Source organism: Vigna unguiculata, chromosome 11 (assembly GCF_037176805.1).
Source record: "Vigna unguiculata cultivar grain cowpea cultivar isolate G323 ecotype 2 chromosome 11, ASM3717680v1, whole genome shotgun sequence".
NCBI lineage: Eukaryota > Viridiplantae > Streptophyta > Magnoliopsida > Fabales > Fabaceae > Vigna > Vigna unguiculata.
The window spans coordinates 14,748,968-14,805,930 of record NC_140802.1 but is presented as its reverse complement, the minus strand read 5'-3'; the positions used below and the strand labels follow the sequence as shown (position 1 = coordinate 14,805,930).

Genomic DNA, 56,963 nt, shown 5'->3' with positions numbered 1-56,963 from the left:
AAGATAATACTATTAAAATAATAATTTTAATTTTAAAAAATATTTAAACGATAAGATTGAAAATGTGAAAAAGAAAATTCTTTTATATATAGATATAGATATATGAAAAAATTTTAGAAAATAAAATCTATAAAATATATTAAAAATATTAAATTTTTAAAAAAATATATTTAAAATTATATATTAAAATTTAATTATGCCTTTAGTCCCCATTTTGGAGTCAAAATCTCAAAATGGTACCCAAAATTTTAAAAGTCTCAAAATGGTCCCCTTTTTTGTTGAAACGTCTCACGTTTGCTCTTCCCGTTAAGTCAAGGTTGACGCCGTTAGAGGGAGTGCCACGTGTCAGTTCCTCGATTTTTTTGAATTCTTTTATTAATTTTTTTTTTGAATTTAAAAAAAAACAAAAAATTGCCACGTGTCAAGTTGTCATCGTGCCACGTGGCAGTGACAGTGACACGTGTCAGTATTACGCCACGTGTCATTTTGTTAGTCTCAATTTGGTCCCTTTATTTTAATTTGTCTCAATTTAGTCCCAATTTTTGTAAAAATTAGCAATTTTGTCCCCCTTCAAATTGAAACAAAATTTAATTTTATATAAATGTTATACAAATATTTTTATTAAATTTGATATTTGTATTCAAATTGATATTTTTATTATATATTTTTAACATAGCTAAGTTTAGTAAAAATTATGTTTCACATTCAACTTTACTTAAAATTGTTTTAAAATTTTAAATTTATATGTGTTTTATTGTAACATGAACTAGGTAATTTATGAATTTTTTTCTATTAACATTATTTTCTATTAACAACTTTTAAACCATTTTAAATAAAGTTCAATGTAAAATATTAATTAAATGAACTTAATTTGGTTAAAAATATTTACTTGAAATATCAATTTTGATGGAAATATTTGTGTATATTTATACAGAAATTAAATTTGATTTCAATTTGGAGAGGGACAAAATTGCTAATTTTTACAAAAATTGGGACTAAATTGAGACAAATTAAAATAAAGGGACCAAATTGAGACTAAGAAAATGACACGTGGCGTAATACTGACACGTGTCACTGTCACTGCCAAGTGGCACGATGACAGCTTGACACGTGGCAATTTTTTTAATTTTTTTAAAAAAATTCAAAATAAAAAATAAAAAACAAAAAAATTTCAAAAAAAAATTAATAAAAAAATTCAAAAAATCGAGGAACTGACACGTGGCACTCCCTCTAACGACGTCAACGTTGACTTAACGGCAAGGGCAAACGTGAGACGTTTCAACAAAAAAGGGAACCATTTTGAGACTTTTAAAAATTTGGGTACCATTTTGAGATTTTGACTCCAAAATGAGAACCAAAGGCATAATTAAACCTATTAAAATATATAGATTTAAAAAACATTTGGGGCCATGACCGTCCTTTGTCAATTGCAAGGTCCGCCACTAGGTAAAAATAACAATTATATAAATTTAAATATAAAAGCTTAAAATAATTTTCACAAGTTCATATAACAATTGAAAACAAATAAATTTAAAATTTGAAAACAATTGTAAATAAAGTTGAATGTGAAACACAAATTTAAATAAACTTAGTTTCGTTAAAAATATATAATAAAAATATCAATTTGAATAAAAATATCAAATTTAATAAAAATATTTGTATTTCATTAATATAAAAGTTAATTTTTGTTTCAATTTGGGGAGGGACGAAATTGCAAAACTTCTACAAAAGTTGGGACTAAATTTGAGACAAAATAAAAATAGAGGGACCAAATTGAGAATGAGGAAATGACATATGGCATAATAGTAAAACGTGTAACACCCCATTTAATTAATAAACATAATTAAAGAAAGTGTCACACTAAAATAATATAGCAGTGCAGTCCTAGAGTTTAAACTTAACTCATTATAATTATCCAAGGCACACCACGATGCCAAAAAGGAAACAGATATAAAGTTTAATAGAAACAGATAGGAATTTTTAAAGACAGACTAGTACATGGGTCGTAGCCCTAAAGAAAAGCCCAATAAAACATGTAGTCCAGCCTAAGTAGACTATGCAGCGGAATCATCTCTTTCCGGTTGACCACGAGTACCTCTCACATCTGCTCCCATCAATAAATTGATGATCATCGCAAAGGTATAGGAAAAACATACAAAGCAATCAAACAAGCAAAGGGTAAGCTAGAGCCAAAAATGGTTTTATCATGCAATCAAATATACTTTCATAGTCCAATATACAAACATCATCCAAGCATGTTATGACCTTCCAATCAATACATTAAGACTCGACTCGACTCATCTGGATACATATAATCTAGTCGGATTCAGCGGATGCTTGCACTTGTGGTGGATATCTCTGCTTACCCCCGAGCTGCTCACCCTCGAATTATGTGTCACAAGTTGTTACAATTTTTCCAATCCCCCCACACAAGGTTAGCCCCTTAATGAGTTTCAAACCTCCTGCTACTCTCACCACAAGAGTTAGTCCGCTCTAAGTGAGACTAACTGACTCCTTAGAGTGTCAGGATGCAACCTTACCTTGAATCCTTACCAGACTATATAGATGGGGCACCACCATGGACACCCACTAACAAGGGCCATGGATTTACGTCCCGACCACTGAAACACGACCCTGAAATCTCACCTAGAGATTTCAAGGAATTACGCACTGACCACATACCAAACATATTCAAACAACCAAGTAATATTTATCATGCATGTATATATATATATATATATATATATATATATATATATATATATATATATATATATATATATATATTATGTCAACCTTTATAATCAACCTCTTTCATGTTCCAGGTCAAATCCATACCAACTCATCATACTCCATCCATGAATATAGAATTTCAATTCATCTCATTACCATGCCACTTTCATAAGCAACCATTCCATGTTCAACCATTCCATGTTCATTACATGTCGAGGATTATTTAAGTTCGTCATTCACAACTCATACACCCTCCCACTCATGCATATTCATTCCTCTCATGCCATTATATAATAATCCAATCAAATACAAGCCAAACATCCACGAACAGGGAAACACCAAACCAGAACGCACTCTCGCCCAACTCTTCGCTCAGGCTGAAGGGTCTCGCTCAGGCGAGCTCCCTTCGCCTAGGCGAGAGCTCGACACACAAAAACAATGGCCTCTGCGCATTCTCGCTTAGGCGAGAATCCCCTCGCCTGAGTGAGACGCTCGCTCGCTTAAAACTGAGTTGGTCGCCTGAGCGACCCCTCACGTGAAAAGGTCTGGGCGAGTCTCTACTCATCTCATTTAGGCGAGGCAGGCTCGCTTGGGCGAGATTATCAGACCTCGCCACTGTTTTCCTATAACAGCCACACATACCAATCCAAACCAACATGCTAGAACGTTCCAAGCATTCACAACATCACACCAGCCATAGACTCTTAAAACAACAACAGAACAACAGGAAAAACGAAATACATGAGTAAGTCATAACTTCCCTTACTTGGAAATGGGCTAATATCAGACTCCGACCCTAAGCCAAGGAACTCCGTAGATCCAGGAGCAGATTCACTAACTGGAACAGCGAAACAGAAGGATAACAAGGTTACTATCGCGAACCCTAATAGAAATCACGAAAACCAACTTAGAAGGGAAGGAGTAAGGTTCAAGGACCAACTTACGTGAGACGGAGTGAACTTGAGCTAGCACGAACGAGCAAAAACCAAACCCTAGCAGAGCTCTGTTTTATGGGGACAGGGAAGAACAAACGACTATTTTCTGAAAATGAGAAGAGAAGAGTGTGTTAGGGCAGACTTAGGGTCTGTTTGCCCTTTGGGCCAGCCCTAAGCCCAACCGATTTTGGGGTGGCCCCTTTAAAATAAGGGCAGCAACGTAAGTGGGCCTTACAAAACATGACACCGTCATTGCCACATCACACTTCTTTGCCATGTGGCACAACGTCAGCTTGACACTTGACAAATATTTAATTTAAAAAAAAAATTTAAAAATAAATAAAAAATTCAAAAAATTCAGGAATTGACATGTGACATTCCTTTAACGTTGTTACTGCATCTCTAACGAAAATCACTTGATTGTATCAAATCTCCCAATATAGGGACTAAATTGAGATAAAAAAAAATAGAAAGACCAAATCGATATTTTGTTACGAAAATGAAGACCAAAGACATAATTTAACTTATTTTAATTCATAACGAATTGATTGCAATATTGTGATAATATATGAAAGTTTTGTTTTTCTCAACAATTATAGACAAAGATGGAAATGTCTGAGATAAAGGGAGAGGATGTAATGCAAAATAGAAGAATAAGAGTGATCAATGAAAGTGTCAAGAGTATAAGCAATCTGAGCATGTAGGCACTATGTTGTCGTAATGGCCTGGATAAATAATAGCCATTAAATTGTCAGGGATTATCCTAACGTTGCAGCTTCTATTGTTATTATTTGAATTTTACACTTTCATGAATATTGTGTTATCATCAATGATCATCATATTTTCTAATTTTCCACCCTTTTCTTAATTTTTTTTATTTTAATTTAGTCTTGCGAGTAAGAGGAATTTTTGTTTTTGAATAAGTATTACAATAATACATTGCAAAGTCTAAAAATCGATACTTGATCAAAACGAATAAGGTATGGGTTAACTCTTGGATAATATAAAAGTTATAAAATGATTCAAAACTATTATTGACTATACCAGTCAGGGTCTGATTTCAACCTTTGGAAGTTGAAACATGGCCATGGAATTTGACAAAAAGATTGGCATAGATGAGATCATTAAAGAAGACCAACTTTTTCGAGGTCTCAAGAGATTATTCAAAAAAACACCTCTAAAAAAAATTCAATTTATAAAATTAGTTTGTTACAATGTAAAATAATAGATAAATAAGTTTCAGTTTCGTAACGATTTAAAAATATTTAATTCAATTTGCTATTTACATAATATAAATAATATTGATATGTATTTTTCAATAAACGGTGTATGTTTTTGAATATATTATAAAATGGAAATATAAATTCTATGAAATTAAAAAGTAAAATTTAAATTTAATTTATGAATTAATATATTTTACTTATAATATAGAAATATCAAATTTATATTCTTACTCTAAAATAATAACATTTAAATTTATTTCATCATGAATGTTTTTATGGCTTAACTTTTATGTCTAAAAGTCAAAAATACTTTTCTTTTAGAAGAATTTTGGATATAAAAAGAATGATAATGAAAATATTTATATTATCGATATAAAATAACAAAATACTTTGTTTTACGTATTGGTTTCTTTATTAGGGTATCCAATCCATCCAAATTATTTTATTGTTCTAGCTTTTGACCAGAATATTTATTTAAAATTGTTTAAAATGAAATTCAAGAACAAATTACAACACACATTATAAAATTTATTTGTTTTTATGTATTCAAATAAATTTTTAATTTTTTTAAAAAATTAAAAAATATTAAAAATCAATATTTTAAGAAAATAAAAAATTAAAGAAGTGACACCTCTTTGACGTTATTATTATACCACTAATAAAAATAACTTGACTGCATCAAAATTTTTTTAAATATGAACCAAATTAAGATAAATAAAAATAAAAAGTCTAAATCAAAATTTATTTAAAAAATGAGACTAAAAACATAATTTAACTTATTGTTTTCTAATTCTTAAAAACATAAGCACTAACAATCTTTCTACAAACAAAGTAAAAGCTAATTTAAAGGATATATGAAACACACTCTTTCAATATTTAAAATTAGAATTAAATATATTTTTATCTCTTAGTAAAAATTAGAATTAATCTTTTTTTTTTAATTTGGATTAAAAATTTAATCGTTCAATTTAGAAATATGTTAATTTAATTTTTTAATGAAATTAGTGTTTTAAAATAGGTTGGGTGACCCAATTCAAAATGCCTCAATTTTATTAAATTCCAAAAAGGGACTAATTTTAATTTTGGTTGAAAGTTGATGAACCAAAAATATATTTAACTCTTAAAATTTATTCCTAGCAATATTACTAATTTATATAAAAAGGATATTTATTTTGTAGTTTTTTATTTTGTCATAAAAATTAGTCTTTGTTCTAACCACTATAATAAGAATGTCAGTATCATTACAATTTTGATGTAGCCACGGTACCTATAGAGATGACAAATAAACTCGTCCACGTGGGTATTGCTCGAACCCGTCTCCGTTTTGACTGGGTATGGGTATGGGTATGGGTATGGAAAATCTCCGACTTTTTCAACTAGGTATGGGGATGTACATATCCCCGCCATAATACCCGTCCCCGTTTAAATTATTAAAATATTCACAATTAATTAACTAACCACATATATATATATATATATATGTATATATATTATTTATTTATTTCTTCTAATTATTTGGTTTGTCATGAAACTCATTCGCATCTCAATTATATTTTTCATCTTATCATAACTTTTATGTAATTATGTTAAAAGATGTATGTCAATTAATTTTTTTTATGTCTCATATTTGAATATTTCTATTTTTTTTAATATTTTTATTTATTGTATATTTTTCTTTCACATGAGAATGTTTAATACTCTCAATGTAAATATTTAATATTTCTATTATATTTAATATTTATGTCTCATATTTGAATATTTCTATTATTTTTTAATATTTCTATTTATTGTATATTTTCTTTTCACATAAAAATGTTTAATACTCTCAATGTAATTATTTAATAGTACAAACATTTCGTTTATTACGTAATATAAAAAAAATCATTTACTTATTATTATTATTAGTTTTTGTTTCATTTGAAGAACTCTTTTGTTTTATTAAAACAATTTTTGTTATTTCTCAACCATTGAATATATATATATGTTGATATTTAAAAAGTTTTCTTAGATCTCTAACATATTTTTCAACTTATCATACCCTTAATTTTACATTTGTTTTCCTTTGTGCAATTTCTTTCAATAGTCTCTCAAATTGTTTGTAAACATTGGTTAAATTTTTAATATTTTTATTTATTGTTTATTTTCATTATGTAGAATACTATTTCGATATATTTTATCTAATTATTTTTTATTTTCTAACTCATTATCAATTATACTGTAATTTTTTCACTATAATTGTATAAATAACTTTTATTTACTATAATATAAAAATCTAATGTAATTGTCATGAATATTTTTTTATCACCATCCAACATAATTGAAGTTCAAAAGATACAAGATCTATGTTAAAATTTTATTATTATGATTATTATTTGTTCTTTGTATCATTTTGATCAAGTAATGTATTATAACTTTTATTAGTGTATAAAAAAGATATTCATTAGAATTTAAAAGATTGAAGTAAACAAAAATTTAAAAATCTATTTTAATTTGAATACTTGTTTTCCTTTAATATTTTTTAAAAATATTTTTAAATTTTATCAACTAGGTTTCATTAATGTTTGCAAATTTAATAAATGTGTTATGAAATTTTATTTGGTATTATAATTTAAAATATAAACAATTATAATTTATTTTAAACTTTTATTATGATTATTATTTGTTCTTTGTATCATTTTGATCAAATGATGTATTATAACTTTTATTAGTGTATAAAAAAGAGATTCATTAGAATTTAAAAGATTGAAGTAAACAAAAATTTAAAATATATTTTAATTTGAATATTTGTTTTCCTTTTATATTTTTTAAATAATATTTTTAAATTTTATCAACTAGGTTTCATTAATGTTTGTAAATTTAATAAATGTGTTCGTTCTCATGAAATTTTATTTGCCACTATAATCTAAAATATAACAATTATAATTTATTTTAAACTTTTATTATAATTATTATTTGTTCTTTGTATCATTTTGATCAAATGATGTATTATAACTTTTATTAGTGTATAAAAAAGAGATTTATTAGAATTTAAAAGATTGAAGTAAACAAACATTTAAAATATATTTTAATTTGAATATTTTTTTATTTTTTTTCAAAAAAAATATTTTTTATATTTTATCAACTATGTTTCATTAATATTTGAAAATTTAATAATTATTTTGGTTTTCATGAAATTTTATGTGGTATTATAATCTAAAATGTAAACAATTATAATTTATTTTAAAGTATTTGATATCGAAGAAATAACCATCTTTCTAATTGATAATATTATGTTTCCTTTACCATAATTTTTTATTATTTTATAAAATTAATTAAAATTAATATTGAAGTAGTAAGAAAATGGGTACGGATACGAGGTTATACTCATTATCCGGTGGAGATAAGATAAAAGTTTGATACCCGTTGGATTTGAATATAGAGATGAATTTTTTTTACGGGAATAGATATGAGATAGCGAAACCCGCCCCGTTGCCATCCCTAGGTACCTACAACAATTAGTGGAAATAAAATAATATATAGAATAAATTTGGCATTATTTTCTACAAGTTTTAATCACTTTCTTCTTACTCTTCCTTATTACAGGTTCTTTTAACTTAAACCTCACCAAAACAAAAAAGGCATTAGAGGCAGGTCCTTCTAATTTTTAAATCAATCATTGAAATAGTTTATGCCATGATAGTAAGTATACTCTGATTCACGATATGAATCGTGCAATTCAACTACCATGGTTTATGCTGTTTCAAATAAGAGCTCAAAAACAAATGAAAATTCAGTCAAAATGATAATTTTATTTGCAATTAACATTATAAAGGAGTTTATTACTTTCAAAAGTAAAGAAAATATTTTATAAAAGAAAATGAGCTTGTCATTATTTAATCACCAGTAGCCATGTAAAAAAACTAAAACAAATTTGACGTGTTTGTCTTCATTAAACAAAAAATAATAATAATAATAATAATACCAACATCACCCCACAATTTTGTTCTAACAATTCAACAAACTCAAACAACATTGACAATATACTTTGCACTTAGGTTCAGCATTTTCTTTTTCAGGTCATTTCAAGAGCCATTACAGAATTTATCAACAACGGACTTAGACGAACCATATGACCAGATTATGAAAGAAAGATCATAATCCATAGCATGAATTACATAATTTATCAACAAAGGACTTAGATGATCCATGACCAGATTATGAAAGAAAGATCATAATCCATAGCATGAATTACATAATTTATCAACAACGGACTTAGATGATCCATGCCCAGATTTTGAAAGAAAGATCATCATTCATGGCATGAATGAACCACTAAAAACAGGGGATGGAGGCTGTTTTTACATGCAACATGATGTATATTATTATTATATCAAACACAATAGCTAAAGAAGAGTAAGATTGTTGCTTAAAGACAGCCACAAGCCTTGTTCTTTACCCTTTGACCTTCAAGGTGCAGATCCACAATTATGAGGGGCTGAATGAGAAATGAAAGACACCAGGATCAGTTGGTTTTAAAAACATAAAAAGCACCCAAATTACATTAATGTAATTTAAAAACAAAAAACACACACAAAAAAAAACTGCAAATATATAAATATATAAAGCCAAAGAGCTATGTTATGTTGACAACCATATATTGTAATATCAGTATTCTACAACTATTCTTATTTAATAATTTAATTTATATTTTAATTAAATATCATAATTTAATATTTTATTACTACAAATAGTGGTAAAATGGTTGTGTAAGTAATAGATAATTGTCAAAATATCTTCTTTGCTAAGCGAAAAGAACATGCATTTAAATTTCATATGCACTGTTAGTAAATAAAAACTATGCACAAGCACAAAGAACTTTGCAAAATAGTTATAAGTCTACTATAGATTACCCCGGAACTTACCGTCATCAATGATAACTCTTACAGAGAAAGGCCCGCAAAAAGCAACTCCAACTCCTGCTCCTGTGATACGGTTCTCTAAAATAACAGCATAAAAGAGTAATAGGATTAGTCACTTGTTATGACCAAAATTCAAATACATGCTTATGAAACTAAAAGTAAGACAAAAACCTAAGGCTGATGACAAACAAAGAATGGTTTACCTGAACTGACATGAGTTGCAGAATTTTATTAAGAACCTTAAGACGATGCATGCCATATGTACTATTAGCAGGAAGTTGGTTCATTCTCTTGATTTCTTCATGGACAGCAGCCTGTTTTTTCTCACACCACATTTGTTGTTGTGGTTTAGGCTGATCAATAGGTCCACTCTCCATCATTTGATCAAGGGTATTGCTACCCTTCAAATGATCAAAGGAATCCACTTTTTAACTCAGCTGAGCAAACATCAACAAGAGAAATGCTCAGACAGCACAACTACACCAAAAAATCAAAGAGTAGAAAGATTCCAAAATGGACATAGATAACCTCATCAATAACAACGTATCATAAAAACATGATAAACTCCACACTGGTTAAAAATCTAATACTCCAACCAGTCACTGAGGTTACACACATTAACCATATATGTTTTCCTAAATGCTTCAGTTTCATTGCAACCTCGTGATGCCAATTATCCTCAAAAACTAAAAGCTTGAGATAAGCCTCTAGTCTTTAGCAAATTACTATCAACAAGGTAAGAAACAACTTGAGTATTTATAGTATTCATATATAACCAACGAACATTTCTAGACTATTGACCTACAAAGCTTGAAAACAACTTCACGCATTAAAAGACACATGGAGGTACCACATTTTAAAATATCAAAATATATACCACAACCATTATATAATACATGAGTAAGAATAAATCCAGAGATGATCAATGTTTTAAACATGAGTATGAGAAATTGTGAACATATGCAATCACTGTAGCAATCCCATTTAAAATGGTTTTGACGTTTAAAAGCAGAATTAAATGAAAAATGTAAAGTAGAGCTGACACTATTCAGTTATGGTGAAGTGTTTAACTTAAACATGCATCCACAGTTGTTGTTTTGAAGTGTCTCCCTTTGCATTGATCATCACAGGTATTAAGAAAATTTATTTGATATAAAACAGCGTCCTTCTTTTAGTCATTTTAAACGAAATCACCACCATAAGGAATCATAAAACCCACAAAATATCAAAAGATAGAGAGTGGAAGTTTTCAACATCGTCAAATGGACAACAGAGAGGTAAGCAAATTTTCAAGTAGATTTTAACAGTTGCGTAAAAGATTATTACAGTACAAACTTCTCCAATGGAGTATAGAGTATGCACGAATAAATAAAATCAAATTCTAGACAATATATTATATTATAGTTCAATCAGTGCAGAAGGTTTCAATTTTTTTTTCTAAATGGACAATACACAATAAATCGCCTAAATACGCACTAAGTTAATCAAAAGTAATCCTCAATTTATTTATTTCCTTTCTCAGAGTTGGGAGAATGGCCTCTGAATTTTCTTTTTCTCTTCTACTTTCTACTTTCAAAGTATTAAGAATTAGAACGGAAAGAACGAAGAAAAAAATTACAGTGAAGAGGAATTGGAACCCTAGCATGAAAGTGACGAAGAACTTACGCGGAGAAAGACAGAAGAACTACGGTCCCTTCAAACTGCACCGTTTTGGAGCAAGATGCGTTGTTTTTCAAAGAGGCTGCCACAGCAAAATAAACTATAAAATTGGTTTGCCTGAGAGGTATGATTAAAAACTTAAAGGTTAAAAATACATAAAAATCAGATATAATTAAATAAATTTTAAAATTAATTATAGTTTTAGTTGTTTAAGTTTGAATCAATAATTATAAGAGAAAAATATGTAGCAATTGTGCATTTCATATTATCGTCTAACCATAAATTATTCTATTCCATACCTTTATAATTTAAACATGGTTTATAATTTGTAGATTGCTCGTAATATAAAGAAAAATACACTATATTCATCGAGAATTAAACTCTAATTATAATTATTTTTTTATTTTTTAAATATATTTTTCTTAGTTTAAACTAGTTAAAGTTCATAAAACAATAATAGCGTGAGGATAACGAACTCGGTGATATTTCGCAGTTGGCAGATCTCGGTAACCTTGATTTTCAAAAAAAGTATATTTGCAATAGAGTTTATAAATTTAATTTATATTAATTCAATTTTGTAAATTTAATTTGCAGTGAAAGAAAAGTTTTCAAAAAGTAAAGAGTAAAATATTTCATTTTCAAAATTATTGTACTAAAATAGGTTTTAGTGCAAGAAATCTATTTTAGTACAAAGTTCATAATATATATATATATATATATATATATATATATATATATAATATGTTTATCGTTTATGAAGCTTTTGTCTTGGATTAATTTATCTCAGTAGGAGCATAAATAAAATATAATTAATAAATAATTTCACCAGAAAACAAATTTAAATAATGTCAAAAGAATTAGACTTTGAATTGGGATATTAACTACTTCTATCTTACTTTTATTCTAGATGATTACTTAACTAAATTTTAGAAAAAGAAAAAAAAAAAAGCTTTCAACATCTTTTGTTTGGTATGATTAAATAATTTAGTTAGAGTGGTGGATGATTAAGCAATTGATTTCCCTATCACAAAGGGTAAACAATCAAGAAAGTCAAATGATTAAGATGAATTAACCAACAAAAGTGAATATAATAATATTGTTATCTTTTATAAGGACATTATCCATATGAAAACAAAGGGTTCAAAATGGGTAAAGTAGGTCCAACTATCTGTGGAAGTCACATGGCTCCTATGACTTTGGTACACCCACTGTCATTTCAAAATTTGTTGACTAATATTTATTCCCATCATTTATTTGGTATTTTGCATTTCATCATTGAGCACAATGCATTTTACTCATAAAATAAGGTTTTGCCACCATTTTTTGCTTTGCCTTCACACCAAAGCCTTTTCAAGATATATCCACCACCATAGTTACTTTGTATAGTATATTCAACCAACCTTCCAAAATATCATATCATATAAGACTTACAATTATGAAAGCTACATGTATAAGGCATCTAATAAAAGGTTTCCATGTAGGGAAATTCAGATAATATATCATATAAGGTAAATCTTAAAAATAGATGTTGATATCTTAACTCTAATATAAATGACTAAATTGTATTATTAGTTTAGTGAGTATATATTACATTTTTAAAAATTGATTTTATAATATTAAATTAGCTAAATTTACTTTTTAAGGAGTTATTAAAGTTTATTTTATCAAATTTTGTGAAATTTATTTTGTCATCCATATTATTCATAACTATTTATTTTCAAACTTGAGATTTCGAATATTTATCGTGAGATGTGTTCTTTCGTAATGTAAATATCTTCAATTATTTTTTAAGATTAAACATAAATTACACTTTATAAGAAAATTTGTTAAAAAAATATTAGCTGTAACACTCTACTTTAGCAAAATAACCATCACTAATATAAGCATCAACATTTTGAAAATATCACTTTCTTAAAGAACACAAATACATACATTTTCTTAAAATCTCACATCATCTAAACACAGGTAATTTTTCTTAAAGTATTTTAAAATATTACAATTCCAAAATAAGGGATTATTTAAAATATATATATATATATATATATATATATATATATATATATATATATATAATATGATCAAACGAACAAAATCAATAGGCAGGAAAAAAATAACAAATATAATAGAAATGGGTATTCCTTTATTAAAAATTGGTGTATGATATATGATATTATATCATGATATAATAGAAATGGATATCGCACCTGTATGATTTTTTAAATATATATGATATTATATTAGTAGGTAATGATATTGTAATATTATTAAATTAATATATAAAGTAAATTTATATTTATTAAGAATAAAGTGGAATAAATGAAGAAAAGAAGAGAAAATAATTGTTAGTGAATGAAAAAAAATCACATATTAGTGGATTAATGAATTGCGTACCCTTAATTGTTGGGGTCCACATGTATTTATAGAATTATGGGTTGAACATTTCTTTATTGTGTTGGTCCACTGTTTGGGATGTATGGGCTTGGCTCTAAGCCCAAAGACCAAGTTTGTGAGTTGATGTTTAGAAGTTTGACTCATTATCTAAGTTTGAAGTGGGAGGCCAATACTCCTGTGGTGTTTGAAGTGCGCGGCTATAACCGCTATGTATGCATTGTATTGTATGTTTAACCAATATCCCTATTTTGTGTTATTATATGTTAGTGGTATGGGCCGGATGGATAGTGAAGTCGGCTCTATTCGCCTAGTATAGTACAAAAGCAAAAAAATGTTTTTAAAAATAATAATTAAAGATAAATTATTTATAAAATAATTAACTTTTAAAATAATAAGTAAAATTGAAAAACACATAAAAAATATTTTTAAAATAATTGTTAAAGACAAAAGAAGTTTTTAGAATAACAGTTAAATGTAAACTATTTATAAAAGAATTAATTTTTAAAATAAGAATTAAGGATAAAACTAAAAAAATGAAATGTGGACACAAAAGAAAAAATTACTTTTACATATTGTTATAAATTAGAGTACAAGTAATTTAAAAATAAAATTAAAGAAAAAGTGATTCGGTGATTCTCTATATAAAAATTAAAATAACTGTAAATATTATTCGGCATGAGAGATGTAAGTGCAATTCTTCAAATAATTTCAAAACTAGCCTCCACCATACTTTCAAGTTTTTTCATTTAGATGTTTGGACCCTTGTCTTGAGAATTATTTGTTATGTGTCGGATAATGGTTAACTTATATTTTTTCTACTTTTTTTTTTTTCTGTACGTTTTAATATAGCCAAATATGTTAATGTTATTTCCTCTCGCACTTATTCGGAAAATTAATAGACCGAATGACTACTTTAGCCCACTTTCTTATAGGAGAGATGTAATGTAAGGTAAGTTTTGTATTTTTTAAATTAGTTCACAACATGCTTTTTGACTAATTAAAATTTTAAAGTGAGGAGAATTACTCATGTTGATTATTTTCAAAATGAAATAATGGCAATGGTTTGGTCAAATGTGGCAGTGATTCTATTGTACAAGGAAAATTCTATCAAATTCCAATCAATTAGCTCCACCCTCACTTGAGAGTTAGATCCACTATATTGCTGATTAAATGAGTAAAACAAAGAAAATTGAAATGAATAATTTTTTATTTTTTATAAATGCAGGAAAGTGGAGTAAAACTAAAGCTACGACTTTATTCTTTAGATCAATATTGAGGAGGAAAAGAAAAATGTTAAAAGAATTTCTTTTAGTAGTATTTTTTTTATTGAATAACAAACTTTTTTTATATTCAGTAGCGTGTTGTAGAAAATAATTATAAAGATAACACGATTTATTATAGTAGTTCAAAATATGGTATCTGAATTTTGAACATGGACGATGAATTTACTAGAAAACAAGCTCGATTCCAGTTTTCATGCCATTTATAATAAGCATGCATCTCATCCCACATTTTCTCATTGAAGTATAAATCGGTGTAATTGAATTATTGAAAGGGCACAACACACGTATGTAATTGAATCATTCAAAGGCAACAACATGACCAATTCACATAATTAAAGATACCTCTCATATAAGAACTTAATATGTACAAATTGTTATTTGCCACCTTCGATTATAAACCCCGGTTGAGGTTGAAAAGAAGAATCAAACCTCTAGAGAAGATGTTTCGATGATGATATTTGAAGATGAAGATGCTAAAGATGTTTTTGAGAATTTTAGCTTTCATTGAATGTTGTTAGTCTTTCACCTAAGATTTATAATTAAGAATACAACCTTTACTAAAATTAATAGGGATGGACATAAAATCTAATTTTCTTGATCTAATTCACTTTTGTTCTGATCCAATCAATTTTAAATTTATTTTATTAAAAATTCAATCCATTTAAATGGATATGGATTTCAATCTAATCTACATTTTATATATTTTATGGATTGAATATCTATTTTCTAAATTAAGATTTTCAAATATGGATAATCCAAAAAATTCAATCTAAATTTTCAATTAAAATTTTTAGTTGGGTTAGACTAAAAGTTGAGACGGACTAGGCTAAATTCAGACTTGGACATGCCTTGCTCGACAACTTGTACGGACCAGGCAAGCTCGACGACCCTGAAGTGTCGGGCGGGCCTGACGAACAGAATGGGAAAGGCGGACCCGACGATTTGGACGAGTAATTGGGCTCGACAACCTAAGTGGGTTGGGTGGACCCAAAGACACGAACAGGCTAGACGGGCTCGACGAACCGAACAAGTTGTCAGGCTCGACAACCCAAAAAAGTCGAATGGGCTCGATGGCCTGAACGGGCCAGACGAGCCCAATGGCCTAAACGGGCCAGGCGAGCCCGAAGATCCAAATGGAGTGGGTCGGCCCGACGACTCGGACATGTCGTGCCTAACAACCTGTATGGACTGGGCAGGCCTGACAAGCCTAATGAGTCGAGCGGGCTCGACAACCCGGACAGGCTAAGTCGGCTTGGCGACCCAGACAAGCTGAGTCAATCCGATGACTCGGATAGGTCGTGTCAGACAACCCGTATGGACCAAGTAGGCTCGATGACCCTAACGGGCCAAATGGGCCTGACGACCCTACCGTGTAAGGTTAGGTCATCACGATGACTTGACCGTGTTGGGCCGACACGACAAGTCAGACAGACTAGACCTGGATGGGGCTTTTTGGCCCTAAACCTATGGGTTTGGCGAAATTAACAACTTTAGCCAAATTGTATCGCGTCGGCCTTACGGACACAAGTTTTAGAAATTCAATTTAAATTTCTTTTATAAAATTGGATTCTTAATTTTGAACTTGATCCAAATATTTAGACTAGAATTAAATCTTGATCCAAATATTTGGATCTGAATTTTAAGAAAATCCAAACTAGTTTTACTAAAAAAATGGATTTGGATCGAATATCTGATCCAATTATTTGGATCTAAAATGGATGTGGATTGGATCATTAAAAATCCAATCCACGACCACACCTAAAAATCAATGGAAAAAAATTGTTTTTATAAGGTTTAAAGTATGGAAAAAAATTTATGGCTTTGTTAATTGATTAAGTTTTAGAATAGAATAATCGATTAACAATTTAGTTAATCGATTAAACTTGAGAATAAATTTAAGTGTTTTTAATATTTTTAAAGAATAACATTGAAATCTTATAGACTTGTTTTTTTGTTTTTATTTTATCAATAATACAAATATGAATTAACATGGACAATAAAACCCTTGTACAAAAAGTTACACAGAACAAATTGAAAAAGAGAATTAAAAACCTACTTCATGGCTACCTCTTTCCATGAACTTTACTAAAACCATAAACAACCCTATATTCTCAACCCAGAAATTCTATCAATCCAATTTTTAGGTTTATACTCAAAATTCATCTACACATAAGTGATCATAACTTGATATATCCAATATCTGGGAATGATTCAATAACTAGCTATATTAAAATCCTAAATGTACAACATAATAATGACTTAATGGAGTAGATTATCTTCTCCCAAGTTCCACTGATAATGCAAGCTAAGCATGATGACACTTCTACCCACCTACTTGCATAAAAGCATTCACAAGAATAGGAAATAGGCGTCGTGTATTTTCTATCAACCCTTAGAAGTTAGTTAGCCAAGTGGAGCAATCATATCAACATTTTCATTGACTCAAATTTAGTTTTACATTAAGATTAAATAATTAAGTGGACATAAGCATCGGTCTGAGTAAGAGAAAGTGACTTTTGAATATTTATCTATGATCCATGCCCATGCTCTCATTTGTGCTAACGTGAAAACTTTCTATGGTTCCAAATGCTCCATACTATAACCATCCATGCATATTGCCACACTTTATTACATTTACTACTATACTCAAGTAGTTCAAAATGTATTTTTGCATTACTTTGATTCCCTATCCAATTTTCACAATCCAGTCATATGTGTGTTAACACCTTATAGGTAAAAAATAGATGGTTAACAGTCTCATCAACATTGTCACACAGAATGTAGATACTACTTCCCAATTGTATTTTGTGATTCAAATTGTTTCTTGCGGCCATTTTATTAGTAAGCACTCTCCATGCCAAAAATTGAGCTAATGACAATGTTTTGGTCTTCCACAACTCTTTATATTTGAACCCTTCCTGAACATTATTTTGAGAAGTTAGTTTCCTATAGACTGATTTTACTGTGTATTTTTGAGTTTCATCATCCCTCTAATACCATTCGTCGTCTCTTGTTCTATGTAGGTTTATTCTTTATAATTGTTCAGACAACTCAACCACCATAGGTTTCTCCCACTCAAACCAGTTTCTTCTCCAAGGTATAAACCATTGCCATTGGTCATCAATCCAAAAACCAAAATCAATCCATCCATGTTACTCATCTTTTTTATCCAATGCACTTATCTTTGTTGTAATACCTTATTTGTATCTATACATCTCTCCAAAAATCTTGGTTGTAATACCTTAAAATAATGATTAAAAGCGTATACACTTTATTTAAATCAATATTTTATAAACTCTATAAATAGATCCTTTATCTAAATCATGTATAACAAATGCAATAACAAAACTGAACAATTTTGAGATATTATAAGAAACTTTCATACTTTTAAAGTGTGCTTTAGAAATTTAATATCCAAGGTTGTGTTGTACTATGAAAGAACTTTGTGGTTTGCTTCTTTTGTGATAGTTTGATTAATTATTTCTTTGAAGTTTGTCTTGTTGGTGTGTGTTAGCGCATGTCCTTTTGTGTGGTCAAGAGTTTATTTGTTTTGATGCCCTCTTTGTTAATCAAGCGTTGATTAGGCTTATATCCTTTTGAGTGTGTTCAAGAGTTGATTATTTGTTGCTTATTGTCTTACGTTTGTAATTGTTGAGTGAATGCTTTAAACAAACTTCTTAAAGATAATGGAATCAATTATTCTATGGTTAAATAGTTAAGATTAGATATAAAATCATTTGATATGAACTAATATAAATCTTCTTATGAAATCTTTTTATCTTCTCTTTATGTTGTTTTCCAATCATTTATCAATCTCGATTCTTAATCTAACTAAATCCAATTTTTCAAATAAAAAAATATTTTTAAAAGAACTTAAAGGGAAAAATTGTTAGAGAAAAAGTCCATCAACTTGATGTTTTGATTAAGTGTTTAAATACAACAAAGTGTAGATGCTGATAAGATCACATGTGTGTATGTTTCATCTAATAAAGAATAAAACACCATTTCAAGTTTCACTTCGTATGATAAATAAATGAAGACCAATGAGACGATAAGTACAAACCAAGACTTCAAATTGACATGAACTCGAAGAATATTTTAAAGCTTAAGTCAGTGTCATAAATAATGTCTTCACAATTTGTCGTTAATAGATTCGTGCCCAAATTCAAGCCTCATTCAAATATCTCTTGGAACTCAAGCTAAAATTGAAATTGTTAGAAAAATAAGGATGACATTGTTAAACCAATAGGAGGTTGAATTGGTTTTAAAACTTTTATTAAAAGATTCTCTTTCTTTAAGTTTTTTTTTAAAACACTTTCAATTTGTAAAACATAATGCAATTAAATTTGATAATCAAGATTGATAATTATTATAAAAGATTGATAGTTATCGAGTCAAAGAAGATAAAGCAAGAGTAGGAAAACACAAAAGGATTTGTACTGGTCCAAATCCATACATCTTACATGTAGTTTCAATATTTCAACCTTAGAAAATTGGTTCCACTATCCGAAAATGTATGTACAATGCAAGACAACAATGGCAAACACCAAATACAAACAACTCTTGACTCACTTAAAAGGATACCACAACCAAGATGATATTATCCTTTAATCAACTATAGCTATTAAAGATGATATATGTCTTATCCACTCTTGAACCACTTTAAGAGGATATTAGCCTTGCCCACTTTTTTATCACATAAGAAGATTTATGCAATGCCAATAGACAACAACCAACCATTGGAAACACACCAATAAACAAAAAAAAAAAACAAGAATGAAACTAGAAACACTCCAATAATACAAATTGAAAAGAGTTTACCAAATTCAAACATAGTAAAAGTACAACACAAGTATCTTGTTCAACACAACCTTTTGAGTGATTTTTTGTAAATCTTGAAAGCTCTTTTTGAAAGTATGAAACAACTTTGTAAATGTGAAGTTAATTTGCTCAAATGATTACCAAAGTTGTTTCAAAGATTGAGAATGAGTCTTTATTTATAGAATTTACAAAATGTTGATTTGAAACAAGTATTAAAGCATTTAATCAATTATTTTAAGCTTTTAGTTAATTATTCTAACTGGATTTTGAAAATCCTTCCAACATCTCTCTAAAATAATCAATTATTACTCATTTTAATTGATTAAATATACTCCTTATTAAATATTTAAAGCTAATTTAATCGACTATGGAAATAATTAATCAATTTTGTTTACCTTTTTAGAAACACTTAGTTCTCACATATTTCCATGTTCTGATCAATTATTTAAGTTAAATGATCTATTGTTCTATTATGAAAACTTCTCAAGAATACTTTTAATATGTTATACCAACATCTTATTAGAGGATGGGCTTTAATACTAATTGTGAAAGTAGAGAAAACCATAAGAATGTACTTTTGTATTGTGTTTTTATTTTCCTTTTAAAACTTTTCACAAATAGCACCCAAATCATTTTCTTGAAGCAAGAATTCTATATTAGTTCTTCATCAGACCTTTTGGGCCATTTTTTTGAGTTTCTCATTCAACGTGGCAATATTTCTTTACTTATAAATTTTTATTAATTATGTTGTCAATCAAGGTAGATTAGAGTTCTTCATCTTTGATCCCTTCTACATTTTTTGGTTTGTTAGTTGTTCAACGGAAATTGTCGAAAACTATCTTGCACGAGTTTAGTTTTCCATTACAATGTTTAACTTTGATTCTATTATAGGACATGTATCTTTTCACTAGTTGATAATGTAAGTTTTGAAATGGTTGAAATGCCAAGAAGGGGGAGCAGGGTGAATTGGCTAGTTTAAAAAATAGGATGACTTTTAAAGGCTTAAAACTGTCTTTAATTGAATCAACCCAACCAACAAGTAAAGATGCAAACACTTATGGACTATACACTTTTAATCGATCAAAAACAGAGTTAGGCAATTGATTTTATTAAACAGATGCAATACTGATATAATCAATCAATTGATTCACAAAAATGGTCAACTAAAATACTGAGAAAAATGTAGATAGGTTCTAATGAGTTATACAAACATGATCAACGCTGCAGATAATACCAGATCTCACAAGAATGTCAAAAAGATGGTTTATATCACAATTCTTTATTCTTTAAATTGGAATGCAAGAGAGAAGAGTTAGAGAAGAGAGCAATGCACACGATTTTTATACCGGTTCACTCAAACCTGAGCTATATCCAGTTTGTCAAAGAAACCTGAGCCTGACTTTGCACTATTTCAAAATATTTACAAAGTTTACACCCTTACACTTTTAAAATATGCAAAACAAACACAAAAGACTCTTGAATTACACAAGAATCAAACCAGCACAGCAAGACACCTCTTGCAGACCTGAAAAACCATCGGGCACACACATAAAACTTGAGAAAGATCAAACCTCAGTGGTAGCACAACCCTACCTACCACAACCACCTTCTCCAAGCTTCAAACACCAAGAAAAATGCTCCAAGAATTGATCCAAGATCAATCTTCACCAGCTGAAATTTGTATGATCACAAAAGAGAGAATTCCACAATTTCCAAAATGATTTTGCGCTAAAGAATAGTCTTACCACCTCTCTTTTGAAAAATACAACTCTTATAGTCAAACTGTTACGAAATTCAACAGGTTACAAAATAAATCAACTGATTGAATAAGTCCCAATTAAGATTACTGCAACTAACTTTTAACTTGTTAAAAATCCATTCAACAGATTAAAAGACACCATTTAACCTGTTGAAAAATATTTCAATAGATTAAAAGACATAACAAAGACCCTATACATCTAATTTATGCTAAATGGTCTACAAGCTTGTTTTCCCCATAATTGATCCAAATAGAGGGCATGCATATAAGGCTTGATCAACACAAATAACATCAAATCTCCATATCTTCATCAATGTAAGCATGGTTCAAAGGAAATGGCTTCAAGTACCTTCATCAAAGCTTCATCAAATCTTCAAGTAACACACCATCCAGGCTACGTATGTCAACAAATACTTTGTCTATAACTTTTCATTTTCATAAAGTAAAACTTTGAACTTTTTTTTTTAGTTTGAAATATTGGTTAGAGATTGAGTTACAACACGTTAGAAGATCTTCGTAAAAAAATCATTTTCATCTTCTCATCAAATGTTGAACTATATGAGTTTGAAGTTAATGGAAAATAATAATTAGGATTAGAATATACCTCTTTTTCTACATATTACATCAAACACAAATTAGTGTGCTTTGCATCTAAGCAGAGTTTGATTCAAAGTTTGAATACTCTCAAGTAGCATCAAAGTATCAGAGGGTTTGGATTCAACATTAAACAATAGTACGATGACTCAATACTTTGCTTAGGATACTAACTATGTCTAACAATTAGACAATTTTTAAATGTAGAGCTTCAAAAAATAAATTAGGCAATGACACTGAACTAAAATAAAGGTGTGTGAATTTTTCTTTTGTCACCTACAATATGTAAAACTTCAACACTATGATTATATATAGATAATTTGGGAACAATGCCTCATTTGTGATGTGTTCAATCTTATACTCTAAATCAAGTAGATTAACCTAGATCGTACATTGTGAGGTGGTTGTAACATCCCGGTCAGATATTACTAATTAAAATGAAATAAAATAGAAATATAAATAAATCCTCATTTAATATAATGTCCTTTCCCAAAATACGGAAAAATTTAAAACCTTTATTAACTCGTCCAGATATAAAATTCAAGTTCCACTACCAATATTACAATTCAAAAACCAATAAAACACTATTCTCCAATACATAAGACCAAAAATCATTAAATGCCACAAAATAATTATCCCAAGCTAACCCATCTTTGGCTCTATGTTTCACTAGCACCATCTGCAACATCATCTGCTCCCGTGTAATGCATTACACGATCATCACCAAACACAAGCAGATAGGGTGATCTTAACAAAATAAAAGTTCACTACACAATATAATAAATTACCATTCAATATTCCAAACACTTATAATACTCCCAAGTCTAACAACCTAGTCTTCAACACTTCCTTTGGACACCTCTTGATTCTACACCCTTTGATGATTGCATTAATCGATTTTTGCTGCCATGAGTGTCTATTCGTCCCTCCGACTACAGACCACCGCTTATAGTCCACACACAAGAATAAACTCTTTGCGGCCACAATCCGCAACACCAAGTGGAGTTCCCCAATACGAATCACAATCTGTATTTGTCCCCAAAACTACCAAACTCGTCGGAGCCACGATCTCGCACACTCCATTGGTCTTCTAAAACCACCATGATACAACCTCGAGTGGCCACGTAACTAGGCCCCAACAAAGCATCGCATCAAGACCTCCATCCAAAGTTGTGTAAAATCCTCCACGCGATCCAACTCTGCACCTGAAAGCACCTGGCGCATCCACGTGTCGCCTGACACTGTTTGGTTCCAAACCGCTTGGTGGTCTCCTAACGTCGCCAAGCGCCACGCGCCTTCAAGTGCCTCTGCCAATCTACTTCTGCCTGGCGGGACAACCCTTTCTACCAGGCGCCACGTAATTCTAGTGGCAACTGCCATTCTAGTGGCGCCACGTAATTATCTTACATATTTTACTTTACCAATTAAGCATGCCAATTTGCATTCATATCAATCAACATGACTCAAAAATTGTATCCCCACATATCATATGCATCAATCCCTACATATTCATATATATACTCCATCATTTAAATCCATGCTAGCATTCAATTCCAACTTATGAATAATGCATGCTCAAATCAAATATAAAGCAGCAACATTCTAACAAATTAAGCACATGATTCTATGCACCAATTTAATTTGTATTAATACACATGCATTCACCAATAAACCAATTCTCAACATGTGACTAACCCAAAGGAACATTAAAATTCATAAAGACTTACAATATAACCCAATCATGCTCCCAACTCATGCCACATTAGTAGTTACTTGAAATTGTCAAGAGATTATTCATGCATTTTAAAGACTTTCAAACCAACAATCATGAGTAACCTATATCTCTGATTAAAAAACTCCAATTCAAATCTCCACCATTCAAAATAAAGAACAACATGTTATGGATCACTTGTCAAAATTTCATCTAAATTGAACGGTTAACAAATCGAGAAACACAATTTTACGAAAATTGTGTGGACTAGAAAAATTGGCGGCGCCCAACACACAACGCCTAGAAGCCAGGAACTTGGCGCTTGGTAGTACAAAATTAGTGCCTGGCGGCTCCTGCTTCGCGAAAAATACGAAAAACAACATTTTGGCACATACTTTGATCAATTTAAAGGCACTTAAACATGCAGAATTTAACAAAGGTTCATTCATCATGCATAAAACTATCCAAAACCAAAAGTGCATGTTCAAACAAAACCATAAAGACGTAGAAACGAACCAATCTAGTTCGTATCGTCTAGCAGACCTTCATTGCCACCAGGCGATTTCTGGGCAGAACCCAGAAACTAAGTTCAAACATCATATATCGCCTGACAGGCCTTCATTGCCGTTAGACGGTTTCTGGAAAAATTCCAGAAACACGAAAAACCTAGAAAATTGGCAGAATACTTTTTCACGTCATGTAAACTAGCATTAGTTACCATAAAGTCTCACATTATTCACATTTATTAATTAGTTAATTAATTATTTATTTAAATTTCTCATCTTTTACTATGGTGATGTGATCAATGTGTGATGTCGATATGCAAAAGGATGACATTGGATAATAACGGGGCACAAGTCCTTGTTTAGTGTTCAAGTGAATCCTATGCAATGATTGTCATGGATTTCATCTACGTCTTTTCTGAAATGGCTCTCTTATTACTTTGGTGGATCAGTTATAAAAGGCCAACAATGGACAATAATGGCACGCATGTCCTTGTTTGTCATGGATATAAAATGCATCGTTCATTCTGAGGAGAACCTCTGATCAATGTCTTGTGTCATTTTGCAAAAAGTTGACAATGGATAATAATGACATGTGTCCTTATTGAGTATGTGAGTGAATCATGTGCTTTAGTTGTCATGTATTTCACTTACACCGTCCATTGTGAATAGGTGCTTGTTCAATTTGCAAGTGAATCTTCCATATTCATTGTCATTGATTTCCTCTTCAATGTCTATTTTGAGGTGACACTTTGATCAATGTCTTGTATCATTATGTAAAAGGTTGACAGTGGAGAGTAATAGAGTATAAATCCTCATTTAATGTGCAAGTGAATCCTATTTGTTGATTGTCATGAATTTCATATGCATTCTTTGTTCTAAGGTGTCACTCTCATTAGTGTCTTGTGTCATTCTACAAAAGGCTAACGAAGGATAGTAATGGGGTGTATGTTTGTTAGAGAAAAGTTCAATACCATATGATTTTGGTTAAGCCATAAAAACAACTATGTATAACAACATGATAATGCTTCATCTTAAAGAAGATGGTTAATCTCAACAACAAATCATGTAAGATGCAATGTTTTGTTTGGTAGACGATACAACATTATGCAGTCTTGTTTTACATTTTTCATGGCACAAATGTACTCAAAAGATAAGGGCATACAATTGAGTTAACCTCATACAAAATGAAAACATAAATGCTTACTCTTTGTTGTGTGAAACATAAATGTTTTTAGATGCTTCATCTAAAAAAAACTAAGTATATAAACATGATAATGCTTCATCGAAAGATGATGGTTAATCTCAATAACAAATCATGTAAGATGCAAATGTTTTGTTGGTAGACAATATAACATTATGCGGTCTTGTTTTACATTTTCCATGGCACAAATGTGCTCAAACAATAAGGGTATACAATTGAGTTAACCTCATACAAAATGAAACATAAATGCTTACTTTATGTTGTATGAAACATCTAGTAGTTTCATCTACCAAATTGATCCATTAATTAAAAGACAAGTCACATCATAAGATTTTTTGCATAAACAACAAAAGCTACTTTTCTTTAACAATGCTTGAACTCAATAATTATAAACTCTAGAAGAACTCTATACTTCATATGACACTACAATCTAGACAAATTAAGAAAATCCACATTGTCCAAGAAGAAGATAAGTACATCTAGTTATTTGAATGTGGCCTATGAAAGAAAAAAAACATTTATTATTGCATGGAATACATTAGACACATCCAATTAGAAAGCTCTTTAGACAAAAGGAAAACATTCAAAAAAAGTTGAAGTTGTTCAACGACCACAAACAATGCCACAACGACTACTCTGTTCAATGCTTATATAAAGTAGTCTAAGAAGAGAAAGAAAGAGAAAGACCATGTTATACATTCCCAAAACACTACAAAAAATTTTAAGCCAACCAAAGCTTCAAAGAAGAACACTACTTGCGTTCAATCAGTGAATTAGAGAAGAGTATCAATTCTACATACGTCTTTGGACGGTCAACCTCCATAACGAGCAAATAAATGATTTATATGAATGAATCATGTGCATTCATGATCATAGATTTTATCTCCACCATCCGTTCTAAGACGATACTATGATCAACCTACTTCACCATTTTGCAAAAGGATTTTAGTGGACAACAAATCGATAAAAATGTCATAATCTTAAAGTAGATTAATTGTTGATTTTTCTCTATTTTCACAAAAAAAATTGTTATATGTGAGAGTGAATCCTATACATTCCTGAACATGGATTCCGTCTTCACCACCTATTCTAAGTGACCCTCTAATAAATATTGTGCTTCATTTTGAAAAAAAAGAATTAGTGGACAATAAATCTTACAGTAAAGGATGTCCCAATCTTAAAACTAATTAATTGTTGTTTTAAGAGAAAATTGATAAAATTTTAAAAAATGAATTAAAAATAAATGTTTACAAATAAGTACCAAAATAAATCTTTAAACTAATATCAAGTATTATGATTTATTCTTTTAAAAAATAGTATTATAGCAAGCATTTTCCTCGAATTTGATTTGGCTTACTTTTAAAAGTTGATATAAAACTTTAACTTAATTGACGCGCAAAAAAGAGGTATCCGCGAAAAGCCAAAATAAGAGCGAAGGGAGAAAATATGGCAAAATCCGCATATATTAAAAGTCAAAGTAAGTGCAATATCAATTTCTCCTTCATTCCTCCTCTTCTTATTCTTCTCTTCCTAACAGAGATCACAAACTAGAGAGAGAGAGGAGAGAGAAAGCGCATTGAAAGACCAATTTGCCCTTCGATCTTCTTCGCCTTTCTCTCTCGCCGACGCCCAACCTTTTCATTCGAATCATGAACGAGAAGGCCAACGTTTCCAAAGAGCTCAACGCCAAACACAAGAAGGTTTTCCCCTATTTTCTATCCAGTTCTCCACGATTTTCCTCTGAATATTATCAATACGTAAATGCGCCATTTCCGAATTTCGTAAACTTTGATTCAACGATGGAATGATGATAATGAGAATTCTGAACTGCTGGATTCGTTTCAATTGCTGTCCGATTCACTTATTGAGAAATCAAAGTTCGGAGTCGCGAGGTTGTGTGATTGCATAATGTATGACGTATATTTGTTGCGTATTTTTGAAGTAAAAGGAAAAGAAATTTAGATGTGATGTGTAGAAATGGATCGATGATCGGTGGTAATGGATTAATGGTTAAAAGTTATGTAGAAATGGATCGACTGTTGGTGGTGATGGACTGATGGTTATAGTATAATTTGATCTGTGAGTTATCATGTTAATCCTTTTCGAGATTAAATTAATGAATTTAGGCCGATAACTTAATACACTTAGTACTTTGGATCCATCTCTCTAATCCTCATGTACTTCATGCTTAATTGTCTGTTTTCTTTTTGAATATGTTTATTAGTGAAATGTTATGGAGCCATTGGAAGCATTGTCGGTTGGAAGGCTGTAGTAGCTCAAAATCTCTGTCGTTGATCTGGAGAAATGATCAAACTTTATTTTTTTTCTTTTGTTGTTTCTCGTTTTATTGATTTTTCCTCGATGATCACGAGTATTTGGGTGTTTGTGAGCTTATAATTGCATAGCAGTTGATTCATTGAGGTGGTTGCGGTCATAAGGAAAAGTTTTGTGGGGATTTTATTTGATTTGACAGAAATAAATAAATAATTTATTATTATTATATATACACACACTCCCACTCACATATATATATATATATATATATATATATATATATATATGTATGTATGTATGTGTGTGTATGTATATATGTATGAGCTGAAAAGGCCAATACTTCGTTTTTGGATGGTTGGTTAATTTTCTTCATTATGATGTCCATCAATTTACATATATACTTTTGTTATATATATTTGAAATCCTTATTTTTTAAATATGAACATTAGATTGTTTAATTCATTGAAACTTATATACACTTTCTTTCACCCTTTCCCTTTTATCCTTTGATTGTATATTTCATGTGTACTTTGAATTGACTGTGCAGATATTAGAAGGACTTCTTAAACTACCAGAGAATAAGGAATGTGCTGACTGCAAAGCTAAGTATGTATCTGGCTTATAAATGATCGAATCTTTATCTCACATCCTGATGTCAATAGGCATAGAAGAATATACTGATGCTAATCTGTCTGTGAAAATTGGATTTTCTTTGTGTATGAATTTCCTGAGATTTTTCTTTCTTTATTCGTGTTCACAAATTTCTATTAAAATTTTATTTGCAGGGGCCCAAGATGGGCTAGTGTCAATCTTGGCATTTTTATATGCATGCAGTGTTCTGGAATACACAGAAGTCTTGGGGTACACATATCAAAGGTAACGTTATGTTCCTCGGTTTGTAAAAGTGATTGAATCTGTCGATTTCTTGTAATGTTGTTTCTTAAAATGGTTTATATTTGATCTATCGGAAGCCAAATCATGAGGGGGAAATTATGTATTATAGTCATCTTGTGTGGAAATAAAATCTTTGTGAATTCAATTATGAAATGATAATTTAATAGTCTAGACTATATTATTTATTTTGAGGGACGGTGTATTGTTTTCAAGCTCATTTCACTTGCTTGTTTGCTAAATACTGGCAACAAGGATTCTTAATGAGTAGTAGTAGTAGAAGGATAGATGCCTTGTTTAGCTGGTAATTTGCATCTCGGTTGTTACCATAAGTCTCTAAATAATTGTGTTAAATAAAGGCTGGTTCTAAATTTCAATTTGGTTGCGAAATTCTTATTTATTTATATGCTTAATTGATAGCTTGACTGCAGGTTCGCTCAGCAACTTTGGACACTTGGCTTCCAGAGCAGGTTGCATTCATTCAACGTAAGGGAATCTAAACTGTCATGACCTTGTGGTTATTTCGAGTTCTGTTAGTATGTATGCATTAGTTATATAGTCTTCTCATTATATTTGATTTTCCTTTTTTGGCCCTATATAGATATGGGAAATGAGAAGGCAAACAGTTACTGGGAAGCAGAATTACCCCCAAATTATGATAGAGTTGGAATTGAAAATTTCATTCGTGCAAAGTATGTTAGTTTATGAACATTTTAACCAGACTGAATTATTTTCCTTTTCAATCTTTAAATAGTTAGAAGTGTATGCTTTTTATGTGCACGTGGTGAAGATGATTCTTGCTTTAAATCATTGCATATAATTGAAGGTATGAAGAGAAGAGATGGGTTGCAAGGAATGAGAAACCAAAATCACCTTCTAGTTTTCGAGAAGAGAAAAGGCCCGTGGAAAGGGTTGGCCATAGTTATGCAGCTGTGTCTGAGAATACTTTTGAGGATAGGAAGAAAATCAAACCTTCAAATGCTATTCCTGGTACAAGAATTTGTGTTCCTGCTCCTCCCAAAGGGCCTGAACTGGTAAGCGTTCTCTCTCTCCCCCTGCAAGGTTACCAGTGGTGGATGGCAGAATATGCCAAAATTCTGCTATACACACCACCACAGTGAGCCTATGACGTCACAAATTGCCTATGGCAGAGGGGTTGAAAAATTCCATGTTATAGCCTTGTAGTGGCACTATATCAGATATTCAACAATATTTCTCATATTCATGTGGTGAATTATATGTGGCATTGTGGTTGTAGTGTTTGCTCTGCCATCAGAGTTTTGACTCATGAGAAACTAGTACTTTTAGCAATAAAACTATTTAAAAAGGGGATGCATGGAGCTATAAGAAATAAGCTGTCAAGTTTAAATTTAGGATTTCTCCTTATTTTTAAGGAAAAAAAAAGGCCCAAATAGGTGATATTGAATGCACAATGATCGGATTGGTGGTTTGGTAATGCTCCTCTAATTATGGTAACAAAAATGAATAAAAAAACCCATCATGGCATTTTTCAAATTTTATTGGACTTAGGAAAAATACAGAGAATGAATTTGAGAGAGTGAATTCCCCTCTTAGGATCTCATATTTACAATAACTTGGAGATATTAGATACAATGTATGATAGGGAATAAGAGAATAGGAAAAGACATATCTCAGAACTAGGTACTACAAAACAACTTTTCAAGTAATTCTATTTAGACAACTTATTCTAACACTCCTCCTCAACTTGGAGTATACAAATTGTATGTGCCAATCTTGAAACACATAAATTCAATCCGAGGTCCTCTCAAGGACTTTTTTAATACGTTGGAAAGTTGATCATTTGATGCGACAAACTTAATATATATTTCTTTGGTCAATAACTTTTCTTGAATAAAATGACCGTCAATTTTTGTGTTCAGTTCTTTCATGAAATATTGGATTGGAAGCAAGGTGCAGAGGAACTTGGTTATCACAATACATCTTCATTGGTTGAATCGCACAAATATTTTCACCCATATAAGCTCACAAGTGAGGGATGCCATTGTCCTAAGAGATAGCATTCCCTTCAAAGAAAATGCAATATCTTGTAGTAGAGCATTTGTCCATAGGAGAGCCAATCCAATTAGTATTACAATATCCATAGATTTGGGTGTTCCCATTATTTTCATAAAGTAGCCCTTATCTTGTAGCTTTTTTGAGATACCTTAAAATACAAATGATAGCATTCTGATAATCAGTACAAGGATTATGCATGAATTGATTCACAACACTAATTGCAAATGATATATCTGGTCTAGTAATGGTAAGATAAATGAGTTCTTCAACCCATGTTCTGTATCTTTTTGGATTAGAGAAAGCATCTTCATGTTCTACCATTAATATTTGATTTGGATCGACAGGACAATTCACTGATTAACAATCAATCAGACTTGTCTCTTTTGGGATGTTAAGAGAATGTTTCCTTTGAGTGATTACAAATTTGATATGCCCAAAAAATATTTGGAACTTCCAATATCTTTTCTCTGAAAATGATTGCATAGGCGTTCCTTTAACTTAGATATTCTAGCAACATCATGCGTTGTAATGATTGTATTGTCAACATATACTATGGAGTACACATTTTCTAGGGGAGGTGTGACAATAGAAAATAAAATGATTTGTCTCACTGTGTTTCAGCCTAATGGATTGAATAATGTGGCTGAACATTCCAAAACAAGCACACCGAGATTGCTTGAGACCATAGAAAGAGTGACACAAACCATGCAGACTCCCCCCAAACAACAAACCCAAGAGGTTTTTCCATGTAGACTAAGTCTTCTAGATCACCATGTAGAAAAACATTTTTAATATCCAATTGATGAAGGGGCCAATGACAAATGACTGTAGCCACTGGAGAAAAAGTAGCATTATTGTCAAGCCTATAGATATGAGTATAGCCTTTAGTCACCAATTAATTTTTGAGATGATCAACTTTACCATTAGGTCTAACCCTAATGTTATAGCCCAACGAGAGCCATTTGTCTTATTCTCAGAAGGAAGAGGAACTAGCCCTTGTGTTTTGTTTTCTTCAAGAGCTTGAATTTCAATAATCATGGCTTGTCACCATTTAGGATGATCTTCTGTCACATTTTTAAGAATAGTAATAGAAGAGACAAAAGAAATAAGGTAGAAATAGGAAGGAGACAACTTATGGTAGGTAAGAAAATTGTGGCTAGGATGGGGATTTCCAGTAGAGTGAGAGTGCCTTCGTGAATTTCAACGGACCAACTTGAGTCATCTTGATCAGGAGTCATGGTATTAATTTATGATTGAGAAGGACTTATCGAAGAGGACTCACTTTAGGGCACTGGACTAATTGTTTGGTTTCTAGGTTGATAGGCAATAAGAGGGGTGACAATGGATTGGGAGGACTCTTTATGGTATTTTGGGTGTTCGGAGCAAAAGGAACGAAAGACTCAACTAAGGGAACATGTAGGACATGGACAAAATTAGTACCTATGTAGAAGGGGAGAAATTGGAGTTTGTTCAAAAAAGGTGAAATTGGTACATATAGTATTTCTTGGGTTTAGGAGAGTAACATCGATTTCTTGTTTGAAGTCTAGAATAGCTTAATGAGACACATTTGGTAACTCTAGCGGAGAGTTTATCTAAAGTTGAAGAGATCGGATGCCCACCCCGCCTTATATTTGTTGGAATGATAATTCCTATTTATCCATGCCATTCTTCGTAGTATGCTTGACAAGTTGGGAGGTGTAGTCTCAATAGCATCGATTTTTATGTATGTTGACTTTACATTTTTTTAAAAGAATGTACATGCGTAGTTCAAGTTTTCGTTGCTATTCACCAAGGAATATTTTTGTTGCTTTTGGCGGATCTTACTACTAGGTTGGATTGGATGTCAACTTGTGGAGGCACCATTTGTTACTATGGGACATTCATGGACAAAACATACACAATCGAAAACACGTGGAGACATATGAAAAAGGAGTCCCTTTGAAAATTAAATGTATTAGGGAACATTATTGCCAAGTGAAAAAGAAGGCATTCTATTAATGAGAAATACTGGGTTTATATAGAGTAGTTTAAGAGATTAGGACGCAAGACAAGATGCAAATGAGCTAGTACCAAGCTAGTATAGACCTTTAGATTCATGTCCTTTATCAATCATCTGACCCATACCACACTCTTATATGACAAAAGAGTTGATATCAAAGGTTACTGAACAATTCAATGATTTAGTTAATTGACTTCAAGAAATGAGACTAACAAGTAGGAAAAAAAAAGGATTTTAAGTCTAGTGAAGGAGAAAGGAAAAATTGACGAATTCCTTGGGAAACTACACTAAATAAATTTGTTGGTTAGGGTTATGAAATGAGGTATTCTAGGAAAGTAGAGAGGAGTGAACAAACAAATATTACCAAAAATATGATCAAATGCACTTAAGTCAATTATCCATGCATTTTGACTCTTCATAGATTGTGAAATGCAACTTGTTGAACTGGGAGGTGTAAATGATTGTGCTAGGCTATTGGATTTCAAATCTCAAATATTCCTAATATTCTTCATCATAGAACTTTGGCTCAAAAACTTCAAAGTTGGAAATATTGGCTGCATTGTTAGGAAAGCCATGTAAAGAGTAACAATTCTCTTGGGTGTGAGCTATTCTTTTACAATATATGCATTGATCCTCTAGTGCCACGACCACCTTTTCTACAAGTAGAAATAATGGCAAAAAACTCAGCAAATTCTTGAACATTTCCACTCTTAAGAGTTGGAACACGAAGCAGATGTTTTGTCAAGTTTTCCATTGATGAAACTTCTTGACTAGTTAAAACTTTATCATGATCAATATATGGATTTATTACACGGATGATCGTAACCATATAAAACTTATCCAACATCTTTTTTATCTCATCTATCTATCGAGTCCACTTCCAAAAGCGTCTTGAATTCCTTAACCGTTGATTGAGTTTTAGCAATAAAAGACATTATATAGTTATCGGATTGCTTGAGAAAAGCCAATCAATTAGCAAAATCATAGAGGTGTAGAATATTGTTTGCACAAATATTTTGAGCCTTTTTCAGAAGGATATACAGGTTTTGAATGACCCCGAGAGTGCTCAATTTTCTTCCACTATTGAATTTGATCTAGTGGAACCCTACACTATCTTCCTCCAAATGATCATGAAAACCTTGACCAAGGAATCAAAGTTCAATTGAGGCAGACCAAAATTGGTAGTTTTTCTCATTTAATTTCTCGGAAGTTATAGAAAGAGTAGATAGTCCTTGAAGACATGTTGAAACAAGGTTAGAGGCAAGGACATAGTCCAATAATCTAACAACAAAAGAACAGAGGGCAACCTTAGAATTCCGAGAGAGAAATCATGAGCAACTCTAGACATCTCCCCAAATTGTACCAAAACGAAGAACAAAGGGTGGAAATGAGCTTAGAAGACTCCAACGAGTCCAAACATGGTGGTTCAAAAGGATTCCCACCACTGGAAGGCTGCACAAGAAACACATTCGCTTGGGTCAGCTGGGACGGTGGCAGCGCATGATGACATGTGGTCAGAATTTGGAAGTGTAGCTATTGGGGTTGGGTCATTCTTTGAGGCGCACTGGACCTAAGTGTCACTGGACAAAACTTTGGCAACGGATGGTGGCAGAAACAAAGAATTGTACTGAATCGAAGAACAAAGGGTGGAAATGAGCTTAGAAGACTCCATTGAGTCCAATCATGGTGGTTCAAAAGGATTCCCACCACTGGAAGGCTGCACATGAAACACATTCGTCTGGATCAGCTGGGACGGTGGCAGCGCATGATGACACGTGGTCAGAATTTGGAAGTGTAGCTATTGGGGGTTGGGTCATTCTCTTTGAGGCGCACCGGACCCAAGTGTCAGTGGACAAAACCTTGGCAACGGATGGTGGCAGAAGACTGCAGACAGTGACAAGATGGCATTTCTTTGCTGGACGGAGACAGATAGACTGGGATCTTTCCGTTCTGATACTAACTTGAAAAAAATACAAAAGAGTAGAGAATGAATTTGAAAGCGAATTTTCCCCTCCTAGGATCTCATAGCTATAACTTTGGAGATATCTGATGCAATCTATGAGAGGGAAGATAAGAGATTAGGAAAGGACATGTCTAGGAACTAGGTATAGCACAAAGTAGACAACAACTTTTAAATAATTATATTTCAGACAACTTATTCTAACAGAGTTAATTGCCAAAATTGAATGTAGTTTTCTTAACGATAATCAAGTTCTCAAGTATTGTTGCAGCTGTGTCAGGTGTTGTTGTCGATTTTCCACTCTGAAATCCATGATAAAGAAAATGTAAAATAATATGTTTTCTCGATTTTCCACTCTCAAATCCAAATATGGAGAATGAGATTTTAAAACGACAAGATTGAAAATAGACACCAGAATAGGTCCCAAACAGACTTAATTGCCCAAATATATTTTTCTTGAAAAAAGAAATATGCTGTGACAAGACAAAACTGAGATGCTTAATGTCGAAACTTTGTGTTCATGATATGTGTAAAAATAGGCTTAATGTTGCCATGTATGTTACTGGTAATTGTGTCTCATACAAGCCTGAAACGCCAACTTATCGCAACAGATGTGACATCATGTGTATAAATTATATTATTTACTAGGAAATACAGATAGTATTTCTTTCTTCACGTGCCTCGTATCTTTATTTGAAAAGATAAGTCCACTCATATTGGGTCTCAGTCCAAGTTTTGCAATAATAAAAGTAAGATGCTGATCCCTTCTAGGGAAGTTTTATGATCGAGATAAATTTTGTTCGTGTTGGATGTTTGGGAAGCATTATAAGTGAGATAAATATTAATTAACAACTATAATATATAAAATCATTTATATCAGTGTATACATTCAATAACTTGTATGATAACATAGATAAATGACCTTGTCTTTTCTTTCTCTTTTCTGTGGAATGGAATTTTTTTCCTCTCTTTTTAAAGTTGAAAGTTTCGTGGTTTATTTATACTTGTTTAGATGTGTGACATTGATCAATTTCTGAACAGGTAACTCCCGTGGGAAAACCTCAACATGTTGATAAAGCAGAACCTGTTGCGCTACCACCACCACAAATTGAAACTTCAAAACAGACTACTGACACAACACAAAACTCCCCTCCAAAAGTTGACTTTTCTACGGATCTTTTTGACATGTTATCTATGGATGGTCCAAGTGAGAAGGGCTCAGGTGCAGCTGAAGCTATTGCTGATGATAATAACTGGGCAGGTTTTCAGTGTATGTCACAGGCATCCTTTTGAAAAAGTACACCATGGAAGCACTAATGAAAGTGCTTATAAGCATTGTTTTTGAAGCTTTTTGTTTTTCAATCTGTTGTGTTTGTCTTAGTTTTTAGTTTTGTGGCTTATTGTTTCAGCTGCTACAGAGGCATTGCCAGCTCCGAAGAATGATACCACAAAATCAGTTGACAGTAGACCTCAGTCCACTTCTGGAATTGAGGATTTATTTAAAGACACACCTTCAGTTACAACAAGTTCAACTCCAGAAAACCCACAAAAAGATGTAAAAAATGATATCATGAGCCTCTTTGAGAAGGTATGTGCAGGTGCTTCGATATGTTTGTTGAAGCCCGAGTTTCTTTGTTAACATGATATATGGTTAGCACTCTTTCTTAAAATATAAACTTTCTTTTTGCTATTTGAGCATTTCTCCTTGCGCAATGTGACTTATTACTATCCAAGACACCAGAAGAAGTCAATTTAGATGTTGATTCTCTATCCTTAGATGTGCTGCTTTGTTTTGGTATGCAAATAAGATTTTGTGACCCAGCAAACTGGACATCTGCAGGGCAATGTTGTGTCTCCATTTGCAATGCATCAACAGCAGCTAGCCATGCTGGCACAGCAACAGACTCTTCTAATGGCCGCTGCTGCTAAATCTGGTGGTGTGGATCCCAAGTACTTGGCCAGCTTACAACAACAACAGTCTCTTCTAATGGCTGCTGCTGCTGCTAAATCTGCCGGTGGGGATTCCAAATACCCAGCTGGCATACAACAACCTGGATCCAATATTCCTGTCCAAAGTTGGCCAACTGCTGGCTACCCAATCCCGGGTATAATGCCCATGGGAAGTCAGGAAGACTTGCAAAAACTAATGCAAGTAAGTAATTCATGGAAGCATCAAGTTAATTGATTAATGATTTATTCTTAACTGTTCTGCAATTTATTTATCTCTCTTCTTCCTTCCGTGGTAGACAATGAACTTGACTGCAGCGCATTCAGCAGGGAGTTCAGTTCAGTATCCGCAATCTAGGTACAGCACTGGTTTGTTTCTAAAAACTGTATCTAATTTCAGCATGGGTAACTTATTAGGAGTTTGGCCTGAACTGTGACCCAATCTTTAGATTCTGAGTATCTTAGGATGATGTTGATGTCAACAAGAAGGACTCGTCATTCCCTAAATCATGTGTAGAGTTTATAGGCTGTGTGCTGCCAAAAGACTATTTGAATTTGTTTTTAATTTGAGTTATTAAAGTTGATTTCTCTTAATAAGATTTTCTCCTTTGGCCAAATTAATCTTATGTTTCCTTATTTTATTTTATTTGATCCCTTTATTAATAAAATGTTTAATTTGGTTACTTCATTTTCAAAATTGTGTCATTATCTTCCTCTCATTAAATTTACCATTAGGTTGTTAGCAAAATTATTCACAAGCCACTTTCATGCCTTGTGACCACAGTCATCGTCAAGTCAATTAAATGGAAAGAACGCATGCTATTTAAAAAAAGAAGAAAATTAGTGATCAAACTTATTCTTTTCCTTTCAAAGTCAAGTGCCGGTGCCAACTAGCTATGGAGTTTTCATATCGATCAATTTCTGGTTTCACTATCCCATATGCTACTTCGAATTTGAGTCAGTTATCTCATAATGAACGCATGACAATGAGGCATTCTTGTTTCAACATTTTTTACAAATTTACGTGTATTTGACGCGGAGGCTGAAGATTATGTTTCAAATATGCTGTTAACCCTTGCAAATAAATTTCATTCACTTAAGTAATCGATTCTGCTCATTATTAGTACAGGATCTATACAATACTTCTCCTTCATAGAAGTCATCATAGGAAAACATATATCCTTGTTTCTGTTGATTTTTCTATTTTTCTTTATTACATTTCTCTTTCATAGTAAACTAAGTAGCCTCTTCTTGCAGTTACTATGCTATGGGGCAAGTTGCTCCAGTTAATGGTTTGTCTACAACGTCTGGAGCAAGTAAACCTCAGGCAGTATCTCCGGTATCATCAGCATATCCAACATCAGCGCCCACTTCAAAGACAGGGAGCGATTATGATTTCTCCTCTTTAACACAAGGAATGTTTGCAAAGCACTGATTTACCAGTGCTTGCCCATAGAAGATTAGATAAAATTACAGAAAAAGTGCACTTTCTTTTTCTCTCCCCCTTGCCCCGGGTCGTTGGGTTGTAAACCATTTCTACACCTGCTGAGCTAGTTCAGTTTTCTTCTTGTATCGGGTGATTGCTTCATTTGTGTCCATAGTTGTATTCACAATAAAACTTTAGTGATATTAATTATTTTATTCTGTTTCTCTTTTATATCTTGTGTATAAGAATCCATCTTTCATGTGAACTATGTCCAAAACATAGTCATAGTTACTTGGGCGAATATTTTGTTTCATTTCATTCAAGTATATTGAAGTTGTGTAATTATTTATTCAAAACCCTTTTTGAACAATAAAAGAAGTGTAAGATGAGTTCAATGTGTTTAAATGACCAACTTCAACGGAGGGACACAACGGAAGTATGAGAATTGTTCAAGATTTATTATATTTTTTTCAAGTCCCGTGATGGCTGTATTCACTTGTCAATTAAGCTCCACTCACTAACATGCTAATTTGTTATAACTATTTTAGGTCAAAGTGCTAAATAATATCAAGTTTGACTGGATCATATAATTTTCAGCTTACATTGTAAGTGATATTTCTTTTTAGATCTTTTGTCCTGGTAATGAATGTGGCACAGGGGCTTATCATTATCAAAATCTTGCTTCGTTGATAGACCAGCAAATAAATTTTGTACATAGAGGAAGAATTCGGCTGTGATATGCAATAGTCTCATATTTGATTCTATTCAATTAAGTACTTTGTATGACATATATACATGTAACTGTTAAAGTAAGAAATCATGGCATATCAAGAACCAAGAGATTTTCTACATCACCATTGTAGCTGGGAACAGCCTATCCAAGAAAGTATATACACCACCACCTAACAACATTGCTCCGCTGTGTGACAAGAAAATTGTAGCATTCATAAGAAACGTACAAAGTCTGAAATTCAAAAGGGAGGTGGATACTCTCCAATGTGAGGGGTACATGAATGTACCCTTTATATGCACAGTGATCCCTCATTGGAAAGTTAAAAAAAATTACCTTATAGGATTTATCCATGCTGAAAACTTGCGAAATGAAAGCAAGCTCTGCAAATTGAGATTTGAATCAGAAATGTTTTTTCCACGAGATATCATTTAAAAAGGGTGATTTTTTAAAATTATTCTATAGCCTAAAAAGACATGTACTGACTTGTAACGCTCCAGCAAAAGTTGCAGCCAAGAGTAAGGGAGAAACGTAACCAGTTGTGTATGTCAAAAGCAAGCTTCCTCCAATCACAGGATCCTGTCAAGAATTCATTATTTTCTTCATCCACATAAGAAGGACAAAATATGAAAAGTGACAAGCAACTTTTAAAAAAGTAAGAAGAGAAACCTTTTAAAATTACAGTTCATAAGTTGATGGTAACCTGTAATCTCAATTCTTCAAAGTGCTTACAAAGAAATTTATCCAAACAGGAACTATATTGGATTCAGAGGTTTAAAACAAGTAATTTGACATATTAGAACCCTCTCCAGAGGTTTTTAATTCATGAACTAAATCTAGTGAGCAAAAATCTTTTGGCAAGCATGTACCACTAATAAACAATGAAGACCTAATAGTTATTAATAAGATGTACCTTGGATGCAGCAACATATCCCAGAAGAGTTGCCAGAACAGGTGTACTACAAGGTGAGGCAGCTAATGCAAATGTAAGCCCAGCCAGGTATGCTTGCACACCTAAGAGTAGAATTCCTCACCATAAAATTTTCTGCCTAAACACTTAGATAATAATACAAGAACTAAGGTCTGCACAAGAGCATAAACTTACTGGATGGAAAATTGGCAGCTGCTGCACGTGGATCAAAACTGTCAAAGAATGACGGCAGCCGTAATTCAATTATCTGCAAAATTTTCTCAAAGTGAATTCAAATATAAATAAAGTATTTTATTCAAGGAAAAATAACTGCTGACTGAGAGTCAGTTATGGGTGTTGTTGCAGGTAAAATGAAATAAAAATAGCAGAAAAAAAAAATATAAACACTGATTTTCATAAATTGAAAGTTTGTAACCTTTAGAACATAGTGAAGGTAGGAAGAAACTGTTTGAGTACCTCGAGAAGATTGAGACCCATAATTATTGCCAAACCAGAAGCAGCCAAGGGTAATCCTTGGCCAATTTGTCCATAAGCTTTTCCTGCAAATGAAGCTCCTACACCCAACAGTGCTAATGTGGTTGCAAGACCCAAGGAAAACGCAATGGAATCTCCAACTACCTGCAGGAAGAAGAGATTGTTATTAGTATACTTCTGTCTAAGTGGGTATGAGAGAGTCTCAAACAGAACTGATGGAAATAAGAAAACAATCATCTATGCAATTCTATGGGTCTTCGTGACTTCCTGAATTATGAATCTATTGAACTAATAATGTAAATGTATATACAGTTTCAATTAAAATTAGAGACCAAAGATCCATGCATTTTACAGACAAAGCCTGCTTCAAATTAATTGCAAGACACTGGTTGTAAAATTCTGCTACATGTCATGTCAGATCTCTATGCATCTTAGTAGGAACCTAAAAGATTGAAAACATAGATTTAATTCCTAAAATCATCTCCCTTGCTAGTATTTACCATTAGTAATCAGAAAAACTTCAATCCTCAAACATGGTCGTAAAAGGAGAGGAAAATAATGTCATATGAACTAGTTATTATTACCTCTGCTCTGCTTTTGCCAGAGCCAAATGCACCTGAAATATTTCCACACAACAAACTTAGGCAACTAAAATAAACAGTAATATTAAAAATGGCAACAGCAGCATGCTCACCGATGTAACCAAGGGTCAGTGGTAAGACACTAAGTGTACAGGGAGAGAGGCTGGTTACAAGCCCTGCCCCATAAATTACAGCCAAACTGTAAACAAAAATAAACAGCAAACAAAAACTATTAATACATGTTTCCAATTTTGAGGAGGGAAAATAGAAAGAAAATAATGTATGGGAATTTATAAGGGACCTAGTGAAACTGAGAGATGATAATTGGCCCTGAACAGCTTCATTAGCCTGTTGTCCAGCTGAAAATAGAAAGCCTCCAAACCAGTCACTGAGGCTTCCATCAGCCAAAGCATAAATAGAAGAAGCCACTTCCTGTGTCGATTTAGAACAATTTGTGTCATTTCAACTGTGAAAGTGACATTCACAGAATAACCTCATTGAATAACCTTTCCTATCTATCATTAGCTCATAAAAAGCTAACTCCTGAAGTTTAATATCCCATACACAAATAGAAGGAAGAAAAAAGAATCACCTCATCTATTATTCTCTACTCGCAATAATCAATTTTAACAAGACCATTATGTACATTGAATGAGTTTACTTTACATAGAATAAGAAAATAAACACATCAAAAGGGACAAGAATTAATAACTCCAGAAATTATCTATGCAAATAGACATTGAAATGAATCAATAACATAGTTATCTATACTTACAGCTTTTGCAGCAACTGGAGCAACCAAGTGTGCCGCTGAAAAAGATGGAAACACAAATCATTCACCACTACAACCAACCAATCCCAATCATCAATGTTGTAGCAGTAGCACATTCCAGAGAAAAGTTTGAGAATAGACAAAAGATCAAGAATTTGACAAAAAATTTGAGTCAGTAATTCAGGCAAGCAGCTACAGGCCTGCAATTTTCATTTAATACAAACAAAAGAAAGGAATTCTTCACCATTTTATTTCACGTCTAAACATTTGAATTATCCTTGAGGAGGATTGTTTATAAGTCAACTAAACCATGTTCCAAATATAACCAGCTAAAAATGTTGACACTAGCAAGTTCCCTGTTCCCAAAAGAGGGAAAAAACAATTAAAGAAAATACATGAATAGAAAAAAGAATTAACAAGTGTGTAGAAGAGGCCTGTGTAGCATAATTAAGTCTGTTTTACTAAATAACAACACGCCTTATTCAAATATAAGAAGCATCATTAAATTAGATGGAAAAAAATTATGAGATAACACATCATCTTGTGACAAATTTCACAAAAGAAACAAGGGATAACTGAGAAGCTAATATAATCAGTCCATAATCCACAATAACCCTATTTTCAAATACCACCTGTCATGACTCCAATGCATGTGGTCAAGTTATTGCCATTAATCTTCCATTTTGGCTGAAGAATATTTTTAGGCTCCGAAGGCTTTTGATGCGTATTGAAGGGAACAACATGGCTGCCTACAACAACAAAAATGTCAAAAACAAAGAAAGGATACCATGTTTGACATTTTACACAAAAACATGATAAAAATTAGGCACTACATTGTTCTAAATCCCAATGATAAAAACATGAAGTACCCTTCCAGATCCCCACACCTTCATCTCAACAAAAAATGAAACCATACATATCCAATAATTTATATTTTAAATAGAGCAAGGTATTCTCCACAAACATAATCAACTCATGCCACATAGGACCAGTATAAACAGTAAAACAATTCTTCAGTGTATTTAACAATTATATACACAGAGCTACATCCAATAACAGTGGCAAAATCACCAAATTATTTCTTCAAGAAATTCATATGACCTTCCTCATACATCTTCAGAAATGATAAAAAAAAAAACTAACAAAATCAGCAAATTGCGATTTTTAAGAAATAAAAAAAATACCCATTAATGATAAACATGAAGCAAAAAAAGAAATTGACAGAATTACCATCCTTGTGAAGATTGCAGCTTGTAATTCTGCGACATGGAAACTGAAGACTATAACTACCACAGAAACTCATACTCAAACTCATCTGAATGTACAATTAGACAAAAATAAATGTAAGATTGAGAACAAGATAACAACTATTTGGGAAATGGGAACCCAAAATTTTGTTGTAAGTTTGTTTTGCACTGAATGAGTGAGCGTTTATATTTTATTGGGATCCAAACAGAGTGTTAGAGAGCAGAAAAAAGAAGAGACTCTTACTGTCTGAAACACGGAACCTATGAATAGGAGATTGAAAATATCCAGACCCCGACAAATTTAGTTGTGGCGGTTATTGTGTTCACTTAAAAATGCTTAATTTGACAAATTTACAATAATTCTTTACAATCAAAATTATGTATCAATATTTTAAATTTTAAATAATATATGTTTTACATTATTATTTAACCATAAAATAATAAAAAAAAATTATTTCTAGTATTTCTTTTTCTAGTTAGTTAATGCTGTAAAACTTTTTCATATTTAAACTGATTAATCTCTAAAAATAATAGTCATACTTGAATAATTGGTTGACTTTGGAGAGTTACTACTTTTGTTGCGGAAAGATAATTGATCGCTGCGTGACTTTAAATTAAATTCACTCTTATGTGAATATTTGGAAAGGAAGAGATATATGAAGACAAAAAATAGTAATAATAATACTAATATTAGATAAATAAACAATGTAATGATTAATCCGATAAAGAAATTAAAAATGTTGTATGTTTTAATTATTTTCTTCAAGTAGAAAATATCTTCTGTAAATTCTTTATATTGTTATAATTTTTTTATAATTTATTATGGATTCTTCAAATAAAAAATTTAAAGTATTTTTATAAATATTAATTAATTTGAAAAGAAGTATAAATTTCATTTTATTATCATATTAATTTATAATAGATTTAATTAATTTTCATTCACAAAAATTACGATACTAATGAAAATAACAAAAATATTAACAAAATTAATAACAAATAAAAATAAGGAGAATGTAACATCTCATTTAGTAACATAACTAATAAACAAAACATTCCATATTGATAATCATTAAGCATAGACTACTAACATGTAACTATTATATTACAGTCATACAACGAATATACTGAAATACATAGTTACGCATGACCAAGTTGGAGAACTAAAAATTTCAAAAGATATATACACACATGTTGGAACAAGCAAGCTTGAAGCAAATAATTGATAAAGTCGTATGCATAAAGATTATAGGTGTTTGATGAAGATTGATGAAGATCCACTTGAAGATTAAATTTTAGTGTATTAAATCTGAAAATAACGTGTTAAATGTAATATTTTATTGTTATATCATGTTGGTAGGCTATATGACACAGGTTAGATGTCTTGTGTGCCTTAGTGTGTCTCTTTTAATCTGTTAAAATGGGTTTTAACATGTTAAAAGGCTTGCAGTATATAATTTCTGGTATGAATGCATTTAGTCAGTTGAATTATTTTTCAATCGACTGATTTCACTTGAGCCAAGTGAAGTCAACTGACTGTACAAAAAATTTAATCAATTGATTTCACTTAAATCAGACTATATATGTTGTGTTTTCGAGAGCAGAGTTGCAAATCTGAGTTTTTGAGCACGAAACTTTGTCATCGTTCTCTGGAAAACTCTCTCCAAAACACAGCTGCAACTCGTGGTTTGAAGATCTTAATTGATCTTGAAGGCATTTTGGCTTGTGAGTAGCTCGAAGAACACATGTATGGTTGGCTAGGGACAACCACCATCAGGTTTGGATGTTCTTATGCCTCTGGTTGGTTTGTCTGATGTGATTTCAGGTTTGTAAGTATGATTCTTGCAGGGTGTGTGTCTAGATTTTGTGTGAGTCAAAAATCTTGTGTGTTTCTTTATTCAAAAGTGTAATCTTAGTGTGTGATTTGTAAAACTTTTGAATATAGTGGAAACAAGGCTCAAGTTGTCCTGGTAAACTAGATGTAGCTCTATGATTGAGTGAACCAGTATAAAAACAATTGTGCAATTCTCTCTCCCTCATCTCACTCACTTTGAATCTCTTTAAAAACCTAAGAAAACCAAACAATTCATTCTTTGGTGTGATTTAATGTGTTCTTGTGTAATCTGAGGTCGTATACTTGTTAAAAATATTGATTAGAATAAGTCTTGTATGTAAAAGATTGTTGTTTGAGTTGAATTTGTGAATTCTGCATTCTGCATAAATCTTTAGTATTTTAGCCGACTGATTTGTCTTTTTAATCGACTATTTCATAGCTCAAGAACAAATTAGCATGTTGTTTTATTTGTTTAATCGATTGAAAGTGTACTGGTTTGCTGGTTTTACATCCTAACTTTCCAGTCTATTTGATTCAATTGGAAAAAGGTTTAAACTTTCGAAAAAACTTTTATAAAGCCAATTCAATCCCTCCCCCCCCCCCCCCCCCCCCCTCCTTCTTGGCTTAAATCACCATTTCAAAACTAACAACACACACACGCAAGAGTTCTCATGAATAAACTAAAGCACAACATCATCTTCTTCCTTGACTGGACCAGCTGCTACTTCCTCATCTACTCACACCAATTAAGTGATTATTGCAAATAAGAATACAAAATAGGACAAAACATAAAGAAAAGGGTAAGCTAATAGTAATATGCAAAAATGTTTAATCATTTAAAAGAATACACTTATTTAATGATACATACTCAATCATAATAATCATGAATGAATATTATCCTATTCCATACAATAATTTGGATACATGCATTGATATCATATTCTATCATACATGCAATAATTTGTCTTTGTTATTCAAATTGGTAACGAGAATTCATTTGTGAAAGGAGTTGACTGTTGAGCATTCTATCTTTATACTCTTACTTTCCAGGTGACAATGTTCCATTTTTTTTAATTGTAATTTTCATCCTTTGTTTTGTTCAGAGGAGGTGTTTTATCCCTTGTGTGATTCAAGGGAGGTGTTGTCATATCTTGAAAGGGCTCAAGATAGGTGTTTATCAATCTTTAGAATTTTTCTTTTGCATGTTTCACTAGGTCATTGTGGTTGTAATTGAAATACTTTAAAGATAATGAATTGGGATTGTCATTCTCACATTGAGGTCACTGAGAACTGGATGTATGGTTGACTATACTCGAACCAGTATAAATTACCGTGTGAATTTCTTCTTTCCTTGACCTTTTTTTTACACTTCCGGTAACGCACTTAATTAATAATAAAAAAAGGATCTTTTCTTAAGTATAGACATCAAGAATTTTTTTTTGAAGCATCAAGTCAACCCCCTTATGTCGTTTGTCTAACATCAACTTCATACAACAAATCTCAATTTAATCTCATACACTAACCATTTCATAAACAATAATCAACATTTGCCACAAAAACATCAAAATTGAGCATAAGAATGACTGCTAGACTCTTATGCTTTCGCTCAGCGAAATCATCCATTCGCTCAGCGAGTATTGCCTTCAAGCCCCACTCATCCAATAATGATGAAGGATTGACCCCAACAAAGGATGGAGGCACATGCTTAAGAACACTAAGCATGTTTAGAAAGGAAGTTCACTAATCCTTCATCCCTTTCATTTGTGTTTGTTAGTTTTGATTCCCAAAGTTGACTTAGTTGAATCAACTTTAGTTGACTTGTTGACCTTTGACTAGGTTTGACTTGTTGACTATAGTTGACTTGACTTAAGCCAACATGCTAATCTATGTTTATTTGCTTTGTAGGTTAATTAGGAGTAAGAAAGCAATGCTAGGTGGCGCATGGTGATTGGGGAGCATAAATGATGTGGAGGAGAGAGTAAAGCAAAGGCATAAAGCATAAAGTAAAAGGCATGAAGCAAGTGTACCTATGTACCTTTGGTCTCCTTTGTTTTTAGCACACTTTGACCACTTTTTGGAGACATATGAGACACATTTTTTGTCTCCTTTTGTGCTAGAACGAAATTAGCCTTGCACACACCATAGTTAGCTCTTTTGTCTCTCATTTTTTGTAACCTTATTTGACCTAGTTTCTAGAAGCTAGGGTTAGGTTTTTGTAGAGACATCCTTAGGTATCTTTTATTTGCTTAGTGGCCCTTAGACTCTTCTATATAAGGGGTGCTCCTAGACATGTAAAAGGGTTGAACATTTTGAAGTAAAAACACTCTTGTGTCTCAACCATTTGTGAGAGTTTCCTCCCTTGGGAGTGAAACTTTTAAGCCTTATCTTGCATAGCAAGTGGCGGCACACATCCACTCATCTTCAAGGTTGCCATGGCTTCTAGCCTAGCCTTGCAGTGGCGTGCTTCTCACATTTTTACCATTTCTTTCCTTTCCATTTTATGTTTTCTTCTTCCTTTAATTGTTCTTGGTTTTCTATGGTTTATGTGCTTTCCATTTCCTTTTTGTTTTGAATCAATCCATTATCTTCTTCTCTTGAGTTTTGTGAAAGGAACCTTCACATCTAGATAGCTTGCTATCTTAATGTCCAGTGGGGATTTCACTTAGCTTTCTTAATCAACTCACACCATATTCAATAATCTTAAAAAGGAACAAGATAATCCTTCATCATTTGGTATCTAGAGCTTTGGTTGTCCTTGAATATGGTGTTTTCATGTTCTAACCTTGTCTTGTGTAGCTATCTTTGAATGGTCCACATAAAAACAATGTTGGCAGAAACTGTTCACGATTTTAAAAGATTAAATTGCACCTGCTCAGTGGTCCAAAAATTACGTTCTTGATGTCCAAAGAAAGCTCTGTTAGTCTAGTTTTTAACAAAAAAAGAACCAATGCATTTGGAATTCTGTGGAGAGAGTTATGATTGAAATAGTGAGCAAAGGTCAGAGCTGCCGAGATCACCGCGAATCAACGTTTTTCAGGTTATGTTGGGCAGTTTTGGCTATTGTTTTTGTTACTCTTCTTACTCCTAAATGTTGTTAGATAACGTGTCTTTGTGTGCTTAATCATTGACCTTCATTTCCAAAAGTTTAAATTGCATGATAGCTACATGTTTGAGTCTTTAAATGTGCCTAACTTTTGCTTGAGTCATATGTCATATGTTAGCTTGAAGTTTTCTTATTCTTGTTTTTCCAAGTATTTGAATCTTGCTTTCACTTTATGTCTTGCTTGATGTATGTTCCATGAAATTGATTTTGGCCTAAAACTTGAGGAACTAAGTGTTCAAGCCACCTAAAACTCTTTCTCACCATTTTATGAAACTAGTTGTGAAAAGAAGAAAATGTTTGCACCAAATATTGTCTAAAAACCAAGAGCAATCTTGCTCATTGGTGAACTAAAAGTGTGTTTTTCACTAAGTGTTATGCTACAAGTTTCATGCTTGAGAAGTGGGTGATATTGGCAAATTAGTTCCATGCTTTAACTTGGTTATGATCTTTCTTGGTGTATGCATGATTTAAGACTTGAAGATGGTTGTCAAGTGCTTTCCATAGAGTCTTTAAAATGTGCTTTTCTTGTTTTAGTCTTGTTAAAAGTTTTGTCTCAAACTTTTCTTCTTTAGAGTTTAGCTTTCCTTGTTTTTGTGCTTTTCTTGCTTGTCACTAGGTGTTCTTTGTTTTGTCTTAGTAGTTTTCTTTTCTTGAAACTCTTGGGATGTTGTGGCCGAATCACTTGTCTTGCATTTGAAAGGTTTTGAACAAGTTTTTAAAAGTGTTTGCTTCACTCCTTTGGTGGATTTTGAGTGCTAGCCTTGCCTTGTTACTTTGGGAGAGTGATCTAAACACTTGGGTTACATTTTGGGTTGGATTTGGTCTCGGTTTTCATGTTGTCTAACCTCTAATCCATTTATTTTGTCTCGAATTTGAGTGTTTTTATTGTAGGAATCATGGCAAGTTCATCAAATGCTCCTACACCAAACAAAAACAATACATTGATGAGATTGCTTCGGGATTTGAAGTTGTCTAGGAAGGAGGCCTTTGAACAATTAAGAAAAGACAAGGAGCAAAGTGACCTAAGAATCCAAGAGCACATTCAAAGGCTTGAAGCTAAAGAGCAAGAAAGAGAGGCTAGGAAAAGAGGGCATTCTAGGCGCAACCCATCACAAGAGAAGCAAACTCCAAAGATTCCTAAGTTCTATGGAGGAAGTGATCCCAAAGTCTTCCTTGATTGGGAAGCTAAAGTTGATCAAATTTTTAATGAAAATCATGTAAAGGATCAAACACAAGTTGATCTAGTAGTTTTAGGATTTTTGGAGTATGCCAATACTTGGTGGCATAAAGTTTGTAAGAATTATGACCAAGGGCCACCCGCGGCTTCTTGGATGGACATTAAAACTCTTATGCGCGCTAGATTTGTTCCTCCCTCCTATAGGAAGGAACTTATTATGAAGCTCCAAAGGCTTCACCAAGGTCCTATGAGTGTGAGTGAATACTTTAAAGAATTAGAGTCTCAAATGCATAGGGTTGAAATAAAAGAAACTAACAAAGAGAAAATAAAAAGATTTGTGAGTGGTCTTAGGAGAGACATAAAAGACCAAGTAGAGTTGTATGAGTACTCCACTCTTGAAAATGTTTTCACACTTGCCCTTGAGATTGAAATTCAATTGAAAAGAAAAAGAAGGGCAAAGAAGAGTTACTCACCCAACCACTACTTTAGTCACTCATGGAAGGGAAAGGATAAAAAGAAACATGATAAGTTCCCTTCTAACTCTCATAAAAAACCACCAAGTAAAAGTAAGTCACCAAGTGATCACATTCACCATTCCACTTCTCAAAGATCAAGTTCGATTAAATGTTTTAAATGTTTGGGTTATAATCACATTGCTTTAAATTGCCCAACCAAAAGGACCATGATCTTAAAGAAGAGTAATGATGTTGAAAGTGAACACTCATCTTCCCATTCTCTTTCAAAAGAATCTTCTTCCCCTAGTAAAACTAAAATTTTTGAGAAAGACCCTATGTTATTAAGGCGCATGATAGGTCAAGATCAAAGTGAGCTTGAGCCAACTCAAAGAGAAAAATTTTTTCAATCTAGATGCAAAATTCACAAATGGGTTTGCTCTCTAATTATTGATGGAGGAAGTAGTACCAATGTAGCTAGCACAAGGTTGGTGGAAAAGTTTAGCTTAGAGACCATTCCTCATGCTAAGCCCTATAAGCTTGCTTGGATAAGTAAAGAGCAATGGCGGAACTTCTTTATGACCAAGGGGAGCCACGGCTCCCCCATGGTTTTTAATTTTAATTTTTTTATATATTTATATGTATTTTTTAAAATTTTAATTTGTATATATATTATTTTTATTAAGTTATATATATATATATATATATTATTTATATATTTAAAAAGAAAATAAAAATTAATTTGATGGACCTTGAATAATAAAGAAATTAAAATTTCATATCTGATCATAAAGTTTTTTTACAGTAAATCATTAATAAAGTGTAAAAATAAAAAGAAAGACAGATTGGAAAATAAAGATTAGAGAATAGAGAGATTGAATAACGCATACTAACAAGATCTCCTGAATCAGTATCCTAGTATAATTTATATAGGTTAGATAATTGTTCGTTTTCCCATTATGATATTTCTCTTAAATTAAGTTTTTCTTAAATTAATATGAAAACTAACTTGATTTTAGGGAATTTTTTTATGAGAATGACATGAATCCTAATTATACTTTTCTCAAATTAGTATAATCTTACATTATAAAATATTAAGATTTTATATAAAATGAATTAATTGAATAATCTCGAAATAGAAATTAGAATACCAATTTTTATGTGAATTCAATCGATTAGAAAAATTAAAAATTGGAAAGTATGAATTACGATATAAAAATGGTTTAAATAAAAAAATATTTTTTTAACTAATAAATTATATATAAAAAATTTAAATTGGCACCCCTAAATTTTTTATTCAAGTTCCGCCACTGGTAAAGAGGGAGAAATAGATGTCAATAAACAAGTCCTAATTAACTTCTCTATAGGAAGCTACAAAGATGAGGTGTTATGTGATGTTGTTCCCATGGAAGTCACACATATCTTACTAGGTAGGCCATGGCAATTTGATAAACAAACTTTACATGATGGTCATACCAACCAATACATTTTCTTCATAAATGGGAAAAAGACCACTTTACAACCTCTATCACCTCAAGAAGTTAATAAGGATAGAAATATAATAAGAAAAGATAAAGAAGAAAAAGAAAAGAGGCAAGCTTTCACTAAAGTGTTACTTGCCTACAAAAAAATTCTTCCAAAACAAGATGTGCATAACCCTTCCTTCTCTTCTCAAGCCAAAAAGGAAGGCCCAAAGCAAGAGAGGAAGAGTAGTCTAGAAAATAAAGATGGCCTAACCAAAGCTAGGGGTAATACCCTTAGAAAGGATGAAACAAGAACTCATAAAAGGGAAGCACAAATCCTCCCCCAAATCAAGTCAAGCTCCATCTACAAAGGCTTAAAGAATTTGTGGTCAAATTCTCTCCAAGGAGGGGAGGATGATGAAGGATTGACCCCAACAAAGGATGGAGGCACATGCTTAAGAACACTAAGCATGTTTAGAAAGGAAGTTCACTAATCCTTCATCCCTTTCATTTGTGTTTGTTAGTTTTGATTCCCAAAGTTGACTTAGTTGAATCAACTTTAGTTGACTTGTTGACCTTTGACTAGGTTTGACTTATTGACTATAGTTGACTTGACTTAAGCCAACATGCTAATCTATGTTTATTTGCTTTGTAGGTTAATTAGGAGTAAGAAAGCAATGCTAGGTGGCGCATGGTGATTGGGGAGCATAAATGATGTGGAGGAGAGAGTAAAGCAAAGGCATAAAGCATAAAATAAAAGGCATGAAGCATAAAATAAAAGGCATGAAGCAAGTGTACCTATGTACCTTTGGTCTCCTTTGTTTTTAGCACACTTTGGCCACTTTTTGGAGACATATGAGACATATTTTTTGTCTCCTTTTGTGCTAGAACGAAATTAGCCTTGCACACACCATAGTTAGCTCTTTTGTCTCTCATTTCTTGTAACCTTATTTGACCTAGTTTCTAGAAGCTAGGGTTAGGTTTTTGTAGAGACATCCTTAGGTATCTTTTATTTGCTTAGTGGCCCTTAGACTCTTCTATATAAGGGGTGCTCCTAGACATGTAAAAGGGTTGAACATTTTGAAGTAAAAACACTCTTGTGTCTCAACCATTTGTGAGAGTTTCCTCCCTTGGGAGTGAAACTTTTAAGCCTTATCTTGCATAGCAAGTGGCGGCACACATCCACCCATCTTCAAGGTTGCCATGGCTTCTAGCCTAGCCTTGTAGTGGCGTGCTTCTCACATTTTTACCATTTCTTTCCTTTCCATTTTATGTTTTCTTCTTCCTTTAATTGTTCTTGGTTTTCTATGGTTTATGTGCTTTCCATTTCCTTTTTGTTTTGAATCAATCCATTATCTTCTTCTCTTGAGTTTTGTGAAAGGAACCTTCACATCTAGATAGCTTGCTATCTTAATGTCCAGTGGGGATTTCACTTAGCTTTCTTAATCAACTCACACCATATTCAATAATCTTAAAAAGGAACAAGATAATCCTTCATCAAATAATCATAGAATTTACTAACTCAGTGTTTCTACAACTCAAAAGCGATGTAATTAGCTTCCCTTACCTGTAAGATAAGTCAAATAGCACAAGGAGTATCAAATCCCCTTGAAGCTATCAGGATGCACAAACTCAACCCAAGAACAACACAAACATGATCTGGGCATATCATTAAAACCACTGATCAACAAAGACTCACAAAGATGACTTAGATGACACATGCAAACTAGATTTGCTCACATGTATGCATAAGAATAACTAATCAAGAGAAAAGAGCATAAAACCAACTTACTCAATTGAAGAAACTGATCGAACAAAAGTGGAGAGCACGACACAAGAATCACCCTCGTGATCTCCGATATTCAAATAGATGAACGTAAGGTAAGAAAACTTAGAGAGAAGTGAGAGAAACTTTAATAAAATGTTTGTAGAGAGATGGTATGTTAATAAATAATGAAACTGTTTTATAAAATTTTTATTTATACTTTTACTTTATAATATTAAAATAATCAAGTTTCAATGTCTTAAATACTCTGTTAATAATAAAATATCATTTTCTAAATTTTTCCAAAGAATGTGTCATAAATGTTATGTTCTTCGGTGTCTGATATTTTTCTTCTGTCTTATTATTAACTTTAGGGCATTGAAATTAAAAAACACCTATTACATAAAATAGTCCTTTATACTATAAAAGATTTTATAAGCATGAAATGATTTTTTTTTAAAGATTTTTATAATATGAATTTTTATAGATTCATGAATTCATAAATTTTGAAAGGATCTATGGGTTTGTAGTAATTTAAAAAATTTAAAAAATTGTTATTATTAGAGGATGAGGAATTGTTGGAAGAGAAGTAGAGATAATGAATTTTTTTAATAATAATAATAATACGTAAAGAGAATTGAGTGGTAATTTCTTTAGTGGTGTGTATTTATAGGTATTTGAGTTTGTATAAAGGAAACTAAATAATAAAAACAGTATTTGGTTTCACTCTATACAATTGATGAGTACTTAATCACTAGATTTTGGTTCACATACAATACTCAACCGAAAAGATAGTTAAGTAATGAACTATTGGATTCAACTTTAGTGTTAGTAACAAACAGAATATGTTCCAAATTTGAGTATCTCGAATGTGGGTAGGTAAACAAACCCCTCACACTCATAATTTGAGTTTATTTATGTACAAAGGTGAGAACTAGTTCTTCTTTTTGAGAATGAATGAGTTTTTTTTTAAGAAAGTCATCCTATGATTTCTATAATTTTTTTTATTAAGTGCTAAAAATAGCTAAATATAAAATTATGATTGTATTTTGTGTGATAGACGATAGTTAATCTCAATAACAAAATCCTATAGGATGCAAACAGTTTGTTTGAGAGACTATACAACAGTATGTAATCTTGTTACATGTCAGACATGGTACAAATACATTCAAACTATAAGTAAATACAAGTAAACTACCGTCATATTGAATAAAAAATACATACATGCTTATTTATGTTTATTTTATGATGTCGAAAATTTGATCACTTTCATCTGCCAAACCGTTAGAAAAAGGAAAAGTCACGTTAGAGTATGTCAAAAGAACTAGAAACCAAAAATTACAGAAAACAAAGTTAAGAAACTAAACTACAAAAAGTAAAATAAAATTACAAACTTTAATAGCAATGTACTGTCTATTACAATTGGTAAGATTTAATACATACATTATTAACAAAACGTAATTAGCATCAAACCAATGTTTCAAACTAATAAACTTTTAAAGAGAAAAATGTTTTATTTTTAATCATTTTACTTCATTTGATTTAAAATTTAAGAGCACCTCCAGAAAAATCATAACAAATATTTGTATATAACCTTTTGAACTGTTTAATAAATATTAAACTAAATTGCCTATATGAAGGGAGGGATGGAAGGTCACCTTTGTCTTCTAAAGATGACTACAGTGAAAATAAAAGAAACGAAAAATAAAGAGGAAGACCAGATACTGGATTTATAAGTTTGCACATATATTAATTCATCGTGTACAAAAGTAGAAGTTTCTTTCACCTATAATCGTATGTTATGATAAATTTATAAAAAAAAACATTAAAATAAAATCATTTTTTATTTATAACAATCAAAATATCAAAATTTCAACTCATCTTCTACCTCTTTTACCCAATTGAAAGACTCTCACTTCCTACTCTAATTCTCAATTTCTCAACTTCTTTTCCAGATTAACATCTCTTAAGATCTAGTAACATCTCTTATATCTATTATTGCTCATACGGACACAAATGATATAACATGTACCATTCGGATTTCTTTTTTGGCGAACAATCGCTTCTGTATCTTCAACTTCCTGATTGTATTTGCTCTCCGCAAAGTTTCGAGCTCACCGGAATAGAGCTTCTTCACATGCGAAATTAATTTCTCATTATATAACTTTATTTGGATAATTTCATAGGGAAATCACATAAAATAGTCATTTTTTTAATTATAAAGAAAGATCACGCCCTGAACTGAAGTTGAAGTTCAAATCTCTACCCAAGGCCCAACAAATTTTAACACCATGCATGACTTCATTACGTAATCACCAACTTCTTTTAAAGTGTATGGAGAGATTGGTTGAACATAAAATGTTCTCCCAAATAAACTTGTAATAGGAAGCAAATACCATCTCTTCAACAACATTCTTCGGTTACATACTAATCAAATATCACAAGGAAATCAATTCGTTGAATGTGATCCGAGAAACCAAATACATAATTTAATCTAGCATTAGAAAGATTGAACAATTACAAGCTATCAAGAACTCAGTCACGCTCACTTATTGCAGTCAAGTGCTCATCAATTTCCTCAGTGGTTAGAACTCTGAATTCTGGATTATCTTTTCGCACCACTCCAACCTGGAAAACGCAAGGCACAACCATTTGCAATAAGTCAGTGAAGAAAACGTTTAATCAACTGTTATAACCACAAGAATTTTAATCCTTCAAGTCTCGCACATTACAGAAAAATTGTAAACACTGATTAATGCCACTGAATGTAATTTCAAAATTAAGTATCCACTTCTGGAACAAGTTAAAATACAATCCTACAGTTTACCCACCATTTTACAACACATCCTCCATTAAAACCAATATCAGTTTCTCTTATTAGTAGTCCAAATTAAGCCTTAGAATCATAGACAATTGCAACACGAGAGGATGAGAAAATACATTACAGAACATTCTATTCATCACCTACAAGTAAAACTAATGAAAATAATGAGCAGAAGAAAAATGTTCTGACCCGAGTTGCCTGTTAAAACAAACAATAGGCTGTGTACGACAAAAATGTAAGGCATACATTTAATCAGAAGGAACAAGAAACTTGCTAAAAATCTTTAAGACCAGTTTTGGTCCTTTACTAGGGATTAAACACAAATGAAATCCGCCAATAATTTTATAAAATAAGATATGGCTTAGTTAGTAAATTTCAATTAGCTAGGGGAATCAAGTTCTACCTCAATCTCAGTGGCCTTAAAATCTTCCTGAAGAACTGATTGGAGAGCAGAAATGGCAGTCTGATAAAAAAAAACAGGCATGGAAATCTTGAATTAAGAACATAGAAACGAAATATAATAACTATTAACATAATTGATATTAAAAAATTCAATTTCATGAGAATACACATAAGAAACTAACTTAATTAAGATACAGGCGGGAGACAACAAATCTTATAATGTCATAACTAACGTAATAAGATATAGCTTTAATAAGGATCCAAAAGTTTAGTTCTTATAACATTATCTGATTCCCATGGATAAGTCCACTGTCTAGCATTAACACATACAGAAGATACCAACCATCGTTCCTATTCTAAGCAAATCCAAAATTGAGATTACTTAAATCTACTCACTCATTTTTCAGCCTTTTCACCTTCCGTTAAAACACAGATAATCTTCAGCAAACAAAAGTGAACCCAACATTTTGTCCAGTAGGTTTCATGCGGACTAATAGTTATAGAACACAATAGCACAACTATAGAATATAATTGTGTTGTTGCCAGAAGAAAAAACCAACAAAATTCATTGTTTATCCGAAAAAGAAGGGAGGAAATCTGACATGATGAAATATATCCTTGAAAACAGACACTATTGGAGACAAAACATGCCATCTTCATTTTTCACATCAACCAAAAAACCAGTGTAAAGATTGTTTGTTCTCAAACTAAGCAGATAGAAATGGAGTGAGGAGGAAAAAAATTGAAAGAACACTACCTGAACCGTCTCCTCATAAGTAAATGAAGGGTCATTCTTCATCTTCTTTTCCAAGAAATTAATTGCCTCTTGGTCCTTCAATCCAGCACTTGTGGCCTGAGTACAACATAATAGATTCTTAGACACTTGACTTTCAGTATAAAATACAAACAGATTACAAATGCATGAACTAATGAAGAAACAGAAACACCATCCCTTGATTTGAA

At 31.8% G+C, this 56,963-nt stretch overlaps 4 protein-coding genes across 7 annotated transcripts in view; 1 reads left to right on the top strand and 3 right to left on the bottom strand.

Moving 5' to 3' along the window:
- Window positions 1-8,859: 8,859 nt before the first annotated feature.
- On the bottom strand, window positions 8,860-11,607 carry LOC114168679 (uncharacterized). Of its 3 annotated transcripts, none has more exons than XM_028053580.2 (4): window positions 11,455-11,607; window positions 9,993-10,226; window positions 9,793-9,867; window positions 8,860-9,365 (listed from the first exon to the last, which is right to left on the bottom strand). In XM_028053580.2, exons 2-3 carry the CDS (start codon window positions 10,167-10,169, stop codon window positions 9,811-9,813), a joined length of 234 nt encoding a protein of 77 aa, XP_027909381.1. In that variant the 5' UTR covers window positions 10,170-10,226; window positions 11,455-11,607; the 3' UTR covers window positions 8,860-9,365; window positions 9,793-9,810. The 3 variants fall into 3 exon arrangements, with proteins under 3 accessions (XP_027909381.1, XP_027909382.1, XP_027909383.1); XM_028053581.2 differs by having other exon boundaries at window positions 9,993-10,266; window positions 11,455-11,535; XM_028053582.2 differs by having other exon boundaries at window positions 11,408-11,484.
- Window positions 11,608-27,167: 15,560 nt separating this feature from the next.
- On the top strand, window positions 27,168-38,479 carry AGD5 (ARF-GAP domain 5). Of its 2 annotated transcripts, XM_028054108.2 has the most exons (11): window positions 27,168-27,414; window positions 28,536-28,594; window positions 28,774-28,864; window positions 29,311-29,365; window positions 29,481-29,571; window positions 29,706-29,913; window positions 35,917-36,145; window positions 36,285-36,463; window positions 36,716-37,027; window positions 37,122-37,180; window positions 38,080-38,479. In XM_028054108.2, exons 1-11 carry the CDS (start codon window positions 27,364-27,366, stop codon window positions 38,255-38,257), a joined length of 1,512 nt encoding a protein of 503 aa, XP_027909909.1. In that variant the 5' UTR covers window positions 27,168-27,363; the 3' UTR covers window positions 38,258-38,479. The 2 variants fall into 2 exon arrangements, with proteins under 2 accessions (XP_027909909.1, XP_027909910.1); XM_028054109.2 differs by lacking the exon at window positions 27,168-27,414 and having other exon boundaries at window positions 28,530-28,594; window positions 29,300-29,365.
- Window positions 38,480-38,980: 501 nt separating this feature from the next.
- CCDA (cytochrome c biogenesis protein family) lies at window positions 38,981-43,299 on the bottom strand. The gene is made up of 13 exons (XM_085668720.1): window positions 43,228-43,299; window positions 42,967-43,051; window positions 42,369-42,485; window positions 41,740-41,774; window positions 41,266-41,396; window positions 41,078-41,163; window positions 40,968-40,999; window positions 40,366-40,527; window positions 40,084-40,156; window positions 39,892-39,992; window positions 39,465-39,557; window positions 39,315-39,361; window positions 38,981-39,167 (listed from the first exon to the last, which is right to left on the bottom strand). The coding sequence occupies exons 2-13, from the start codon at window positions 43,049-43,051 to the stop codon at window positions 39,095-39,097; spliced, it is 1,035 nt and encodes a 344-aa protein (XP_085524846.1). The 5' UTR covers window positions 43,228-43,299; the 3' UTR covers window positions 38,981-39,094.
- An 11,756-nt stretch (window positions 43,300-55,055) lies between these two features.
- LOC114170471 (proteasome subunit alpha type-6) overlaps window positions 55,056-56,963 on the bottom strand; it is a 6,358-nt gene continuing 4,450 nt past the window's right edge. Inside the window, exons 7-9 of the mRNA XM_028055959.2 lie at window positions 56,758-56,853; window positions 56,002-56,061; window positions 55,056-55,402 (exon numbers count right to left, since the gene is read on the bottom strand). Coding sequence (XP_027911760.1) covers window positions 55,310-55,402; window positions 56,002-56,061; window positions 56,758-56,853 — 249 coding nt within the window. The 3' untranslated portion in view covers window positions 55,056-55,309. The remainder of the gene's footprint in view (window positions 55,403-56,001; window positions 56,062-56,757; window positions 56,854-56,963) is intronic.

Bases quoted from the DNA above. Each gene is read 5' to 3' on its own strand.
- LOC114168679 (XM_028053580.2), bottom strand. From the start codon at position 10,169: ATGATGGAGAGTGGACCTATTGATCAGCCTAAACCACAACAACAAATG. The intron at 9,868-9,992 runs GTAAACCATTCT...CTGTTATTTTAG, and splicing joins TGCAACTCATGTCAGTTCAG to AGAACCGTATCACAGGAGCA.
- AGD5 (XM_028054108.2), top strand. From the start codon at position 27,364: ATGAACGAGAAGGCCAACGTTTCCAAAGAGCTCAACGCCAAACACAAG. The intron at 29,914-35,916 runs GTAAGCGTTCTC...ATTTCTGAACAG, and splicing joins CTCCCAAAGGGCCTGAACTG to GTAACTCCCGTGGGAAAACC. The intron at 36,146-36,284 runs GTATGTCACAGG...TTATTGTTTCAG, and splicing joins TAACTGGGCAGGTTTTCAGT to CTGCTACAGAGGCATTGCCA.
- CCDA (XM_085668720.1), bottom strand. From the start codon at position 43,051: ATGAGTTTGAGTATGAGTTTCTGTGGTAGTTATAGTCTTCAGTTTCCA. The intron at 40,157-40,365 runs GTACTCAAACAG...AAAATTTTGCAG, and splicing joins TGGGTCTCAATCTTCTCGAG to ATAATTGAATTACGGCTGCC. The intron at 39,993-40,083 runs GTAAGTTTATGC...TTCTACTCTTAG, and splicing joins AGCTGCCAATTTTCCATCCA to GTGTGCAAGCATACCTGGCT.